At 51.5% G+C, this 70,555-nt stretch overlaps 1 protein-coding gene, 1 long non-coding RNA gene and 1 other non-coding gene across 3 annotated transcripts; all 3 read left to right on the forward strand.

Annotated features, from left to right (window-relative positions):
* Positions 1-7,534: 7,534 nt before the first annotated feature.
* LOC101410996 (uncharacterized) lies at positions 7,535-11,459 on the forward strand. Its single transcript, XR_001118557.3, has 4 exons — positions 7,535-7,669; positions 9,314-9,440; positions 10,420-10,574; positions 11,057-11,459. It is a non-coding gene; the product is annotated as an uncharacterized lncRNA (long non-coding RNA).
* On the forward strand, positions 9,055-9,189 carry LOC111763898 (small nucleolar RNA SNORA9). The gene has a single exon (XR_002796634.1). It is a non-coding gene; the product is annotated as a small nucleolar RNA SNORA9 (small nucleolar RNA).
* A 2,511-nt stretch (positions 11,460-13,970) lies between the features above and the next one.
* MYO1G (myosin IG) lies at positions 13,971-30,958 on the forward strand. The gene is made up of 23 exons (XM_058296667.2): positions 13,971-14,203; positions 15,039-15,221; positions 16,497-16,705; positions 16,802-16,895; positions 17,663-17,828; positions 18,046-18,099; positions 19,844-19,939; positions 21,083-21,199; positions 21,642-21,866; positions 21,973-22,118; positions 22,402-22,516; positions 22,617-22,787; positions 22,931-23,001; positions 24,244-24,318; positions 24,499-24,631; positions 25,275-25,441; positions 25,853-26,060; positions 27,818-28,041; positions 28,644-28,788; positions 29,206-29,310; positions 29,502-29,615; positions 30,467-30,621; positions 30,716-30,958. Exons 2-23 carry the CDS (start codon positions 15,133-15,135, stop codon positions 30,870-30,872), a joined length of 3,036 nt encoding a protein of 1,011 aa, XP_058152650.1. The 5' UTR covers positions 13,971-14,203; positions 15,039-15,132; the 3' UTR covers positions 30,873-30,958.
* Positions 30,959-70,555: the final 39,597 nt, after the last annotated feature.

Consider the following 70,555-nt stretch of genomic DNA (forward strand, 5'->3'; position numbering starts at 1 on the left):
TCGAGAAGGTCCTGAAGGCAAAAGTAAGTTAGATGAAGAAGTAGTCCAAATGTCCACGGTCACCACCCCTTCCATGTTACCTTCTCTTTCCCAGTCCACAGCTTTGGCTTCTTTCGGAGTTCCTTATAATCAGTTGACTGAGGATGAGAAAACTTGGGCCTGGTTTACAGACGGTTCTGCACAATATGCAGATACCACCTGAAAGTGGACAGCTGCATTACTGCAGCACTTTTCTGGGACATACCCAAAGGTGTGCATGAAAACAAATCCTCCTCCCAGTGGGCAGAACTTCAAGCAATAAACCTGGTTGTTCATTTTGCTTGGAGGAAGAAATGGCCAGAGGTGTGTTTGTATACTAATTCATGGACTGTTGCCAATGGTTTAGCTGGATGGTCAGGGACTTGGAAGAAACATGATTGGAAAATTGGTGACAAAGAGGTCTAGGGAAAGGTATGTGGATAGACCTTTCTGAGTAGGCAAAAAGACATGAAAATATTTGTATCCCATGTGAATGCTCACCAGAGAGTGATTTCAGCAGAGGAAGATTTTAATAAGTGGATAAGATGACCCGCTGTGTGGCTTATGTGCAGCCTCTTTTCCCAGCCACTCCTGTCATTGCCCAATGGGCTCATGAGTAAAGTGGCCATGGAGGTAGGGATGGAGGTTAGGCATGGGCTAACACGGACTTCCCCTCACCAAGGATGAACTGGCTACAGCCACTGCTGAGTGCCCAATCTGCCAACAGCAGAGACCCACACTCAGACCCCAATATGGCACCATTCCTCGAGGTTATCAGCCTGCTACCTGGTGTCAGGTTGACTACATTGGACCACTTCTATCATGGAAGGGGCAGCGATTTGTTTTAACTGGAACAGACACATACTCTGGATATAGGTTTGCATTTCCTGCACACAATGCTTCTTCTAAAACTACCATCCATGGACTTACCAAATGTCTTATCCACCACCATGACATTCCACACAGCATTGCTTCTGATATAGAAACCCATTTCACAGCAAATGATGTGTGGGATTGGGCACAGCCTATGAAAATCACTGATCTTACCATGTTCCCCATCACCCTGAAGCAGCTGCATTAATAGAACCATGGAATGGACTTTTGAAGACTCATTTACGGTGCCAACTAGGTGGCAATACCTTGGAGGGCCGGGGCAATGTTCTCCAGGAGGCTGTGTATGCTCTAAATCAGCATCCATTCTATGGTGCTGTTTCTCCCACAACCAGGATCCATGGGTCCAGGAATCAAGGGGTGGAAATGGGAGTGGCACCACTCACTACTGCCCCTAGTGACCCACTATGAAAATTTTTGCTTCCTGTCCCTGCAACCTCAAACTTTGCTGGTCTACAGGTTTTAGTTCCAAAAGAAGTAGTGCTGCCTCCAGGGAACACAATGATTCCATTAAACTGGAAGTTAAGACTGCCAAATGGCCACTTTGGGCTCCTCATGCCTCTGAATCAACAGGCAAAGGAGGGAATTACTGTACTGGCTGGCGCAATTGACCTTGACTATCAAGGGGAAATAGGACTGCATCTACATAATGGGGGTAAAAAGAGTTTGCCTGGAACACAGGAGATCCTCTAGGGCATCTCCTAGTACTGCCATGCCCTATGATTAAAGTCAATGGAAAATTGCAACAACCCAATCCAAGCAGGACTAACAATGGCACAGAATCTTCAGGAATGAAAGTTTAGGTCACCCCACCAGGCAAAGAACCAGGGCCAGCTGAAGTGCTTGCTGAGGGTAATGGGAGCATGGAATGGGTGGTGGAAGAAAGTAGTGATAAATATGAACTTTGACCACATGACCAGTTACAGAAATGAGGACTGTAATGGTATGAATCTTCCTTCCTTGTTTCATTATGAGTATGATTATATACAAAATGAATTTGTCTTCTTCCCCAACCTTTCCCCTTATCATATGACAAGTTTTATCAGTTTCATGTCATTAATATTTGAGGATGTTAAATTTAAGAGTGAATATTACCCAAAAACTTGCACCCTATTCTATAAGTTGTACGCAGGAGAGTTGAACATTGTTAGGCAGAAATATATATATATGCATGTCTGTTATTGTTTTTACTTAGAGACTAAGTATGGTTTAAAGTAATGTGTATGGTTGCCGAGTTAACAAGGAGTGGACTGTGATGGCTAGGCTAATGCGTCAAGTAGGCTAGGTAATTGTGCCCACTTATTTGGTCAAGCAAGCACTGGGCTAATTGTAATATAAGGACATTTATGGACTTTAGTCAACAGTGACTTTACTGCATAGACTGCTGATTACGTTTACATCAGTCAGGGAGATTGCCATCTGCAATGAGTGATGCTTTATCCAATCAGTTGAATGCCTTAAAAGGGAAAGTGATTTCAGCATTCAGAGAGAATTTCCCAGTTTGTATTTCGACAGCCAATGTCTCCCAGAAATTCTTCAAGGACCTTCATTGGACTGTCATCAGAGCCCCTTGTTTGCAGCCTGCCTGTGGAACCTGGACTTGTGCATCCCCACGGTGATGTGAGATAGTCTCATAAAATCTCTTACTATTGACAGATACCTCCTGTTGATTCTGTTTCCCTAGAGAATCCTAATACAGTTAGTAAAATCATCTATCATTGCAATTCCACACTTCCAAGGTCACAAAACACCTGTAAAGGGGACTAGTGACCGTCTTGAGTGATTACTGCTTTCTTAACAATGACCTCCCCAACCTGCTCTGGGGCTCCCACCTCTTGGGGGTAAAAAACAAAGATTGAGATTCCCAAATACTGACCTGCTTCTCAGATCTTGAAACAAGAGTCCAGAGCTGACCCTCACTTCCCCTGGCCCCTTCTCAGAATTATTCAATGCAAGCCCAAACCTTACAAAGGTCTTCTCACTTCCTCTTTATGACATGCAGTCCTAGTTGCTCTGGAATACTCTCCCTTTTAGCAGCAAGTCAATAAACCTAACTTTAGTGAACTCCCAGTTTGTCCCTTGTAATTTTGGCTGTTGGGCTTTATCACTCAGCTCAATTATCACCTCTGCCATTAAATCTGCCTCCAGTCTGCCTCCCATGCCTCTCCTAAACTGTAAGCTCCTTTGGGGGTAGGGCCTATGTGCAATTCCTCTCTGTATTTGAGAAGTTCTGAGAGAAATGATACACACCTGACCAAACTAAGCTGGACAGGCACTGACATATAGACAAAGCTGGACACATTAGCTTCCCAGCTAAACCCACAGGTTTCTAAGAAACCCATAAACAATTGAAATTTACCCTTCATTGACCTACTCAAAGACTGTTTCCAGACTCAGCTTTGCTAGATTCATCTAATCATTTAAAACAAACAAAAAAGATCATCTTTTCACTGTTTCCAAGGCTGACTGCAGGTTTTTGTTTTTGTTTTTGTTTTTTGTCTCTTACCTGTCTTTGTTCAGTCTATCAATATCAACTGTATTCCTCGTTTGAGAACTAAATAGTTTGCAAATAACTGATGGTCTCTGTGACAGTTTGAAGCCTTTTCTGGATCCCAGAAAAGATCATTTTCTTAAAGTTAATCCATCCCTGTGGGTGTGGGGCCCTCTGATTGACTGGATTCAGTTGGAGGGCCTTCAGTGAGGTGACACAAGGTGGGCCACCGTCCTCTTGCTGGAGTCCTTTATAAACGGAAGACTGGAGGCAGCGACACAGACAAAAACCCCAAGAGACTGAGAGACAGGTCCTGGAGGAGAGGGGAGAGACGAGCCAAATGCCTGATCACCCAAAAACCCCAAGAGACTGAGAGACAGGTCCTGGAGGAGAGGGGAGAGACGAGCCATATGCCTGATCACCCACAGCTGAGCTTGGGAAATATGTAAGCCTAGAGGAGACAGCAGAGACCCAGACTTGCAGAACTGCCATTGTGTCTTGCCAAGTGGCAGGAGTCCAGGATCACCAGCAGCTGACCTTCAGTGAGACAGCACCTCTGATGATGCCTTGATTTGGACATTTTCACAGCCTCAGAACTGGAAGCTTTAAACCTAATAATTTTCTATTATAAAAGTCAACCCTACAGGAAGTGGATGTGGCTCAAGTGATAGAGCTTCTGCCTACCATATGGGAGGACCTGGGTTCAACCCCTGGGGCCTCCTGGTGAGAGAGAAGAGAAGGCGTGTCTGCATGACAAGCCAGTGCCCACGTGACTGCCTGCATGGTGAGCCAGTGCTCGCACAAGTGCTGCGCAAGTGCCCCCATGGTAAGCCAGTGCCCTGCGCAAGTGAGTCACACGGCAAGAGGAATCAAAAGAGAGACAAGGGGAGAGTCAATATGAAGCAGCAGAAATCAGGAACTGAGGTGGTGCAATTGGCAGCGAACCTCCCTCCCCATCAGAGGTCTCCAGGATCGAATCCCAGTGAATCCTAGAGGAGAAAAAAATGAGAACACAACACAGACAGCAAAAACAGCAGGGTGTGAGGAGAGGAAGGGGAGAAATAAATAAATCTTAAAAAAAAAAAATAGTCAACCCTTTTCTGGTATATTGCTCCCAGCAGCTCTTAGCAAACTAAAATATCCCTGTGTTATTCTTTGACATATGCCAGGCAGCATTTCGTACTGCCACACGCACATGGTCAATTCATGTTCAATTGATTAATGAATTAGTCCTTGTGGAGTTGGTTAGAGTAGATGCTCAATGAATTTATAATATCCAGTATCTAGGCCTATAAATGATAAAAGACCAAACTAGGTCGGGATCACGATGACCCCTCAGAAGTACAGTCACCCTGTGTGTCCTCAATGGAAACCACCTTGCAAGACTGCCTCTGATATCTCCTTGGCTATAACTGTTGCAGCAGTTTGATATGGTTATCAATTCCAAAAATAAATATTGGATTATGTTTGTAATCCGGGCTGTACCTGGGCATGATTAAGTTATGATTAGGGCTTTGATTGGGCTACGTCATTAGGGTGTTGAGTCCCCACCCTTGGTGGTGGGGATTCACAGACAAAAGGCATGACAAAGGAAGAACTCGGGGGGGGGGGGGGGGTTATGTTGGGGTTTTGATGTTGGAGTCTGATGCTGGTCTTAAGCTGGAGCCCTAGGAAATCAGCACACAGAGGGAAGAGAAGCAAGCCCCGGGAAGAGAGTATCTGAGCCAGGAGAAGAACTCAGGAATAGAGATGGCTCCTTAGACACCGCAGAAACCCCAGGGACAGAGACAGAGCTGTTCACCTGATAGTCTACAGCTGACCTTGTGGAGAGAGGCAAAGCCTAGAGAGGCTCATAGTCCACAGCTGACCGTGTGGAGAAAATAGAGGAGCTGAGCCCAGAGGAACCCAGGAAGCCTGAACCCTCACAGACATTGGCAGCCATCTTGCTCCAACATGTGGAAATAGACTTTGGTGAGGGAAGTAACTTATGCTTTATGGACTGGTAACTGTTAGCTCCTACTCCAAATAAATACCGTTTATAAAAACCAAGCAATTTCTGGTATTTTGCATCAGGACCCATTTGGCTGACTAATACAACTGTTTATTCTTCAAGAGTTCAAATGTCCATTTTGCTTTCAGGCATACATCTGTATGGCAGGGAATAATGGAGTTACTCTTTAGAGATGTAGTTTTGGAGAAAGTGCTTTATCATATCCTGCTAAGTAGTTAAAATACTGCCAACATGTCTGTCCTTACACCAGCCTTCCGTGCCTTCCTAGCATAATTGCAGTTGAACTTTGATTTTAATATTTTGGCATCTGTTTTCCTTTCCGAGGCTACTCAAAGCCAGAAAATGGGTCAGGTTGAATATGGGCATTTATTCGCTCACACTTTTGAGGTCAGGCATCATCAAGGTGATGTTTTCTTCCCAAAGACTAGCTTCTGTGGCTGGCTACCTGGACAATTTTTGGCCCCCGTCACAATGCAATGCACACAGCAACATCTCCTGGTCTGTCCCTTCTCTTTTGGGTTCCAATTCCCTTCTTGCTTCCTGTGACTCTTTCTCCCTCATATCTTGAATTCATTCCATTTATAAAGGACTTCGATAACAGGCTTAAGACCCATCCTGATTGTGTTAGGCCACACCTAAAATAACCTCATCAAAAGGTCCTAGTTGCAAAGGGGTCACACCCTCAGAAATGGATTAAATTTAAGAACATGTTTTTCTGGGGTACATATTGCTTCAAACCATCACAGTTACCTTTTTTTTTTTTCTTTTTTGGAGGTACTGGGGATTGAACCTCGGGCCTCGTATGTGGGAAGTAGGCGCTCGACCATGGAGCTACACCCGCTCCCTACAGTATCCTTTCTTATTACTTGGATAAGTTTCCCCAACGCATCTAGGAAATTTTTTGGGTTATTACTTTAAAAAATAAGAAAAATGCTCTTTGCTTTCAGTCTCTTAGGAGAGCCTGCCTTCTCTCTCACACACACACACACACACACACACATTATGGCCCACCGTAACCCTTTGCCTTCCTGGTTCTCTTTCATTATCCCATGGCAAACTGACAGTGGAAAGAGAAGTGGTCTTTAAGCCAAACCCACTTTCTATGAGATTCCTTTAAAACCCCCCCGCACCCCTCCCCCACGGCTCTCATCTTTAGCAGGCACTAGAACTCGACCGGGACTTCTCACGTGGGAGGTAAATACCCAACCACTTGAGCCACATCCACTCCCCGTGAGATCTTGAACAAACCCCTTAACCTCTTTGCATGAACCTTAGTCTTTGTATTAGTAATCTAGAAGTAATTACTAATACGCCTGTTCTACCTCACGGGTTTTTGAAACTTAATGAAATGTGCCTCATAAACTGTAAAGTACTTGAGCATATGTGTAAGATGTTAAACACAAAATACAAGTTGCAAAAATTGCTCGGTTTGTCTTTACTTACAGAATAGAGTTGAGGGTCTCGGCCTGATATTTGAGAGCCCTGAATATGCAGTGCTTATCTATCTCTGCAGCCTTACGAGCCCCAGCCCTCCAGAACACTACAATCCTGTAATACTTAATTGTATCTCAAACACGCCACGCCCTTCCCGGTCTCAGGGCCTTCCAATGTGCCTCCCTCTGCCAGCAGCGCCTTTCTCCAAATCCTTGTGCCACTGCACGCTCCTGTTCACTTAAGAGGTCCTGCTTCCAGGTCACTCTCCGAGTTCTTTTCTTCTCCATCATAGCCCTGGGTTCCCTTTGCCACGTGTGCCAATCGGCACAGGAAGGTAACAGAACACCAGGATTCAGCGTGCAGCTCCAAAGCGAGGGTTCAAGTCCTGGCTCCCCGCCTTCTCAACTAAGTGACCCTGGTCCAACGCCTTAACTGCAGCTTCCTCACCATTAAATGGCGATGATAAAAGCGCCTCCGAGCGCGGCAGTGAACATTAAAGAGACTCCAGCACGGCGTACGCTGCGCAGACACCAAATCCGTTAGCAGACCAAGCCGTTCAAAGACAAAAACCGCTGCTTTCCAACACACACGACTTCCGCCCTGCGCGGCCTGCGTCTGGCGTCACCTCCCCTGGACGCACGCGCCGTGGGGCACGGGGTCACGTGACGCGCCGCGCCGAGCTGCTTCCGGGGGCGCGGGGGGCGCGGCGGGCTCGGCGGAAATAAGGGCCCGCGGCCACGCTGCGTCCTTTTTCCTGCAGCTTGCTCCCCGGCTTCGTCTGCGTCCGATGGCATCCTCGTATGCCCGCTCGTCCGAGAGTCTGGGTAAGGGTCGAGAGGCCAGGGGCTCGGAGGCGGACGGCCGCGGCGCGCCTGTGGGCTCCCTCCTTGGGACAGAGAGGGCGGCGGGACTGAGGGGCCCACGCGGTTTCCCACGCCTGGGTCCACGCCGACGGACCGGTCTGCTGGGTGCCGCAGGCATTCGGGTCTCCTCGCCACCCTTGAAAGGGGGCGGAATTAAATGGGGATTTACTGGAGCGTGCCCAGGCCGAGGAGACGCTTGAACCACGGCCGGCAGGGGAACTACTGCCGTGGGCCGTCGTTTCATAGAAATCGTTAGTAATTCGGATCCCGTTTAGCAGATACAGAAAAATTCCGAGGTGCAAGAAACTTCCCCAATCTACAGTCTTAACGTGGTCAAGTCTGGTTAGCAGTTATTTTAGGTCTCCTAAACCTAGGAGCCCATTCCTTCACTGTCTGCAAATTAGGAACATTTTTCCCTGGAGGAGACTCTGGAAGATGGGATAACTAACATCATGTCTCTGAAGATCTCCCTCTGAGGAGAAATTAAATGTATTAATTCTGACCTTGAGGGATAACACAAGGACAAATGGGTAGTAGAGTCAGGGAGCCCTGCTTGGGGGTAGGGGAGGAGGCTGTGCTTCAAGAAATTTTTTTTTTTCCTAGAGAAATAGTAGCACAGTAGAGGAGGTTTGGACATTGCACAGGGGATTTGAGCCTAGACCATTTAAGAAATCCAGACTTGAGATGATGACATTTGTTCCTTTGATAGGTGAAAGTCATCACCATGTGGGTGGTCCCTAGAAGTGGGACAGGACCCTGAAAGCCACAGCAGTTCTTCTGCAAGATGCCCTGGTGACTAATGCTGGGAATTCCCCAGCTCTGGCTTCCCAAAATCTGAGCCCACTTTCCTCTTAAACATTATTTCATGGGGAAAACCCTTTTAGAGTCTATGTGCCCTGTTCTTCGATCTGGAGTGTTCTCTAAACTATAAAATACATATCCGGGAGAATGTGAAAGGAAAGGGCTATTGTATACTTACGCAATATGGGCTTTTCTGTGGCTGTAAAAATTGGAGAGCCTCTGCTAGAATTCTAGAGTCTGGGAAAACAATGTTAGGATAGTATTTGGCTAGTATTGTCTGATCTCCTTATCAAGGGCTACCTTTTCCAAGACACCTTCCCTTAATCCTTCATCTAGAAAGGCTCTTGCCCTGTGAGCTTCATTGTGCTTTATCTGGAGTCCATTCCAACCTGCCTTATTTCAGAGTTATCTCTGGGGACCTAGAATAAAGGAAGCCCAAACATGCCTGATTCACCTCTGGGATCTGCTCTGCCCTCAGCTTTCTGGAGAGGCTGGTGCTCAGCAGTGTGCTGCTTTATGCCCTGGGTGTCAGGGATTTGAATGGGTTGCAAGTCTCCAGCGTGCTTGGGTCTGCAGTGACCCTGTGCATTCCTACAGTGCTTGCAAGAACAGTTTTGAAATGGTTTGAGGCCTTGCTCTGCTCCGTCTACGGGGCAAGGTTATAGAAATTTCAGACAGTTGCTTGCCCCCTCCCAAATCTCATGTACCAGGCATCTTGTCTGCACTGTCTAATATTGTAGCCGCTTGGCCATGTGTGATTTATTTATTTATTTATTTTTCTTTATTAATCCTCCCCTCCCCCAGACAGTTCTCTCGTCCGTCTGCTTACCTTCTCCAGGAGGAACTGGGAACCAAACCTAAGACCTCCCACATGAGGGACGAGTGCCCAACAGCCTGAGCCACATCCGCTTCTCGATTTGTTTAAAGCAAGGTAAACTTTAAGATTCAGATTTTCAGAGACTCTGAGTCTACAGTGTATGCAGTTAGAGAAACGAAGGCTAAGTTTTTACTGAAGAGCTGAATGCCTAAGGAACTGGGAGGGTGAGGGCAGCATGAGCTGATTTTAATAGAAGACTTGGAGAGTCGGGCACAAATGTCTGCTGAGCACATCTTGTGCCAAACCTGCTGATGCCCAGCTTAGTTTCATTGTTGAGGCAAATAGTTGTAGCTCCAGCACAGGTGAGGAGCCGCAAGGTCAGAACTGTGTCCAGGGTTGCCCAGCTGGAAACTAGATTGGGGGTTTGACCCAGGTCTTCATAGTCTAAAGTATGTGCTTAACTTTTCCTTGTGCCAGATTGGGAGGCTGAGTGGAATCTAGACTGGGGTAGAAAGTGGGTTTGAGGGAAATGCCATATGTCAGCCAGCGGGCTGGGAAGGGTGTGGTGGGCTTGGACAGGGCAGCTGCAGCTCTGCTGTGTTCCTCTGGGTGGGGGTGTGGTCAGCACTAGACATGGTGCTTGGAAGGTGGAGGCTTCCAGCTCTCTCTCCAGTATGGGAGCAGATGCTGAACATGTTGGACTTGAGCAGGGTTCCTATTGGAGACAAGTCTCAGTCAGCCTCATGTTTCTGTGTCTTAGGAGTGAGGTATTACAATATGAGAGTAAGTCTCTCCCTGCAGAGCAGAGGGCAGGCATGCTTCTTGTCCACCATAAAAGATGTCGGTGTCCTTTCTGTAACAGCCCACTGTGTGTGCAGGTGCCTCCTAACTCCTTTGCATTGCCTCATAGGGATCAGGACACAGGTGGCTGGTACTCTGCCTGCAGCTCCTGCCGTGAATAGTAAAGCTGTTTTGTCTCTTGCTGAGAAATCTGTGTCCCTCTATTGGGTTCCACGAAGAATGTGGGCTGTCTTCACTTATGAGCATGGTATTTGACCCTTCACAGTTCTTGACAGCCACCTCTCTCAAGCAGGCTATGATGTCTTTCCACCACGATGCATGGCACTTTGGAGTCTACCATTCCCCTGGTAGTTGAGCAGCAAAATTCCCATAATGCCAGAGCTGGAAGATCCTTGAAAGGCTGTGCCTTGGGTAGTGATCAGGCTGTTCCATGGAATCAGTGCAGTGGTATGTATGCAGGAAGGGCCTAGCCGGGCAAGGAATTCCATTTCCGTTTGTTTTATATGTTATTTTTCCACTTGAGTCCCATGACCAGAAGAAAAGTTGAGAAACCATTGTCTTGTTCAGGCCTTCCCATGTTACATAAATTTGAGTCCCAGAAAGCTTATGTTATCACTACTCAGGAGATCCTAATTCTTTTAAATTTTACTGTAAATTTACTGTAAATTTGGGCCCTTGTGTTTGGGAATTAGACCTTCTAGCCCTTTCTCCAGAAATCGTGGTGTGATGTGTTAGTCTAAAAGGGCAAGCTCTGCCAGTAAATACTGTGAAGTTCACAAGATGTCCAAAAGGAACTAGAGTTCAGAGTCAGGAGATGCGGGCTCCAGTTCTATTATTGCTACTTACTGGCAGTGGACATTTAATAACAATCCTTATTGCCACTTGATTTTCACAGCAGGCCTGAGGTACACATTTCCTTCTCTTTACAGATGAGGAAGTAGATGTGGCTCAAGGAGTTGGGTGCCTGCCAACCACATAGGAGGTCCCAGATTTGGTCCCGGTGCCTCATAAAGAAGACAGCAAGCTGATGCAGCAAGGAGACACAGTGAGAGGCACAACAAGCAGCAAGCACGGGTGGCTCAAGCAATTGGGCACCTCCCTCCCACATGGGAGGTCCCGGGTTTGGTTCCCAGTGCCTCCTTAAAAAAAAAAAGAGGAGCAGACACCGAGAGTGCAAACAATGGGGGGGGGGGGGGAGCATAAATTACCCACAAAAAAGTCACTGGAATTTCTGGTTCTTGGAATAATACTGGTGGGTAGAGAGTCTAGCTGAGGCTTAAGCCTGGGGTGGTGTGGGTTGTGGTTCAATAAAGGTGGTTTTTAAATCTGTGATCCAGCCCAGTGTCTTGTTTGTTCTTTCTTTATGCTAGGCACAGCGGTAGGCTCTTGCCCTTCCTTCTTGAAGGTGTTCTTAGTAACCAGGGACCCCAGGGCGTTTTGTCCTCCTCCTGCTTGTGACTTTGTATATAGTCCTCACTTCTCAGTCACCTCAGCTATGTACACCACCTATTTTTACTACATCTAAGACTGAATTCTGCAGAGCAGGGAGGGGGCTGTCATCAGGAGCTCTACCTAAAGACCCTGGAGTGCGTTCCCATGGGTGCTCAGCCTCCTGGGGCAGATTGTCCCTTACCCCAGAGTGGGTCACCTTGGGACTGGCCTACAAACAAGTTTGTGAATTAATACCCTTGGTGTATGTGACACTCATTTTCTAATTTATGACGATTATGAAGTAATTGCTGCACTCCACCAACTTCAGTTTGGTGAAACTATAGTTTCAGTTCATTTAGCTCAATGTCAGTTTGATATTATTAAGGGGCAGCACTACAGACAGGGTGCAGGCAAAGATGCAGGAAGCCACTTAGTTTCAGATGGGTTACTAAACAGTGAGTGGGAAAGTGGCCAAAGTCCCTACACCTGGAATCCTTGTCCCAGACCAAGCTGAATGGCCCTAAACCAATAGGGGCTAAATGCCTGCAACAAAAATTAGGGTGTCCCTGTGCAGAGAGCCAATCTAGACGACCGCTGAGTGGTTTTATAGTCTAGTATTCCCCTGCAGGGGCATGGTGCAAAAGGGCTGGCTTTTAGGGGTCAGAAGCTATCCATGGGCCTTGCCACAACCCCGTCATCAGCCAAGCAAGCCTGGGGGTTGGGAGCCGATGGCTGCATAGGAGGGTGAAGCAGTGGGACGAGACTGCAGAAGACTGGATAGAGGGAGGCACTGCAGAGCTGACTGAGGTTAGATAGCTGACGGTAAAACCACCATCAGGGTGAGGAGGCGTCCTTCAGCCTCCAGCAGGCTCGAGGGAGGGGCCCCTCCCTGCCGTACTTGCGTCTGGTGCTGCTTTAGCCCTCCACCACCTATTTGCTCACCACGTTCACTGTGCCCCACCTACCCCTGCCTGTCAATCCTGCCGGAGGCATGCCCTGGGAGAGCTGCAATAGGGCTACCACTTGTCTTGCCTCCCAAGGACAGGCCTGGGACAGAAACTGTACAGCCTTCCCCTGGGTTCTGAGCAGGAGCCCCTGGATTCAGTGCTGAAGGGCCCAAAGGGGTCAGGACCTTCCCTTGGTGTGATATTGTAATTGTATTTGAAGCAAAAGGCCTAAGTTTGAATCCAGTACTCTCTTGCTAAGTCGCCTTGGGCAAATTCCCTAATCTCTCGGCCTCAGTTTCAGTATTCGTAAAATGAGACTAAGTCCTACTGAAACTGAAATTGTGAGAATTAAATGAAGCAAGGCAAGGCAAATATTGCATGAGCTGTTAAGATGGAGAAAATGTAATGTGCTCTGCAGTTCTGGTCAGGGTCACTAACCCACCAGTGCCTAAAGCAGAGGGTAGCAAACTGCAAACTCCTGGCTGGCTCGCCAAACATGTAACCAGATTTTGTCTAGGTTCTTGACTATGCTGCAGGAATGAATTTCAAGAGCAGGTCCAGTGAGTTAGGCCAGTAATTGATTAAGTTAGGGAGGAAAGAGAAATGGTCCCAGGTAGAGAGGAAGGGGCTGTAAAGGGAGCTGATTTACAGACTACAGTTTCCCACTACAGACTATAAATGCCCAGAGTTTACTTGCATGTTGATCCGTGCGAGGGGACACAGCGAGAGCAGGGTACAGAAGGCAAGAATGGTTCAAAAGGCAAGAGAGTTTACTCGTGGGCCAAATCCTGAGCTAAAACTAGTTTTGATGCTTTAAAACGGAAGAAGAATCTAAAAATCATTTTATTCTATGAAATTCAAATTTCAGTGTCCATACAGCCTTATCAGGACACAGCCATGCCTGTTCCTTTAAAGCATTAAGATAAACTCTGGGAGTTGCCCCTTGAGATTGGGGAAGTGAAACCACACAAATGATGAGGCAAGGTCAGGGTGAGAATTCCCCAGGTTCTTTTGACTTGGTCTGGGAAGCCCTCAAAAGCAGAGGCTGGGGCCCAGGAGGGGGTCTCACTTGGAAGGACGAAAATTGACCCGAAGTCACCCACGAGGAATCCCAGGCCTGGCACAGGCGCCTGATGTATCCAGGCACCTGCTCCAGAGCGCCTTCCTGCCAGCAGCGCCCTTATCGCCATGGAGGACAGCAGGTTTTAGCAGGTGCTTGAGCCAGCACTTGTAGTTTTATTAGGTAGGCACCTCTTTTAAGGAATTTGAGAAACAGTAGTCTTAACTTGCCTATCAGACAGTTATTTCAAAGGTAAGTTTAAAAAGTGAGTTGATTTAAAGATAGTGGTTAAACCAGCGTGAGTATGACAGAAATTGCAAAGCTGTGGGAATGTGTGGGGAATACTAGTGTCTGGCCTCTGGCCCCAGCTGGAAGAGGGAGGAGAGAGAGCACCTGCCTCACGCCTGCGCACAAGCCTGCACTGCGTGGTCAGGAGGGCTGTATTTGGGGACAAGCCTGAGCCTGACGGCCACTTTGACCACTTTCCAAATGTGCTACCTAGAGCAAAATTTTTTTGGGGTGGGGCAAATTTCACACCTTTCCTGGGCCTCAGCAGCCTCATCAACATACCTCTGAAAATTGTGGGAATTAGGATGAGACATACGAGAGCTCCTGGTTCTGAGCCTGGCTGTTAAGTGGTAAGTGAGTGGATGAATGGGTGGATGGGTGGGTGGGTGGATGGGTGGGTGGATGAGTGGATGGGTGGATGGATCAAGAGGATGGTTAGATGCACAAAGGGATCCCATCAAGCACACCCCCACCACCACCGACTGGTCCCTGACTTAGGGACCTTTAGGGAAACAGGATCCCTGAGTCCTGGGTGGACTGTCTGGGGGCCATGATTCCAAGGGGATACTAGATGGTGTCTCTCTAGCCCCGCATCCCATCCCCGGTACCAGAGATTGCAGCATGAGGAATTTGGACCCCTGGTCCCTGGGGCAGGGTCATTTGCAGCCCAGCGTGGCCTGGCAGCACGCTTTAAATATGCCTAGTCCCCAACCCCAAATCAACTAAATCTGACAAGGGGCATCCATATTTTTTTCCTTTTTCATCTTGGTTAGGTATAATTCACTCACACGAAAATACTCTTAGTGTCAGTTCCGTGAGTTTGGACAGACACAGCTGTACACGCACTACCACAATCAGGAAACTGGGGCAAAAGCTCCACCGATGAGCCTCACACGCTGCTAGGGTGCTCACCCGAATCGTCTGCGGCTCCGGGTGGGTGGGGTGGGTGGGGCTAGAGAAATCACAGAGGCCAGGAGCTTCCTCCTGAGGCCCAGCAGCGAAGCTCCAGAGCAGGCAGGCAGGGACCCGAGCATCCGGGCCCGTGGCTGTGGCCTCAGTGGTAACGGTTGGGGCACACCCTCGCTGGAGAGGGGAGCCAGGAAGCGGTCAGGGCACCTCCGAGGGGGAGCGCGGGGGAGGGCCGCCCCTGCCAAGGGCCGGAACCCAGTTCCTATTTCTCTGCAGTGCTGGAGGCACGGCGGGAGGGCGAGGGACGCCCGGAGCCCCCGCCTCAGCCTCTCCGGCCAACTGGCCCCCCAAGTGCGGGGCAGCCGGCGGGATGGAGGACGGCCCTGAGTATGGCAAGCCCGACTTTGTGCTTCTGGACCAAGTGACCATGGAGGACTTCATGGAGAACCTGAAGCTCAGGTAGGTCCCACGGCGTCGCTCTGCTCCAGGGGAACCGCCCTGGGCTCCGTCAGCAGGACCGGGGGCCGCAGGTAGGCCCCCCTCTCCCCGGGGGGCCTTGGACCCACCCCGCCAGAGCCTGCCTCCCTCCTCCCCTTGCCTGACCTCTGCTCCCTTGCTCCATCTCTCGTGGTTCCAGCAGGATCCAGGGCATGGGGACAATCACCACAGGCGTGCTGCTCACCAGGGGCCAGAGGGCGGCCTGGAGACCACCTGGGCCCCTGAGGTTGCTGGGGGGGCCGCGGGGACCCGCTGTGCTCTGGGAAGCTCCCTGAGGAGCGCGAGGGAGGCAGGCAGGCCCGGGCCGAGGGACGGGGAAATGAGTCCGAGCTGCCACAGCCTGTCATGCTTCTCGCTCGCCCCAGCACTGAGCCAGGCCCCTCGTGGACGTGACTCCACTTCGCTCTTAGCCAACCTAGCGGCAGCTACCGTCACCTTGTTCCCATGATGACAGCCCTGGCCCCAGGTCACCCAGTCTGGAAGTGGGAGAGCTCATTGCAAGGCTAGGTCCCCTGCGGACAGGGAAGAGACACCGGGAGGGCACCCAGGCCAGCGGCGGGCAGGGGACAGGAGGCCCATGGAGGCTGGGGACCACCGGAACAGGGCGGTCCGAGGTCGGGGCAAGCCCGAGGTCTGGGGAGCAGGGGCTGCTTGTCCTCCAGGGCAGGAGGTCAAGAGAGCCGGCGGCAGGCAGACTCGGACAGGAGGCCCCTCGCGGTGATCTCGGTTTGTGGGCAGGAGAGTGTGTGAGCAGGAGGGGGCGGCCAGCAGCTGCAGACGCCAGGACTGCTGCCCCCCAGTCCCCTCCTTGCCCCCCCCTCCACCCCGTTGCCTGGGTGGGGCCAGACAGGGCATCCTCTGCCCCCGTTCCAGCCCAGGCCTTGAGACAGGAAGTCGCCCACGGCCTCCCTCCCTCTCCTCCTCCAAGCCTCAGTCCTGGGCCCTGAGTCGACCAACTGTCCTCCCCCCGGCCCTCTGCCCGTGTCCATGTCAGGAGCAAAGCCCATGCCAGGATGCCAAGCAGGGCCAGGGCGACAGCGTTCTTTCCTCTGTCACGCAGTGGGCGGCCGTGAGGCCCGCCCACCTGGGGTGCCCGTGGAAGAGCCACCATTAGAGGTCCCTGGGCCCCCAGCACTGCCCAGCTGGCCCCCTCCGGGTCCTGCCCTCCCTTCCCCTAGCTCCTTGGGCGGGGCGTGCCGGCGGGCGCCGGGTGCTGAGGTGCGGCCCCGCCCCCAGGTTCGAGAAGGGCCGCATCTACACCTACATTGGCGAGGTGCTGGTGTCCGTGAACCCCTACCAAGAACTGCCACTCTACGGGCCGGAGGCCATCGCCCAGCACCAGGGCCGCGAGCTCTACGAGCGGCCGCCCCACCTCTACGCCGTCGCCAACGCGGCCTACAAGGCCATGAAGCGGCGCGCCAGGGACACCTGCATCGTCATCTCGGGTGAGGCACCTCCCCGTGGCCCCGCACCCCCGGGCCGGCGAGGGGCCGGCGGGCCCGCTGACCTAAGGGGTCTCGTCCGTCTGTCCGTCCACCCAGGGGAGAGCGGGGCAGGGAAGACGGAGGCCAGCAAGCACATCATGCAGTACATCGCCGCTGTCACCAACCCGAGCCAGAGGGCTGAAGTGGAGAGGTGAGGGCAGGGGCGGTGGGGGCCGGGGGGGAGCCGCCTGGGCTCCTGCCTTTGGCCTTAGTCCCCGAGACCCGCAAGGAAGAGGCCGGAACTCAAGCCCCGGCCAAGGATTCCTTCTGCTCGTTGAGTGGGGTGGCCCCAAAAGGTTCCACCCGGAGGTGAGCCAGGCAGTGACCCACGCCCAGGGCAGGGGTGCCCGCCAGTGGGGCAGATGGTGGAGGAGGGCTGGGGCGCACCGGAGGAGGCCGAGGCGGCAGCCGGCGTCTGGCCCGGCCCAGGTGCCAGGGAGGCAGGGCCTGCGCTGAGGCTCCCCAGCCGCGGGCCTTGCAAAAGCGGCTTCCTGTGGGGAGCCCCAGGGCCTTCCTGTTGAGGGTGGGGTGCCACGGCTAGCAAGGCGCGACGTGCACTCCCCAGCAGGCGCAGCGGGAGGCCACGCGCCGCCAGGCCAGCACCCCCTACCCCCCAGAAGGAGGCCGCCTGGAGAAGGGGGGCAGGCAGCAGGGGCTAAAAGGCCATGCCTGAGCCGGTCCGCCCTGAGCACTGCACACAGTCTCAGGGCCCGCGCGCCCGGAGGGGTGGAGGACGCTCCCATTTAGGGTGTCTGGAAAGGGGCGAGAGCTGCCTGCAGGCCCCGGGCTGCAGCCCCCTCCACGCGCGCTCCGGTCCCACCGGGTCCTGGAGTTTCTGGGGTTTGTGGGAGGCGGCGACGCCCCAGCAAGGAGGCTGGGGGTCCGTCCGGGGCCTGGACGCCTGTCCCGCCCGCCCAGGGTCAAGGAGGTGCTGCTGGGCTCCACCTGCGTGCTGGAGGCCTTCGGCAACGCGCGCACCAACCGCAACCACAACTCCAGCCGCTTCGGCAAGTACATGGACATCAATTTCGACTTCAAGGGAGACCCCATCGGGGGACACATCCACAGCTACCTGCTGGAGAAGGTGGGCCGGCTCTCGCCCACCGCCCTGCGGGCTGCCTTGACGGGGGTCCGGCCCCGAGACCCTTCCCAGACCAGGAGGGGCTGGGGAGGCGCTGGAGACTTGGAGGCCGGAGGCCTGGGACCGGGGATCGCAGCCCCGCCGCCAGCGCTGGCACAGGAATCCCCCGAGGGCGGGCCCTTACGGAGGCAGGGCCCCTCAGCTCCCCCTCTTTCCCCAGTCTCGGGTCCTCAAGCAGCACGTGGGCGAACGGAACTTCCACTCCTTCTACCAGGTAAGCGCCACACGGGGGGGCGGGGCCGACCCCACCCGCCTTTGCACCCCCCCCTTAGCCCCATCTCCCCGCTCCCCCTCCAAGCCCCGCCTTGCCTCCCGGGGCTCGGCTGCGCCCACCATCCCTTCCCCAGCCCAGCCGCCCCCTCCCCCGCAGCCCCTAGTCCGTGCCCCGCGCCCCACTGCACCCCACTCCCTCTCCCTCCCTCCCACCCACGCCAGCCCTGCCCATTCCCCTGATGCTGGGGCGACAGCAAGGAACAAAACGGTTCCCCCCCCACCGCCACCCGCGTGCCCCTGCTCCAGCAGGGGACAGGCGGAAAGAGCCAAGATGTAATCAAGTGTAAGGCCTGGGGGGGAGGGGTAAGAAGCGTTGGAGCGGAGTTGGGGCGCGGGGGTGCTGGGGGGTCGTCCTGAGAAGGGGGCTTTGGAGCAAGGAGGTGAGGCAGTCCACCGACGGGATGGGCGAGACAGCGCTGGGAGCAGGGGGAAGGAGCCTGGGCCGCGGGAGGGGGGCTGAGCAGGCCTGTGGGCAGCGGAGAGGCCTTTTACAGCTTAGGAGGGCGCCTCTGCAGTTGAGGAGGGGCTGCAGGGGCAAGGGTGGCACAAGGACTCCAGGGAGAGTGGGCAAACCAGGCGGCCAAGGTAGAAGTGGGGTGTATGTGTGTGTGTGCTGGGATTCTAGGGCTGAGCTCGGCCGACAATGAGCTTTTTATGTAATTTATATAATACACACAAACATGCATAAGCTACATGAAGATATAGCTAGGCAAGTTTTTCCTCCCAATTTATTATGACAACATTAACAAATACGGAAAAATATATACAAGAAGTGGATGGCGCAGTACAATCGGCATGGCTGGCAGTTTGCCGTATTTGCTTCCTCTATCTTCATATCTATGCAAAGTCTTTGCCATTGTTTTGAGAGTTGCAGACATTTTAACTTAACCCCCTAAATATTCAGCATTTATCTCTTAAGAATAAGGTCATTCTCTTCCATACACAGAATACCATTATCTCACTGAAGAAAGTAATAATTCCATACTTTCATCTAATATCTGACCCATATTTAAATGATCCCAGTTGAACCAACAATACTTTCTATCACTATTTTGATTCTGGATACATTTCTTCTGTTTTAATTATTATCAAATTGTGGCAGTCTGTACAACATAAAATTTCTCGTTAGAACCACTTTCAGGTGTACAGTTCAGTGCCGTTAATGGCGCTGAGAATGTGGTGCTGTCACCATCCGTTACCAAAACGTTTCCATCACCCCAAACAGAACTGGATACAATTTAGAGGCAACGGCAATAGGATTTTCAGATGCTAAAGTTGCCATAGCCCCAAACCTGGCGGCCCCACCCCACCAAGTACTGCAGTGGCTCCCTCCCCAGCACCCTGCTGCCCCTCTGTGACCCAGCCTCCCCTGATGCCTCCCCTCCTTAAAACTCTGGGGCTCCTCTGTGATCTCAGGAGAGCCCCCCAAACCCACGTGCTCCCGCTCAGCACTGCAGCCACACTGCAGGAACCTCTTGCCCTGACTGGGCCGTGAGCGCCTTGAGAGCAGAGGGTTTCGGTTCCCACCGCTGGCCGCGGAGGGGACGCCTGCCTTTGGTTGGGCACACAGTGAAATGAGGGATGACTTGTCTGTATCTGTGTCTGTTTCTCACGCTGTGTGTGTGTGTGTGAGGGGCCCTGGGGGTTTCGAGAAGCCTAGCTTGGGGGGTCTCTGTCTCCTGCAGGTGCTAAAGGGCAGTGAGGACAAGGTGCTACAGAAACTGCACTTGGAGAGGAACCCTGCTCTGTATAATTTCACCCGCCAGGGAGCAGGGCTCAGTGTGAGTAGTGGGAATGGCAGCACGCAACCATGGGAGGCTTAGCGTGGGCGCTGGGGGTGCAGGGGCTCACCTCAGGCATGGGCCCAGGGGTCAGTGTGAGTGCAGAGATGGGCTGGGTTTGGCCCAGCACTGGCGTGGTGGGAACAGGACTCAGTGTGAGTACCAGGATGTACTGAGCTCAGCATGACCTGGGATGGTGGGAAAAGGAGTCAGTAGAGAATACTGGGTGCACTGGGTTTGGCACAGTACTGAGGTGGTAGGAACGGGGCTCAGTGTGAGTACCAGGATGCACCAAACTTAGCAAGACCTGGGTAGTGGGAACAGGGCTCAGTATAGAGTACTGGAGGGAAGCGGACTTGGCTCAGTGGATGGGGCGTCCACTTACCTCATGGGAGGTCCGCGGTTCAGACCCCGGGCCTCCTTGATCCCCTGTGGAGCTGGCCCATGCATAGTGCTGATGTGCGCAGGGAGTGCCATGCCATGCAGGGGTGTCCCCCGCATAGGGGAGCCCCACGTGCAGGAGTGCACCCAGCGCAAAAGAAAGTGCAGCCTGCCCAAGAATGGCCCCACACACATGGAGAGCTGACACAACAGGATGATGCAACAAAAAGAAACACAGATTCCGGATGCCACTGATAAGGATAGAAGCGGTCACAGAAGAACATGCAGCGAAGACACAGAGAGCAGACAAATGGGGGAGGGGGGGAATGGGAGAGAAATAAATAAAAAATAAATCTTAAAAAAAAAGGATAGAGTACTGGGTGCACTGGATTCAGCATGGCCCAGGGTGGTGGGAACAAGGCTTAGTGTGAATACTAGGGTGTTCTGGGCTCACCATGGCATGGGATGGTGGGAACAGGGCTCAGTATAGAGTACTGGGTGCAATGGGTTCAGCACAGTCTAAAGTAGTGAGAAAAGTGCTCAGTAGAAAGTACTGGGTGCACTGGACTCAGCATGGCCCAGGGTGGTGGAACAAGGCTCAGAGTACCAGGATGTACTAGGCTCAGCATGGCCCAGGATGGTGGAAACAGGGCTCAGTATAGACTACTGGGTGTACTGGGTTCAGCACAGCCCGGGGCTGTGAGTACCATGGTGCACTGAGCTCAGTACAGCCCTGGCATCTTGAGCCCTTTCTTCCCTCAGACTTCAGATAGTGACGAGAAGAACCACCAAGCAGTGACCCAGGCTATGAGGGTGATTGGCTTCAGTCCCAAGGAGGTGGACTCCGTGCATCGGATCCTGGCTGCCATATTGCACCTGGTGAGCCTGGCGGGGAGCGGCCTGGAGTGGGTAGTCCCTGGGAGAAGAGGCTGCTCCAGGGTGCAAGGGCAGCCGGAACACGGAGCAGGCCTGCGCTGGGCGCTGGGCGGGTTCTCAGCTCCTGTGAGCCTCTCTGACACAGGGTGAGGATAAACGGTGACATGCATTCCTCCGGCCGTCAGGAGGACTAAATGTGACAGTGCACACCCCCACTCAGCACAGCTGGGCGGTGGAGCCGGCACTGGGCCTGGAGGGGCAGGTGGACAGGAGAGGCTGTGTGCGGCCGGGGTGGGGACTCTCGGCATGTCCTGGTGCCCCACTAACATTTCTGGCCATGGCTCGTGCTGAGCACAGGCTGCTCCCCCTCGTCCCTGCCCTTCTCCTCCTTCTTTGGGACCTGGAGCCTGACACTGCCTGACACTGTCTGGGCCCCCATTACCAGGGAAACATTGAGTTCATGGAGACGGAGGCAGAGGGGCAGGAGAAGGGCGGCCTGGCAGTGGCCGACGAGGTGCTGGTGGACCACGTGGCTGAGCTGACGGCCACACCGCGGGACCTGGTGCTCCGCTCCCTGCTGGCTCGCACCGTGGCCTCGGGGGGCAGGGACCTCATTGAGAAGGGCCACACCGCAGCCGAGGCCTGCTACGCCCGGGACGCCTGTGCCAAGGTACCTGGGGGCGGCAGGTGGCAAGGGAAGAGCGCAACCCGGGAGGCCTTCCTGGAGGAGGCCAGGTCAGGGACAGCAAGATGCAGCCTTCCCCTGCCCCTCCCAGGCGGTGTACCAGCGGCTGTTTGAGTGGGTCGTCAACCGGATCAACAGCATCATGGAAGCCCGTGGCCGGGACCCTCGACGGGACGGCAAGGACACGGTCATCGGCGTGCTGGACATCTATGGCTTCGAGGTGCTCCCGGTCAACAGGTGGGCCAGCCGCCCTGTGCCCATGCCTCCCAAATCCGTGCTGGAGTGCAGGCCCCAGGGGTAGCGAGCGGATCGGGCGAAGGAGGGGCACAGAGGAGGGACAGCATCTTCCAAGAAGAGCCTTGCAGGGGGTTCTGGGCACCAGAGCCCCTCCAATGAACACAGCGCACAGATAACTCAGGGAAAGCCGCGCCATCCTTTGCACTCACCCCACGCGGAGGAACAGCCCCCCGGGAGGACCAGGCGCCTCTGAAAGCCCCCCCGCCCCCCGCCCGGTCCCCAGCTTCGAGCAGTTCTGCATCAACTACTGCAACGAGAAGCTGCAGCAGCTGTTCATCCAGCTCATCCTGAAGCAGGAGCAGGAGGAGTACCAGCGCGAGGGCATCACCTGGCAGAGCGTGAGCGCGGGGTGGGCCCTCGGCGTCTGCGGGGGGGCTGCGGGGGAGCGGGGCCAGCCGAGGCCCCGGGGGACCGTGCCTGCTCCCCCCCGGCCCCCAGGTCGAGTACTTCAACAACGCGGCCATCGTGGAGCTGGTGGAGCGGCCGCACCGGGGCATCCTGGCCGTGCTGGACGAGGCATGCAGCTCGGCGGGCTCCGTCACTGACCGCATCTTCCTGCAAGCCCTGGACACCCACCACCGGCACCACGCGCACTACACCAGCCGCCAGGTGCCCGGGGGCCGGTGGGGACACGGGGGTGCCCGGCGTGCCACCGCTGGGCCAGGGGGTCCCCTAGGGCGGGCCTGCACCGCGGGGCCACGGCCTCCTGCAGACCCCCGCCCCTTCCGTGCCCTGACCGCGGTCCCCCACAGCTCTGCCCCACAGACAAGACCATGGAGTTTGGCCGGGACTTCCGCATCAAGCACTACGCAGGGGACGTCACGTAAGGACCCCCTGGCCCCGCCCGGGTCCCTGACCCAGCACGGGCACCCGTTCCACCCCATCGCGGGGAGCGGGCGTAAACGCGACCCAATTGCCCCTCTCTGTTTCCTTTTTTAAGAAACGGAAAGCACGCCCTTCACCAGATTCACGAGTTCAGGACGTGAAGCGGGCTTTTGTAGGTTCTCTACCCTGGCTGCAAACTAGAACCTTCTGGGGAGTGTTTTTAAAACGCCCTTAAACGAAATAAAAAGAAACACAAATTTTTTTAAATGCCCTCGTCTGGACCCCACCCCTGGCCAGTCGGATCAGAATCTGTGTGTGATGGAGGGGCAGGGGCAGGGGATTCTAAGGTGCCGCCAGGGTGGGGCGCACCCCTTCATCCCGGGAGCAGCGCTTGGAAACAGGTCCTCTTAAAAGGCAGGTGCGGCGTGGGGGAGGGGCAAGATGCTGCGGTTCTAACGAGACCCCCTCGGAGGCGGTAGCTGCCTGTGGGCTTGGACCACTCTGGATATCAAGCTTGGAGTGACCTTCAAGTATTGTTTTACTGTTTTTCGTGGGAACTCGCCTGTTGCTCAACTCCCAGGGAGTTACATGTGTCTAGTGTGTACTTTATAGGCATAAGAAATAAAGTAGATGGTGATGAGCAGCCAGAACTTGTGCCCTGAGTCTTTACGAGTGCCAGAGGTGAAGCCAAAATTTTGGCCCTGAGCTTGGGAGCAGTCAAAGTCAAGTATGAGAGGAAGATTCTGAGTTTCTCAGTGCCCACCAGGTTGAAACAGGTCCATGAGCCAGGAGTTCCTGGTAATAATTGTCATTGCCAATTTTCACTGACACTCAGCAGGCGCTGTTTGAGAACTCTATGTCTGTTGAGGCACGGAGAGGTTAAGTAATGTGCCCAACGTCACGCAGCATCTGCATGGTAGAGCTGGGATTCAGCGCTAGGACATTGGGCCCTGAGCCAGGTGCTTGGCCGCTCTGTGCATCTCCCAGGAAAGCAGCTTCTCCCGAGGGGTTCTTACATGAGGGAGAAGGCAGGCATGAGAGGGAGAGGAGGGCCTGGGAGGGGAGGAAGAGAGGCTGGCACGGGGAAGCAGATGGCGCAGGGAGACAAGAGGCTGACAGTGACAAGAGGCTGGTAGAAGGAGCGGGGCTCGCAGAGGCTGGGGCCGCCGGCCTGTATGCCCAGCCCCCCCCCCCCCCGGGCTGACACCCTCCAGCCCTTACCCACCCCCCTCTCCTGCAGGTACTCCGTGGAGGGCTTCATCGATAAGAACAGAGACTTCCTCTTCCAGGACTTCAAGCGGCTGCTGTACAACAGGTGAGCGTGGCTTGGGGGGCCTGGGGGCGGGAGCCAGCCACTGGCCTGGGCTGGGGAGCCTGAGGGTCGAGCTCCAGGCTCCGTGGGGCTTGTGAAGGGCAGGGCTGGTGGCCCGGGGTCAGGGGGGCGGGGCTTGGCTGCTCCTGAGCCACGCGGCCTTGCCCGGCCCCGTGTCCCCAGCACCGACCCCACCCTGCGGGCCATGTGGCCGGACGGACAGCAGGACATCACGGAAGTGACCAAACGCCCCCTGACGGCCGGCACGCTCTTCAAGAACTCCATGGTGGCCCTGGTGGAAAACTTGGCCTCCAAGGTACCCGCGCCCCCTCTGCGCAGACCCGGGCACCCCCAGCCGCCGCGGCAGGCTGCGCTTCTCGGGGTGCTGTGTGGGGTTGCTTCCTGTCTGCCACGTCCACCTGGGCGCAGTTAAGATGGCTAGGCTGGGTTTGAACCCCGGCCCGTGGCCTCTGGGGTGCGGCAGACTCAGGACCTGCCAAGGGCTCCAAGAGCAGGACACTGGCCCACAGGGAGAGAGGGTGAGCCGGGAGGCGCGGACAGAGAGGGCTGAGCTGGTGGAGACCCCGCTCCCCCGGCCTGGCCACGGCTCCCCCACCCCACACTGGGCTGGGACCCGGCCCTGGCCCCGCCCCCTCCGGCCAGCCCCTGGGCCCATGGGGCCCTCCGTCCACCCCGACTCTCTTCCTGACCTGGGCCCCCTGCCTGCTCTCCGCCCCCCTTGGCCCCCACTCCCAGGCAGTGCCTCTTCTCCACCTACAGGGCAGCAGGTGGTGGGAACGGGGCGGGCAGACCTGAGGCCATTGCCGCTTGCAGCTCTGCGGTTCCGGACTGTGAACTTGGCTTTCACGGCAACCCTACGCAGGGGCTGCAGAGGGGTAGGGGAAGCCCCTGGCTTGGTGTGGCCTGACACCACGTCCCCCCTGCCCCTGGCACCGCAGGAGCCCTACTACGTCCGCTGCATCAAACCCAACGAGGACAAGGTGGCTGGGAAGCTGGATGAGGGCCACTGCCGCCACCAAGTCTCCTACCTCGGGCTGCTGGAGAACGTGAGGGTCCGCAGGGCCGGCTTCGCTTCCCGCCAGCCCTACCCTCGATTCCTCCTCAGGTACTGGCGCCCCAACACCCTGGCCACATCCATCACCACCACGGGCCGGGAGCCCTGTGGAATACGGAGGTAGACCAGCTGCTCCCTACAGCAGCCCTTCTCAAACCTTAAGGAACACTGGAAAATTAAAAAAAAAAAAAAAAAAAACGAGAGGAAAAAAAACCCTAAACAAACGAAAAAAAACAAAAACAAAAAAGGAACACTGGAAACGGCCGGCTAACAGTGTATGACACCTGCGCTAGCCACGTGCACTGTGTGCTCCCAGGGCGGTCCCCTATGGAGCAGGGTTGGGAAACGACCTCCCCAGGAGCTCACGGCATCCTGCTCTCTCCCTCCGGGGGGTGCAGGTGGGCTCCGTGCCCCACCTCCCGTGGGCCTGGCCTTCACTGCCCCCTGTCCCTGTGATGACAGGTACAAGATGACCTGCGAGTACACCTGGCCCAATCACCTGCTGGGCTCAGACAGGGCGGCCGTGAGCGCCCTCCTGGAGCAGCACAAGCTGCAGGGGGACGTGGCCTTTGGCCACAGCAAGCTGTTCATCCGCTCCCCCCAGACCCTGGTGGCGCTGGAGCAGAGCCGGGCCGCCCTCATCCCCATCATCGTGCTCCTGCTGCAGAAGGTGAGGCTGGCAGGACGGGCCCACCCCGCCCAGGAGTGAGGCAGAGCCCGGGCGGTCTGGGCCAAGGGGCGGGCTTTCCAGGACAGCCCACATCAGGGCTTCCAAGAGAAAAAATGACAGGTGCAGCCGACTTAGCAAGTATGACTACAGTTCAGGCGCCACAAAGTCCTTTGGGCTTCCAGCTGCAGGCCCAGCTGGATCCAGCTGCTCAGAAGGTGTTCAGAAATTTTGCCTGCCTGCTTCCCTCCCTCCTTCCTTCCATACATCCCTCCCTTCTACCTCACTAATATGGAACATTTCAGACTTAGAAATGTATGGGGAATAGGGTGCTGAACCCCCAAGCTCCCCTTGACCAGCTTCGGCAATAGCCACTCGTGGCCAGTGTGGTTTTGTGTGCTCCCCTGTAACCCTCTCCCAGTTATTTTGAAGCAAATAATTTCATCTACAATCATTTTAGCATGTATTTCCAAAGGCTAAGGATTCTTCCGCCTTGCCCCATACGTTTTTCCTTTGAAAATGTTCAAACCTACATAAAAGCCGAAAGGCTACTGTAATGAACACCCGTACACCAGTCGCCTGGGTTGCTGCAGTTGTGCTTCCTCTCTCTGTATACACACACCTATACACACACACTCGTAAGTGTTTTCCCTCAAAAGTAAGTTGCAGGCATCACGACACCCCAGTACATCAGCAGGCATATCCTACAAACGAGAATATTCCCCTTTATAGCCACTGTGAGATTAGCACATTCAAGAAACTTAACTAATGAAATAACCTACACATCTGAATATCTAATATGTAGACCATGTTCAAATTTCCTCAGTGATCCCAATATTATGCATTACAACTTTTTAAAGTCCAGAATCCAATCAATGAGCTTACATTGTATTTACTTGTCTCTTTGAATTATTCTAACATATAGGGATTATTTTTTTTAAGATTTATTTTATTTTTAAAATTTATTTATTCCCCCCTCCCCCCAATGATTGTGCTCACTGTCTACTCTCTGTTCATCTTTTTAGGAGGCACTGGGAACCAAACCCGGGATCTCCCATGTGGGAGGGAGGCACCCAATCACTTGAGCCACCTCCACTCCCTGCTTGTTGTGTCTCTCATTGTGTTTCCTCACTATCTCTCTTCATTGCATCACCCTGCATCAGCTCATGGCACCAGCCAGTTGCATCAGCTCTGTCTTGCTAGTCTTCTCTAGGAGGCACCAGAAATGGAACCTAGGACACCCCCCTCCCCATGTAGTAGGCAAGCACTGAACTGCTTGAGCCACATGGGCTTCCCTTGGGATTATTTTTAAGAACATAATCACAGTACCATTACCACCATTTTAAAAGTTAACACCCATGTGTTGTTATCATCTAATATCCAGGCGGTATTCAAACTTCCCGGATTGTTCAAATCAGCATCCAAATACCAGTCCTCGGTTGCAGTAGCCTGCCCACCGCCCCAGCCCCTTGCAGTCTGCAGGGCCCCCGGCTGCCTGCCTTGCAGGGCCCCGCAGTGGGGTTGAGAGCCTGCTGTCTGTGGTCCTCCCCCGGGTCTCTGGAGGACTTGGCCTTGGCACGGCCGGAGTGGTGAAACCCTCCATCTCTATCCTGACGCCCTGGGGGCCCTGGAGCCTAACCAGGGCGCGTTTAGGAAGAAGGGACCCAGGCGCCGACCCCCTGGAGAAGCCCGAGGCCCCGGGGCACGGGGCGGGCCTCCCGGCACCTGGACCTGCGGGCTGACCGCGCTCCCGCCCGCAGGCCTGGCGGGGCACCCTGGCGCGGTGGCGGTGCCGGCGCCTGCGGGCCGTCTACACCATCATGCGCGCCTTCCGGCGGCACAAGGTGCGCGCGCACCTGGCGGAGCTGCAGCGCCGCTTCCAGGCCGCCCGGCAGCCCCCGCTCTTCGGCCGCGACCTGGCCTGGCCGCCCGCGCCCGCCGTGCTGCAGCCCTTCCAGGACACCTGCCGCGCGCTCTTCTGCAGGTACGCCCCGCGCCTGCGCCCCGCGCTGCTGCCCCAGGTACTCGTTCCCCAGTGAACACCCTGGGCCCGCTGTCCAGTGTTCACAGATGGCCCGTGGGTGGACAGAGATAGGTGCACTTTCTAAGTGAGACCACGGAGGCTGTGCCCTACGCCCCCAGGGCCACCCCGGGCGCTCGCCGGGCATTCGGGGGGCTGCAGACCTCCGTCTAGTCCTCAAGGGGTTGACGGTCTTGATCTGCAGAGGAAGGGCCCTTCTGGCCTGGGAATAAGTCTGCCTTTGAGCAGGGCTTTGAGGGCTGAGTAGGAGTTCTCCAAGTGAGGAGGAGAGGGGTTGCAGAAAGAGCAGTGCACTTGGAGGCTGGAGGGCTCTGAGCGGCTGGGTCTGGGGTTACTTTCCAGGGACAAGTGTAGGGAGGGCGGGGCCGAGACCAGAGAAGGCGGCAGAGGTGGGGCCCCAGGGCTTCTCCCGTGGGTGAGGGGTGCGTCCTGAGGAGCGGGACTAGGGGGCCAGGCGGAGACGACGGGATGGCAGGGGGCGCGGAGCCCTGCGGAGCGTCAGCAGCCCGCCCCGGGCCGCGTGTGACTGCCCGTCCCTCCGCCAGGTGGCGGGCCCGGCAGCTGGTGAAGAACATCCCGCCTTCGGACATGGCCCAAATCAAGGCCAAGGTGGCCGCCATGGGGGCCCTGCAGGGCTTGCGCCAGGACTGGGGCTGCCAGCGGGCCTGGGCGCGCGACTACCTGTCCTCGGTGAGTGAGGTGCCTCCCGAGAGCCGGCTCACGGCCGTCGTAGCCCCCTCTGGGTGGGTCTGAGTGGGAACGAACGGGCTGGAGGGGGATAGGTGGGAGGATGGGAAGGGCGCGGGCTTTAGACCTAGGCCTTCGGAGCTGAGGGCCGTGTCCTCTGCGCTCACGGCACTTGCCCGTCATCGTGGCCAGTTGTCGCCTGCCCAAGCGGGAGGCTTCGGGGCGGACCTCCACCCCAGCCTCCCCCGCGGGTGCTCGCGGGGCACCCGGGCTTCCGGAGAAGGCCGGGTGCGCCCGCGGCTGGAGGCAGTTCCTCGAGCAGGGCTTAGAGCGGCCTGTGTCTTGCCTGCCCCCCCCCCCCCCCCCGCCCCAGCCCGGTCCTGAGACCCCTGTCGCCCCCGCCCCACCCCACCCCCGCAGGCCTCTGACAACCCAGCCGCCTCGGGCCTCTTCGCACAGCGGCTGGAGAGCCTCCGGGAGAAGGACGGCTTTGGGGCGGTGCTCTTTTCCAGCCACGTGCGCAAGGTTGGAGGCTGGGGGACACAGGGGTGGACAGAGGGGCCTGGCGGGGCCCTGGCTCAGAGGCGTCGCGGTCGCCCGGACGCCTTTCCAGACCCCCCGGCAGCAACCCAGCAGCGGGCCCGCCGGGGAGGGGAGCCAGGAAAGTCCGGGGCCGTACCTCCCCGCCCCGCGTCCCCAGCCGCTGTCCCCTGCAGGTGAATCGCTTCCGGAAGAGCCGCGACCGCGCGCTGCTGCTCACCGACCGGCACGTGTACAAGCTGGAGCCCGGCAGGCAGTACCGCGTGATGCGCGCCCTGCCCCTGCGCGCGGTGAGCGCGCCCCGGCCCGGCCCCGCCCCGGCTTGGGGCTCGGAACCCGGGTGGCTCCTCGTCGCCTCTGCGAGCAAAGGCACCCCGTCCCCCGGGGCTTGGCCCCACCCTCCAGCCGCAGTTCCCACGTCCCCGCGGGCTCTCTGCTCTCTGACACCCCTGCCCCACGTCTGCACTGGCCCCTCGTTTTTGCATGCCAGAGACGCCCTCGAACCCGGCCCAGCTCCTTGCCCCCACCGGGTCCCCTGCTGGCCCACCGGGGCCGACCTGTCCTGGCTCTGTCTGTCCTTTCAAGGACCCCACCTCGAGCCCCAGTTCCCGGGACTCTAGTCTTCTCCCTGCCTAAAGACAAGAGCACCCTGAACGGCAGGGCTGGAGACCCTTTACCTTGGGTCTCCCCCAGTCCTAGGGGCCAGGTCCCTGCGCCGCCAGAGTGGAAGGGGCCTTTTTTGCCACTGCGTCCACACAGTAGCCCCGAGCCGCGTTCACCGAATTAATTTAAATTAGCGAAGACCAAGCACAATTTAAAATGCGGCTCCTCCATCACGGTGGCACATCCCCAAGGCTCAGTGGCCGTGGGTGGTGGGTGGCCATCACTGCACGGGCTTGTCCGACCTTCTCCTTTTGGGGGAGACAGGAGCAGAGCGTGCCCAGTGGAGGCAGAGTTCCTGGGCGGGGGCGGAGAGACTCGGGAACGTCTTTCTGGGGAGAGGGTACTAGAGGGAGCTGTGTTTGGGGGGCTCTGAAAAGGCAGGGGGACTTATGGGCAGGTGCGTGTGGGGGTGGGTTGGGGTGTCCGGGCGGGGCGCCCGGGGCTCGCCTGCACGCTGACCCCGCGCCTCCACGCCCAGGTGACAGGGGTCAGCGTGACCAGCGGGCGGGACCAGCTGGTGGTGCTGCACGCCCGCGGCGTGGACGACCTGGTGGTCTGCCTGCACCGCACGCAGCCGGAGCGCGACAACCGCGTGGGGGAGCTGGTGGGCGTGCTGGCCGCCCACTGCCAAGGGTGAGGCCCGACCCCGGGCTGGGTGTGGGTGGTGGCGGCAGCCCCCGGCCCGCCCCTGAGCCTGCCCTCCCGCCCCCGCCCCCCCCCCCCCCAGGGAGGGCCAGGCCCTGGAGGTCCGCGTCTCCGACTGCATCCCCCTGAGCCAGCGCGGAGCCCGGCGCCTCGTCTCCGTGGAGCCCCGGCCGGAGCAGCCAGCCCCCGACTTCCGCTGCCGCCGCAATGCCTTCACCCTCCTCTGGCCCAGCCGCTGAGCGCGCCCCCCGGGCCGTCACCCGGTCCCCTCCTCCTGAGCCCAGGACCGCACCGTCACAAATAAAGTCTGCCCCGTCAGTTCCCAGCTGGGTTTGTGCCTGGAGGTATCAGAGACGGACAAGGGTCCCGGCTCCCTGCAGCGGGTGGAGCCTCTGGGTGGCCCAGAGAAGCCTGAACTTGACCCCCCCTGCTCGCCCCCTGGGGGTCACACCGAACTAGAGGAGGAGCCCTGGGGCCCAACGTAAGGGACAAGGAGAGAGAGAGGACGCATGTCACCCTCAAGTGCCCCAGGCTGCCTGTCCTGGCTTTCGGAAGGTGCCGTGCTGACATCACCCAGCTCCCTCTCTGCTCCCTCTTCTGGGAAGCGTTCCCCTGGGCCTCCCGCCCCTGGGGCAGCGTCCCCCTGGGCCCCCCTCCCCTCCCTTCCCTGGGACCCCCCCTCCCCTGGGGCAGCCCCCTCCCCTGGGGCAGCGCCCCCTGGGCTCTGGTGCGGGGCTCTGGGCAGTCCCGGGGGCCGTCACCAGGGGGCGCTGCAGGGCAGCAGTGGTGGGTGAAGGACGTGGCCGGCCGGAGCCCTTGGGTGTCGGGTATAGGTTGTGGGAAGCTCGTGTCTGAAACGCAGCCACCTGAGGGGGCGACGAGAGCAGGGCCCCGGGGAGCAGGGCGGTGGCCTGGAAGGGAGGGCAGAGTGGGCCCTTCCGTCTGCGGGCACCCCTTCTGCTCCCACAGCTGCCTCCTCCGCCTTCTTCCAGGGCGCACCCTAAATCAGGGTGGGGCAGCGTTGGCGTGGGGGTGCTGCCAGACGGGCCATCTCACTGCCAGGGCCCTGGGCTGCAGTAGCCACGTCTGCCGCGACCTCGCCTTGTCACCTGTGCAGGGGACTGGCAGTGTTGACCTTGTGGCAGTGTGTTAGAGGGGGCCCCAGTCAGCTCCATCACCCGGAACCCGTGTGCTGTGGCACCGTTGCCCCTGAGTCTGGGCAGGCCCTGGGATTGGCTTTAACTGGTGGCGGTTCTGAGCTGCCTCTAGGACTGGCAGTCCAGCTGGACAGGCACAGGGCGAAATCCTGAGACGGAGGGTCTGGAACAGAGAAGAGAGCCCCAGCCAGCCCCGGTCCCCAGCAGAGCCCAGGCCAGCCGGAAGACCCGCCTGGCTGGACCAGCCCTGGTGCAGCGCATGAGCAAATAAAGTGGCGGTGGTTTGAAGCCACTGAGCCACACGGCAGAAGATAATCAAGACCAATATCGAACCTTCCAGTCCGTGGCTATTGCCTATTTCTCCGTGTGTTTAAAGTCTTAACTAATGAGTTGTCATAAAGTTTCATCGTTTTCTCCATGAAGGTCTTGCATGTTTTCAACTGGTCAATTCAGAGGACTTTTATACCATGCTGCTATTGTAACTGACATCTTTAAACTATTTTCCTTAATGAGAATAACGACATAACCATATATCCCACGCTGAGTGAACAATTAACATTTTGCCATATTTGCTTCCTTAATTTTTCCCGAAATAATTTAAAGTTAATTATAGATCTCATGACATTTGTCCCAAAATATCTCAATGAATACCTCTAAAACTTCAAAACATTTTCTTACATAATCAGATGCCATGCTAGAAATTAACAAAATTAATAATAATTCCTTTATATCATCTAATACCTGGTCGATATTTGGTTTTCCCCAAATGCCTTTTTTTTGTTTTTTTTGAGGTACTGGGGCTGTGGATTTTTAAAAATATTTATTTATTTATTAATTTCTCTCCCCCCGCCCCGTTGTCTGTTCTCTGTGTCTATTTGCTGCGTCTTGTTTCTTTGTCCGCTTCTGTTGTTATCAGCGGCACGGGAATCTGTGTTTCTTTTTGTTGAGTCATCTTGTTGTGTCAGGTCTCCATGTGGGTGGCACCATTCCTGGGCAGGCTGCACTTTCTTTCGCGCTAGGCGGCTCTCCTTATCGGGTGCACTCCTTGTGCATGGGGCTCCCCTACGCGGGGGACACCCCTGCGTGGCAGGGCACTCCTTGCACGCATCAGCACTGCACATGGGCCAGCTGCACACAGGTCAAGGAGGCACGGGGTTTGAACCGCGGACCTCCCATGTGGTAGACGGACGCCCTAACCACTGGGCCAAGTCCGCTTCCCTGGGGGCTGGGGATTGAACCCAGGAACTTGTGTATGGAAAGCCAGTGTTCACCCACTGAGCCATATCGCCTTCCCTGAGTTGCTTTGTTTGTTCTGCTTGTTGTTTGCTTTGTGTTTTTTTTTTCACAACCAAACCCAGGACCTCCCATGTGGGAGGTGGGCACTCAACCACTTCAGCCACATCTACTCCCTCCCACTAATGTCTTTTTACAGTTGGTTTGTTTGAACCATTATCCAAACAAAACCCACACTATATTTCTTGTATCTAAACAAGGTTCACACCTTTAATAAGTCACTCTTACCTGGTTAGAGTCTCAGAATAAGGTGTGGTCAGCAAGGCAAGGATTATGCACCCCAAGTTTAAAGATGAGACCACCTGGGCCCAGAGGATGTGTGATCTGCCCCAGGACACACGGAGACTAAAGTAATTGGTGCTAAGCCCACCTACCTGAGCTGAGCCTCAGGCCTCTGGAGCTCTCCAGCTCCCTCCCGGCCTCTTCTCGAGTCCAGATCTTAGGACCTGGCCTCCCATGCAATCTCTCCCTAGGGATGAAGGGAGACCGTTAAACTCAGTCCAAAACTGGACCCACGATCTGTCTCCACCAGCTTGGAAGAGCCTCCAGTATTTCCTCTTAACAAGGAAGCCCACACCGGATGCCTTGCTGCTTCCCTCAGCCTCTCCCTTTGCCTTCATCCACCCCTTGGGGTCCAACCCCAAGCAAAATTGGCTCTACCTCCTACATAATTTTGGAGTCAGTACACTACCCATCGTCGCCATAGAACAAAATGCTGCATCTCATCCCTGGACTCCAACCTTAGCTCAAACTCTCCTTACTGCAATCTAATTCCCCATGGCCACCAGAGTCATTTTTGGAAAAAGCAGAGCCCTCCCCAGCTTAAAGTCCTCCTAGTCACTGCTCTTAGGACACCCCACGTCCTAATCAGATGGCCCCTGATGGCCTTTCCACGACTGCCTCCCCCGCCATCTCCTAGCTTAGAATGCTTTCAGCTGGGAAGACCCACGCTCCTTCTTTCTTTAGGATCTTAGCATCAGCTGCTCCCTCTGCTCCTCAGCCAGAGCTGCAATAACTGATACACGACACAAAAGTGAGAATAGGGACCGAGTGAGCAGCCTCGGTATTGGAGAACGCTTTTGCTCTCTGGGAATAAGGCTGGCGAAAGGCAACTTGGAATGGATGGGATGGGAGCAAATAGGAAGTTAGAGGTTGTGTGCCAACATGTGATGAGGCTGGAAAAAATTACAGATTAGCGTCCTCAGGAAGCTAAATATAGAACTGCCGTGTGATCCACCAATCCCACTACTAGAAATATATTCAGAAGAACTGAAAACAGGGACATGAAATGACATGTTCACACCAATGTTCAGAGCAGCATTATTCACAAACAACCCAAGTTGTCCATCAACCAATGAAGGGATAAACGAAATGTGGTATATGCATAAGATGAAATACTATACTACTGTAAGAAGAAATAAAATTGGGATGCATATGACAACATGGATGGCCCTTGAGGGCATCATGTTGAGTGAAATAAACCAGACACAAAAGGATGAAGGTTGTATGGTCTCGTTAATATGAACTAAATACAATGAGTAAACTCATGGAGTTAAACTCTAGAGTACTGGTTACTAGGAGATGGGATGAAGGTTGAGAACGGGGAGCTGATGCTTAGTGTATGTAGAATTTTGTTTTGTTTTGTTTTGCTTTTTTGTCTCCCCCAGAGATTGTTCCTTCCTCTGTATGCTCATTATTTGCTCTTGTTGCCTGCTCATTGTTTTTGCTTGTTGTCTACTCATCTTTTGCTCATTGTCTGCTTGTTGTCTGTCTTCTTTAGGAGGCACTGGGAACTGAACCCAGGACCTCCCATGTGGGAGGTGGGAACTCAACTGCTTGAGCCACATCCGCTCCTAAAATCTTTAAAAAGATTGATTGTAGGGAAACGGACTTTGGCCCAGTGGTTAGGGCGTCCGTCTACCATATGGGAGGTCCGCGGTTCAAACCCCGGGCCTCCTTGACCCGTGTGGAGCTGGCCATGCGCAGTGCTGATGCGCGCAAGGAGTGCTGTGCCACGCAAGGGTGTCCCCCGCGTGGGGGAGCCCCACGCGCAAGGAGTGCGCCCGTGAGGAAAGCCGCCCAGCGTGAAAAGAAAGAGCAGCCTGCCGAGGAATGGAGCCGCCCACACTTCCTGTGCCGCTGACGACAACAGAAGCGGACAAAGAAACAAGACGCAGCAAATAGACACCAAGAACAGACAACCAGGGGAGGGGGGGAAATTAAATAAATAAATAAATCTTTAAAAAAAATAAAAATAAAAATAAAAAGATTGATTGTAAATGTGTGGAAATGGATAGAGTTGATGGTAATACATAGTGAGTAGCAGCTGGTTTATAAATGGGATTGTGGCTGGAAAGGGTAGTCTAGGGATGTAAATGTCAATTGAAAGAAAATTAGAGAATAATCTAGGGACTGAATAATACAGTGAACCCAGAGATGCATGACAATTGTAGTTAATAGTACATATACAAGAATGTCCTTCTGTGAACTTGAATGGATGTACGTCACTATTGCAGGGTGGTGGGAATGTGGAGAAGCATGGGAAAAATACAATTAATATAACCAATGGACTATAGTTAATGGCAATACTGTAATATTCTTGTATCAATGATAAAGATGTACTGTGCTAATAATAGGAGGATATGGAAAAAATAACAAATGTGTGCTATAGACATAGTGATAATGGTCTGATGATATTATCTCATAAAAAATGTTATCTATAAAAAATGTTCTACAACAGTATGGTGTGTTGGTGAAGGGGTGTTGTATAGGAATTCCACACACATGTGTGTTATTTTTTTTTTAAAGATTTATTTATTCCCCCCCATGTGCATGATTTTTTGTACATTCACAACTTCTGTAATAAAAGTATATTTAACAAAATAAATGAAAAACCTGATCTTATGCAAATAGAACTATCTATGCCCTCTCCTTTATAATTTTAATACTTCTATTTTCTTTATCTCATATCTAATTGACATCTAGAGTACTTTCAGTAGAAAATTTTTTTTAAAATCTTTCTGGGTATTCTTGCATATTTATTTATTAAACAGTTTTATTGAGATATATTAACATACCATATAATCTATCCAAAGTGTATAATCAATGGCTTTTAGTATAATCACAATGTTGTGCATTCATCACTACAAAAAACTTTAGAACCATTTCATTTCTCAAAAAAAAAAAACTCCACGCCCCTTTGCATGCCTTCCACAGCCCTACTCAACCACTATTCTAATTTCATCTTTATAAATTGATTTATATTTACATTTTATATAAATGGAATCATACAATATGTTACACAATATATTTACTTCATAGTAGTGCGGTCATGCAGTATTTGTCCTTTTGTGTCTGGCTTGCTTCACTCAACCTAAAGTTCTCCAGCTTCGTGCATGTTGTCAAGTGTTTTACGACTTCATTTCTCTTACAGCTGCATAATATTTCACCAGTTTGTTTATCCATTCATCAGATGATGAACACTTGGGTTGTTTCCAATTTTTGGCAATTGTGAATAATGCCACTATGATCATTGGTGTACAAATGTCTCTTCATGTCACTGCTCTCAGTTCTTCTGGGTATATAACCACTAATGGTATTTCAGGGTCATGTGGCAAGTCTATATTCAACTTCTTTAGGAACTGCCAAACAGTCCTCCACAGTGGCTGTACCCTTCTGCATTCCCACCAGCAGTGGATAAGTGTTCCTATATCTCCACATCCTCTCCAAAACTTGTAGTTCTCTGCTTTTTTAAATTTTTAAAAAAGATTTATTTATGTATTTATTTCTCTCCCCTTCCCCACCCCCTTTGTCTGTTCTCTGTGTCTATTTGCTGCATATTCTTTGTCTGCTTCTGCTGTTGTCAGTGGCACGGGAATCTGTGTTTCTTTTTGTTGTGCCATCTTGTTGTGTCAGCTCTCCGTGTGTGCGGTGCCATTCCTGGGCAGGCTGCACTTTCTTTCGCGCTGGGCGGCTCTCCTTACGGGGCACACTCCTTGCACGTGGGGCTCCGCGCCTGTGTGGCATGGCACTCCTTGCGCGCATCAGCACTGTGCATGGGCCAGCTGCACACGGGTCAAGGAGGCCCGGGGTTTGAACTGCGGACCTCCCATGTGGTAGACGGACGCCCTAACCACTGGGCCAAGTCCACCGCCCCCTGCTTTTTTTTAATAGTGGCCATTATGATAGGTGTGAACTGATACATAATTGCAGTTTTGATTTGCATTTCCCTAATCATTAGTGATGTTGAACATTTTTCATGGTTTTTTTTTCCATTTGTATTTCTTCTTTGAACAAATATCTACTCAAGTCTTACCCACTTTTCATTTGGGTTGTTTTTTCTTTTTATTGTTGAGTTGTAACATCTCTTTATATATCATGGAAATTACCCATTATTGGATATGTGATTTCCAAATATTTTCTCCCATCGAGTTGGCTGCTGTATTAGTTAGCCAAAGGGGCACTGATGCAAAATACCAGAAATTGGTTGGTTTTTATAAAGGGTATTTACTTGGGGTAGGAGTTTACAGATACCAGGCCATAAAGCATAAGTTACTTCCCTCACTGTTGGAGAAAAACAGTGCTCACTGGGACATGGAAATTGATTGCAGGTAGAAAGTTTATTGGGAAGCTCCCCAACAGAGGGGATCTGAAGAATAGACTTCAGCCCACTCCTGGAAGGGGGGGATTTGAATTTATACAGAACTTTCCTGGGCAGGGAAATGATAGTCAGTGGGAGGGGTTGAGGGTCCAAGTGAGGTGCAGGGGCCAATAGGAAGCCCTAGCCTTGTATGGCTAGAGGGTAGTGGGTTAGGGAGTTAGGTTTTCTTGGAATGTTGGCGTAGTGGGTGTGTTCGTTAGATCTGCAGGGAGTAAAGGTTTTTCTCTCCCTTTGATAGGTCTCTGTCTCCCTTTACTCCGGTCTCTGTGTGGTTTCTTTGTTCAACCTTTGGGAAAGTGCTGTACCCTCAGACACGTAGGCTTCTGGGCAAGGGAGATTGCCTTTCCCCAGTGCATACCAGGGGGACCTGAGCTACAGCTTGTTAATTATTTGCAAACCTAGGGAGGGGGAACTTCTACCACTCACCAAAGTCAATTTTCACTCTTTGGAGCAAGATGACTGCCGACGTCTGCGAGGGTTCAGGCTTCCCGGGGCTCCAGCTTAAGGCTTCAGCATCAAACTCCAACATCAAAAACTCTTAATTCTGTCCTTTGTCATGCTTTTTATCTGTAAGTCCCCACCCACTGAGGGGTGGCCCTAATGATATGGTCCTAATCATAACTTAATCATGCCCAGGTACAGACCAGATTACAAACATAATCCAATATCTATTTTTGGAATTCATAACCATATCAAACTGCTATAGTTGGCATGCAGTTTCTCATAATATCCCTGTTTTTTTTTTTAAGATTTATTGATTTATTTATTTCTCTCCCTGCTCCCCCCCCCCCCCAATCCTTTTTATTCCTGTGGGGTCAGTTGTAACTTTCCCCCTTTCATTTCTGATTGTATTTATTTGCATCTTCTCTCTTTTTTTCCTTTGTTAGTCTATCTAAGGGTTTGTCAATTTTATTGGTCTTCTCAAGAAAACTGCATTTGGTTTCATTGATTTTCTCTTTTTTTTTTGTTATTGTTCTCAATTTCATTTATTTCTGCTCTAATTTTTATTATTTATTACATTCATATCATATTGAGGATATGGCGTTGGTTTGCTGTTCTTTTTTTAGTTTTCCAGGTGTTCAGTTAGATCTTTGATTTTAGCTCTTCTCTTTTAATGTAGGTGTTTACAGCTATAAATTTCCCTCTCCAAGATTGCCTTTGCTGTATCCCATAAGTTTTGATAAGTTGTGTTGTTGTTTTCATTTGTCTCAGTATATTTACTGATTTCACTTGCATATTTTCTTTGACCCACTGATAACTTAGGACTGTGTTGTTTATAGTCTCCACTCATTCACGAATTTATCTCTTTCTTGTCTATTATTGATTTCCAGTTTCATTCCATTATGATCTGAGAAGGTGCTTTGTATAATTTCCATCTTTTTATATTTATTGAGAGCCGCATTGTGAACTAAAATGTGTCTATCCTGGAGAAAGATACATGAGCACTTGAGAAGAATGTATAACCTGTTGAGTGTGGGTGCAATGTTCTATATATATATATATGTCTGTTAGGTCTAACTCATTTACCCTGTTTTCAAGTTCTCTGTTTTCTTTTTTGATCTTTCTAGTTGTTCTGATGATCTGATTGGTGTGTTGAAATCTCCAGTGATTATTTTGGAGATGTCTGGGTTCCTAAGTGATAATTTTGAGCAAATCCTGGCACTTGTTAATGACCAGAAACCCTTATCTCTTATTACATTAGCCAGCCACGGACCCTGAGTAGGTAGTATTCCCTTCAGCATCTGTTAGCCATAGCAGCATTTTCTCAACTAATACACCACAGATGGTTAAAGAGCAGTGTGCTGGTTAAGTTCGTGTCAACTGGCCAGGTTATGGTATCCAGTTGCTTGATCGAGGGAGCACTGACCTGATTGTTACTGTGAGGATATTTTGTGGATTTGAATCATGTCCGTTGATTGCATCTATGGCTGACTACAGCTACAATCAACTGAGGAGACTGCCATCAACAACGACAGACATCTCCTCCTCTATTCAGTTGAACAGCTTAAAGCCAGAGCTGAGGATTTCAGCAGTCAGAAGGAAGAACGTCCATCTTTACTTCAGCACCAGCTTCTCCTAGAGAATTCATCAAAAACCTCATTGGAGTCCCCAGCTTGCAGCCTGCCCTACGGGATTGGGACTTGCCATCCCCACAGTCATGTGAGCCAATTCCTATAAAAAAAATCTCATACTATTTGCCTTTATTATAGATACATCTTGTTGGCTCTGTTTCTCTAGAGAACCCTAATCCAAGCAGTGTGGTGGATTGAATCACGTCCCCCGCAAAGGTCTGTTCAAGTCCTAACCCTGGCCCTGCGTGTGTGAACTCATTTGAAAACAGGGCTTTGAAGATGTTAAGGCCAAGCTGAATCAGGGTGCGCCTTCACCCAGTATGGCTGAAGTCCTTCAAAGCAGAGGAAACTGGACACAGCAGGAGACAGACCACCGTGAGCTGGAGGCAGAGCCTGAGTGGTGGGCTGCCGAGGAGCCCCCACTAGGACCCGGCAGCCTGTGGAGAAAGCACAGCCTGCACGACTCCTTGAGTTTGGATGTCCAGCCTCCTCAACTGGTCTAAGCCAACCAATGTGTGGTATTTCTCATGGAAAGTCCTGGCAGACTAAGACAAGGAGGTAACAGTAGTAAAATAGGCTCAGGGAGAAACTGTGGAAGAGACATTACTTTGGAATTAACAGATATGTGTTCTTTAATGGCAAGCGTGTGGGGAAGCTGGCTTTCTGAAGGTTAGCAACCTGGCTAGTCTGAGTATAGACTGACTTTTTCTGAAGGTCATTGGACAATATCTGTGAAAACTAAGAATCCTCACAGGTTTTGACTTAGCAACTACACTTCAGCAATTTTTATGTGTATTATTTACTTATTTTTTTAAAGATATTTAGATTACATAGAGGGTTCCTAACAATTTGTTTTGTGGGCATCCTATAGAATTATCCCATCAACAGATTTGTAGAAAGGTATTAACCATAGCGTTAATGATAAAATTTGAGAAAAGCCCACCATTTACGTGCAAACAACCAGCTGTTGTGTGCAGCAGTAATTGGTTTGTTTTCCTAGTTGTCTAATATTCAATTGTATGATTAGTTATCATATATCATTTATTCTCCTGATGATGACATTCAGGGGGTTTTCAGTTTTGGGCTTGTGGTGGAACTGTATGTACCCCAGAAAATCATGTTCTTCAAGTTAATCCATTCTGTGGTTGTAAACCTATTGTAAGCAGGACATTTTGATGAGTTTACTTCTGTTAAGGAGTAGCCCAGGGTGAGTCTTAATCCTCTTACTGGAATACTTTATAACAGGATATGGGATGGAGAGAGAGAGAGAACCGTGGAAACAAGAAGCTGAAAGCAAGGAAACCCAGAAGAGAAGGGAGAGACCAGCAGATGCCACCATGTGCCTTGCCATGTGACAAAGGAACCAAGGACCGCTGGCAACCAGTCTTCAGGAAGAAAGCATTCCTTGATGATGCCTTGATTTGGACATTTTTCTCAGTCTCAAAACTGTAAGTTAATAAAGTCACATTGTTAAGCCAACTGATTTCATGGCATCTGCTTTCAGCCGCCTAGTACACCAAAACAGGGCTCAAGCAAAGCTCTTGCACATATATGCATTGGGTGTAGTTGCTGATGATGGATATTTATCTTTAGTAGATTCTCTGCCAAACTGCTTGCAAAGTGGGTGCCCCACCTCAAGTTCCTACCAGCGGTGGGACCGTTACTCCTACTATATTGTCAGTCCTCCTTTTCTTTCTGCCCTTTCTGGTAGGGGGGAAGTAGTATCTCGCTGCCTGATGATGAATGAGTTTGGTCCACTTTTCCTGTGCTTGTTGGTCATTCGGATCTTGTCTTGCAGCCTGTGTGGCCTCGGCAACTCACACAGCCTCTCTGAACTCAAGTCTTCTCTACTGTGAAATGTGAAAACAGCATTCCTAGGTGAGCCTTAGGTGAGATATCATCTGTGGTGTATGAAGGGTATACCAAGATGCCAGCCATGGGCCCTCCACCAAAGTGCGCCCTCTGGCCCTGCCGTTCCTGCATCCACAGCTCCCAGCCAGTCCTTAGCCCGGGATGGGCATGTGGCAAGTGTGGACAATGGACAATGCAGAGGGTGGACAGCTGGGCCAAAAGGAGCAGCCAGTAATTTGGCTGCATTCACAAAGAGGCTCCCCAAAGAACTCGACCCTCCTCCGGGCCTTGATGGAGTGTTCTTAAGTGATGGAAGAATGAGCCAAAGAGCAGTAAGTGAACTTTCATCAAGTTTTTAATTCTGGTCATGGCTTCCTCCATTGCTAGTTTCAAAATGTCCATTTTTCACAAATGATGGAAATAGCACTTTTTAAGACACCAAAATAAAATGTTGGCAGTTAAAATTTGAGGAGGCCCATGGCTTGTCCTTGAAATCTGAAGGGTCTAGAAACTCATGGTCAAGGACAGTGGTATCTTGTAGAAACAGAATTCAAGGCACATCTGTAATTTAAAATTTTCTAGCAGCCATATTAAAAGAGAAAAACGAAACAAGTGAAATTAATTGTAGATCTATTTTATTTATTTAACACAATTTATCCAAAATAGTATAATTCTAATACGTAATATATATAAAAATTATTAATGCGCTATCATACAACTTTTTGTACTGTCTTTGAAATCCAGTGTGTGTTGCATGTTTACAGCACATCTCAGTCTGGACTCAGTGCTCAGTAGCCACTTATGGCTGCTGTATTGGACAGCACAGGTCCATCAGACCCCCTGGCCTCTTCCTTCCTTCCACAGTGAGGCCATAGTTAGCCTCCTTGCCTGGTAGTCACACTGAAGGAGGACAGTTAAGTGGTCCTGCTTTGTAACTGGAAAACACTTGCTAAATGTAAACTTGCCCCCTCCCCAATTTCCCAAAGAATCTTCTATGATGTGTATTATCATGCTGGCATTCCCCTAAACTGCTAGCAACAGAACCACCACTGAGGAAGAGCTTAGCAAATATGTCATGAGAAGAATTGGAGGAACGCGTAGATGGATGAATGGATGACAGATGGGTGGGTGGATGGATGAAGGATGGGGGGATGGAAGGTAGATGGGTCGATAAATGGATAGCCAGGTGGATGGGTGGATGGATGGATGACCCATGCCCCATTGCCCAAATTCCAAGACTCTGATGACCTTTATCAGACCTGCCTGGGAGGGCCACCAGGGGGTGCAAGAGTGCATGCCAACAAACTCCATTTGGCGGCACTGCCAGAACCAAGCTGGCAGGTGAGGGATGTCCAGGGCTTCCGCGCAGTGGTGTCTCCTGGACCAGGGCCTCCCTCTGCCGCCAAGTTTCCGGCCCCCGCCCCCCACTGCACCCCGCCCTGCTCCTGCTGTCGGTGCTCTTCTCTTTTCTGTGCTCCACCTGTGTCCAAGCGGGGAGGCAGGAGGAGGCCCCGCGCCACGGCGGGCACGTCTGAGTTCTGCGAGGGAAGCCTCTGGTGGCTTGGACGGCTCAGCGCCTTGATTCACCCAGGTCTGAGCTGGTCCCCTTGGAGCTGGAGACTGGTTTGGGCCAAAGCAGACATGTGCTCCAGCTGCCCTTGAGCAGGGTTCCACTTCTAATGGTGGGACAGACGTCCTGCCCCCCCCTTGGGGCTGACCCTCCCCTCGGGTGGGCACAGAACAGCATGGAATGGCCCTCCCTCCCCTTCAGCTCGGCTAGCCTCTCGTTCCCCTGCTAGCCTACCCCAGCCCCCACCTCTCTGCCGGTGCCGTCCTAGCCTCCAGCCAACCCCCGTGTCCTCTTCAGCAGGCCCCGGCAGCATCAGAAGCTCTCCCCCACACTGTGTCCCTGCTCCCGTGGCAGGAAACCATGCGGTTCCCCATCCCACGGGGGCTGCCAGCTCGGTTTTCTACTTGCCTGTCCCCTGCCCTCAGCACAGCTCTGGCCGCACGAGTCTCCCGTGCAGATGCCTCCGAAGTCATTTCCACCTGAATAAAACCCCCGCGCCGGAAAGTGGCCTGTCCCTGTGAGCTTTCAGAGCAGACGGGGGTCCTGGTTTCCCTTACTCGGAACGTGTCACCTGCTCCTTCTACAGGCCACGTGAGCAGGTGGCCAGTTAATAGCCACTGACCTTCTAGAATGCCTCACGCAGTGCGAGGCAACACAAGCCCACTGGATGAAGGACTCCGGTCTTCGCTCTCGCACAGTTGGGGCGTTAGGACGGATCTGAGGGTTTGATCCCAAGTGCAGAGCTTCCCAGACTTGGAAATGGTGTTCAGGCTCAGATTCTTTTACTTTTCTTTCTTTCTTTCTTTTTTCAAATGTTACATTCAAAAAATATGAGGTCACCATATACCCCCCACCCCCACACTCCACTTCTCCCACATCAACAGCCTCTTTCATCATCGTGGCACATTCATTGCATTTGATGAATACATTTTGGAGCACTGCTGCACCGCATGGATTAGAGTTTACATTGTAGTTTACACTCTCCCCCAGTCCATTCAGTGGGTATGGCAGGATATATAATGTCCAGCATCTGTCCCTTTAGTACCACCCAGCACAACTCCAAGTCCTGAAAATGCCCCCACATCATATCTCTTCTTCCCTCTCCCTACCCTCAGCAGCTACCATGGCCACTTTCTCCACATCAATGCTACAATTTCTTCCATTGCTAATCACAATAGTTCCATAGTAAAATATCGGTAAGTCCAATCTAATCCATACTCTGCCTCTAGCCTGTGGATCCTGGGATGGTTGTGTTCACTCCACCTCTATATCAAGAGGGGGCTTAGATTCCACTTGGATGATGGATGCAATTCTCCTGTTTGCAGTTGTAGGCACTCTAGGTTCCCTGGTGTGGTGGTTGACCTTCACCTCCCTGTTAGCTGGCTAGGGTAAGTCCAACAAACCAGAGGGTAGGAGTTTCTGCCCCCTGCGAGCTGAGCCTCCAGCGCTCAGCTACGCCGCCGTCCTGTTGGCCTTTCTTTAGCACAAGGCGTTTGTGTGCATGCAGGGGGTGCGGGGAGCCTGTTCAGGGGACGGTGGGCCCAGGTTGTCATGAGCAGTAGCAAGTGGGCCTGAAGCAGTCGTCTTCAGGATGAGAATGCACCCGCTGTGAAGGCGAAAGAAAAGACGTGCTGCTGAAGGAGTGGCCGGGAGAAGAGCAGACGCTTTGCTGTGAAAGTGCTTAAGAGCTCAATTCGGAGCTGATTCTGCTTATTTACTCTGCAATCTTTGAGGTTAAAAGTTACCCATGTTTGCCTGCGCGCACACAAAATCCACCCTGTGGCTTGTTAGAAACCCTCTGGAAATTACAAAGTCGCTGGCTCCTGATCTTCGCAAGTGGAAGGGAAAAGAGGAGCATGCCAGGTTTTCTCCTGCCCGGAGGCCAGCGAGGACGATGGCCTGTGGAGGCGCCGCTCAGGGGTAGAGCACGGCCTTGTGGCTTATTCAGTTCATGCCATGCTAATGAGTGACCCCCACGAAGGCGGGGTGCCCCGCCTGGCTCAGTGAAGTGTCAATGAATAAGTGAATGAATGAATGAATGAATGAATGAATGAATGAATGAAGGGGGATGCCAGAGCCTGTGTTCAGTTTATCCTCTCCAGTGCTTAAACTAAAGCCCTCGGGGTGCAGGCGGCTGCACAGTCGTTCTCTCAGCCAGGGGACGTCTGGGCTGAGAGGCACACTGGCCGGAAGAGCGAGCACAGGGCGCGAGGAGAACCCCCGGGCCGGCCCTCCGGGCGCAGCAGCGCAGGAGGTGGGCGGTGGGCGGTGGGCAGGGGCGGCCCTGCGGCTGGACGCCCGGTGGTCCCTCCCCGGGAGGCGGCCGGCAGGGCCCTCGGGCACCCGAGTTTCCCCCCAGGGGAAGAACCAGGAGGTACAGTGACCGGCGCGTGCCCGGTGCCTCGTCACGTCTGCAGGTGGGGGGTGGGCTGCCAGGGACAGGACGCCGCGGCCCCACGCTCAGCCAGGTGGCCGGAGGGCCCCCCGCAGGGTGCTGGGCAGGCGGCCTCCAGGCAGGGCCCCAGCCGGGCGCAGGCCCCCGCGCAGCCCTGCGTTTTCCAGGCACCGTCACCGACAGACACCTCGGCGAGCTTCACGAGGAACCTTGAGGGCGGGTGGGTAGCTGCAGTTCCCAACTGGGGACGCAGGCCTGGAGAAGCGAGCCTGCGCTCTGACTCCCTCTGCCGTTCCAGAAGGTTCCAGAGGGCTGGGACCTGGGAAGACGGGGCGACGCAGAGGCCCGGCTGCCCTTGGGATTTCCCGGCAGGGAGATCTGTTTTTATCATGAGATGATTTATAGACCCTCATGAGCGAATTAGATTTTCTTGATGAATTCTCTAAGGTTGTACTTGTTTATAATTATTGCTAAAAACACGAGAGGCGCTACAAATCCTATTATAATTATAGGTAGTTAACGAAGAGCTTATATCAATTTTTCAAAATATCAATAACACAGTTCACTGAAAAGATCTATTACATTACATTGATATTGCCTGATTTAAAAAAAAAAAATCAAACTACCCTATTAGAGTCAACCCAAATCAATCTACTGGCAGCAAACCCTGTTTGGGGCAGTACCTGGCTTCTGGGATGAGGCAGCCCTGAGCCTGTGGGGCAGGGAGGCTGTTTTGTTTTGTTTTTAAGGTACTGGGGATCGAACCTGGGACCTCATACTTGGGAAGCAGGTGTTCAACCACTGAGCTACACCTGCTCCCTGAGGCACACTGCTTTTTTTTTTTTAATGATTACAAATAAAATAAAATTTATCTAAACTACATAACCAGACCTAAAAGCTTCAGATACAGGTTACTTCTCCCAAACCAAAACACTCTGGCAACATAAACTACACATACCCGCATATCCTGGGAAAGCCCCATGGGACATCCCAGCATGTGGGCTGAATTGTGAGGCCCAGAAAATGAAATCAGGGAAGCAGATGTGGCTCAAGTAGTTGGGTGCCTGCCTACCACATGGGAGGTCCTGGGTTCTGTTCCCGGTGCCTCCTAAAGAAGATGGGCAAGACAGTGAGCTGATGCAATGGACTGGCGGGGTGAGTTGATGCAACAAGATGACGCAAAGAGATGACACAACGAGATGATGCAATGAAGAGATACAGCGAGGAAACACAATGAGAGACACAACAAGCAGGGAGCAGAGGTGGCCCAAGCAGTTGGGTGCCTCCCTCCCACATGGGAGGTCCCAGGTTTGGTTCCCAGTGCCTCCTAAATAAGATGAACAGAGAGCAGACAGTGAGTGCAAACAACGAGGTGGGGGGTTGGGGAAGAAATAAATAAATAAAATAAATCTTAATTTTTAAAAAAACTAAATCAACAGCCCAAAGAGGCAAGTGGACTTGGCTCAATTGATAGAGCATCCACCTACCATATGGGAGGTCCAGGGTTCAAACCCAGGGCCTCCGGACCCATGTGGTGAGCTGGCCCACACGTTGTGCTGATGTGAACAAGGAGTGCAGTGCCATGCAGGGGTGTCCCCCGCATAGGGGAGCCAGCACACAAGGAAGGCACCCCGCAAGGAGAGCTGCCCTGCATGATAAAAGCTCAGCCTGCCCAGGAGAGGCGCCACACACACGGAGAACTGATGCGCCAAGAAGACCCAACAAAAAGAGACACCGATTCCTGGTGCCGCTGACAGAATGCACGTGGACACAGAAGAACACACAGTGAAGGGACACAGACAGACTACTTGGCGGGGGGGGGGGGGAGAGAAAATAAATTTTAAAATAAAATCTTAAAAAAAAACACAAAAAACAGCACAAAGAACTCACAGCAGCAGCGTGCCTGAAGCAGAACCATCTTCATCCCACCTCAAATCCCAAACCTTCACTCTGTGATCCTTAGAAATAGGACGCATGGACAAATTACAGGCTGTTCAGATCCCATGGGGTGAATTATTAAAATGAGGGATTTAAAAACTAAAATTAAAGTAAAATGAAATGAGAATTTTGGTTTAGATCTGCTTGAAATACAAAAGCAACGCAAGGGAGCGGACGTGGTTCAAGAGGTTGAGTGCCTGCCTCCCACATGGGAGGTCCCGGGTTCAGTTCCCAGAGCCTCCTAAAAACAAAAACAAACAACAAGCAAAACAAATGAAAAGACCAGCTCAGGGGAGCCAAGGTAGCTCAGTAGTTGAGTGCCAGCTTCCCACACACAAGGTCTTGGATATCTCAACCCCCAGTACCTCAAAAAAAAAAAAAAAAGCAACACAAGCTTGCTATCAGAAACTCAAGGCATGGCAAGTGAAAAAACAACGGGAGCCCTGGAAGGCTCTTGAAAAGGCCAGCCTGCGTGAGTCCCTTCCACAAAGAGACTGCGGCAGAAAGCGAGCCCCGGTGACTCCAGAAGCTGGGAGCAGCTGCCACCTGGTCCATCGCCGTCTTGCCGCTCATCCCGGGAACCCAGCCACCTCTACTTGGAGTAGCCCAGGTCCTGTGGAGGGGCCACGTGGACACCGCAGCCGCCACAGAGGAGCAGAGATGAGCTGATCCCACTCAGCCCTGCCAAATTGCCGACTTGGGAGCAAAATCAGGCTGGCCCTGATTTGAGGGCCCTACCTTCTGGGGGGGTGTGTTACCCAGCCTTAGAAACTGGAACGGGGATACGATAAACAGGATCAGGTGGCATCTAGGCTGGGTGCCGAAGGGTTCCCGGAGGAAGGGGGAGGCAAGGGTTTGAGGGAGACAATACCAGGTGCAAAGGCATGAGTGGGGGTCCTGGGGGAGGCGGGAGCGAGCTCAGGGAGCAGAAGGCAGCCCCCATGTCTGGAAGGCAGGGCCATGTCTGGAAGGGGGGGCGGGAGCGTGCAGCCCCGGGGCTGCGAGCCCTGTCGGAGGCCCACAACAATGTGGCGGTCTGGAGCTCAGCCTGCTTTGGCCGTAGAAGCAATATTATAAATGCAAGCTGAGCGCGGTGGGCCCAGCCTGGTGAGGCTGCCCAGCTCAGCAAACGCCGAGCCGTGCCTTCCGGGCTGCCCCTCACCCATAGGGGCCCAGAGAGAGCAAACTCCCCACCCTACACGGTTCTCGGCTCCGGGAAGTGGGGGAGGGCGCCGGATCCCAGACGGGACACGCAGTTCAACTTGAACTTCAGATAGGCAATGAGTTGTTGTTAGCTTTATTTAAAATTTATTATTATTGTACTATTTTATTTAACCCGCCCCCCCCCCCGCCACCTGTGTTTGCTGTCTGCTCTCAGTGTCCATTCACTGCACGTTCTTCTGTTTCTGCTTGTTGTCTCTTCTCATCTTCTCTTTAGGAGGCACCAGGAACCCATCCTGGGACCTCTGGCGTGGGAGAGAGGCACCCAATTGCTTGAGTCACCCCGCCCTGGTCCGCTGCATCTCCCACTGACTCTCCTCTGCATCTCCCTTTGTTGTGTCATCTTGCTGCACCACCTTTCCATGGTGTAGGCCATCAGCTCCCCGCAGCATGGGCCAAAAACTCTGTGCTGTGCAGGCCACCTTGCCTGCACCAGGAGGCCCTGGGCATCGAAGTCTGGACCTCCCTATGGTAGGCGGGAGCCCAATTGCCTGAGCCCCCTCTGCCTCCCTCATTGTTTGTTTTTCGTTTGTTTGTTTTTTCCCCTCATTGTTATCTTCTAGTTTTATTTACTAAATCTGGCAAACCCATGTCAGAAGCCACCTGACCAGTGAGGTGCAGAGGCAGAATCTCGTTTTGGGATCTGCTCGGCTGCTCCCCACCTAGAGCTGAGGAGCTGACGGAAGGGCCAGAGAAGGTGGCGGAGAAGGCAGTTTTTGTCATTGAGGTTTTCCTTTTTAGAGTTTTTTTTTTTTTTAATCTTGTTCTTATCCTCCACCCCACCCACCACTTTAAATAAATTTCTCAGTGTAGGTTCACTCACAGTTTATTTTTATTTATTTATTTATTTTAAAGATTTATTTATTTATTTAATTTCCCCCCCCTCCCCTGGTTGTCTGTTCTTGGTGTCTATTTGCTGCGTCTTGTTTCTTTGTCCGCTCCTGTTGTCGTCAGCGGCTCGGGAAGTGTGGGCGGCGCCATTCCTGGGCAGGCTGCACTTTCTTTTCGCGCTGGGCGGCTTTCCTCACGGGCGCACTCCTTGCGCGTGGGGCTCCCCCACGCGGGGGACACCCTTGCGTGGCACGGCACTCCTTGCGCGCATCAGCACTGCGCATGGCCAGCTCCACACGGGTCAAGGAGGCCCGGGGTTTGAACCGCGGACCTCCCATATGGTAGACGGACGCCCTAACCACTGGGCCAAAGTCCGTTTCCCCACTCACAGTTTATGAGGAGGAATTCCTACCACTTGAGAAGGCGTTCTGACTCACGGGTGACATCAAGGGGAGTACATGAACAGCTGTGCTTTCTCTCGAACGCTGCGACCTTGGCAGACCCTCAGTAGATGTCTGCTGTCCCCCACGGTTCTAGAGCACTGGCTGAGATTATCTCGGAGACCCGCTGTCCTTGTCTGCTGGGATGCAGAAGTCCAATCTAGCAGAACGGAGCTGGCTCCTCTGCCAGGTGGCGAGGCACGTGGCGGCTCTGCGGGGCTCTCCCTTCTTGCCAGGGTTCCGTTGCTTCAGCTTCTGCTTCCTCCAACCTTGCCTCTGTCTCTCTCTCCGGCTCATCCCGTTTATAAAGGACTCCAGTGGGAGGATTAAGAGCCGCCCTGGGCCATGCCCCAGCTGAAGTCACCTAATCAAAGTCCAACCTACAGCAGGTTCCCACCCACAGGAATGGACCGGCTCTAAGGGCAGGACTTTTTTCCCAAGGCCCGTAAAAGCCTCAAACTACCAAACCAGCAAAATCATCTTAAGATGCTCCTGTGATTGGGAAGGGGAGACCTGGAATCGGATCACGGGTCAGTTGAAAGGCTGGGACCCCGTGGAGCTGCAGGGCTGAGCGGGCCCAGCCCACCCCACCGCCCCAGGGCCAGAACCAACGACAGCAGCTGGCAGCCCCCCGCTCCTTGGGAGAGGGTCTGGCAGCTGACCCCTGATCGAGGAGTCCCCCCACCCTGAGGTCCCTGCCCTCCGCCCCTCCTTGCGAGGTGCACCTGCTGGCTGGCCTTCCGCCCTGGGCTTCGCGGGCCAGGGCGCACCTAGGGTTGAGCCCCAGCTGCAGAGTGCAGCCTGCAGTCCCCCCAGCCCAGACCCCTGCACCGCTAGCCCTCCCTGCTGCTCCTCCGGCAGCTTCCTCCTGAACTTGGGGCCGACCTTGGGAATCTAACTGGATGAACTTCTAGGACCTGCAGTTTGGCCAACCAAACAGAGCCCCCAGTCACCCCCCTTGATGGTTTTTTTCTTTTGACTTTTTAATGGAGTTGTAACATAGATGCACATCCTGGGTATCCAGGCGGGGAGTTACCGCGAAGGAGCCCACCCACGGGCTAAGAACTAGAATGTGCACAGCACCCTGGGAGCGCCCCGGCCGCCCTGATGTCCACCCTGCCGCCCTCCCCGGGAAGGAAGCCCCATAGGTGGCGTCACCAGCTTGGGAACTGGCTGTCGATTGAACGACGCAGTCTGCACCCCTCGACGTCTGTGATTCGCCGTGGTCTCAGGGTAGAGGCCGCGGCACAGGTGCTTCGTCTGCATCTGGGCACACGTGTGCAGGCGTGTCTGTGGGCACCGAGAGGAGCAGGACTGCTGGTCAGGCACGTCACGCTGGCCCAGTGCCCGCCCTGCACCCTGGGACGTCTCCAGGCCCCCTGACACCCACCTCGGTCCACTCTCGCCCCCCACTGGGTGCGCTCAGTGACACTGAAGCCAGGGCAGGGGCAGAAAAAGACAGTTTGGCTTTAAGTGGACACACCCTGAGGGTCGCCGAGGCCCTGAGATAAGTCTAGAATAGATGGTAAGGTCTGGAGAGCTTCTCGTGGGGTGGGCCAGCTGGGGGGCACGGGGCCTTGTCTCCCGTGGGACAGACCAGGCAGGCAGTCACTCTCTTGTTCTAACCACATTGGGAGGCTCCCCGGGCCACAGAGCAACTTTCCATGGTTCAGGCTCAAATTGATGGCATATGTTATTCGGTACTGAACTAAGCCAGCCTCTCCTGGGCTCACATCTGAGCTTCGGATGTCTCCCCTCCACGGGACTGTCCTTCCAACATCTGGACTACCTCGGTCCATCGCCACCTCCCCTCTCCTCTCACCCTCTTGTCAGCCCCAAGTTCAGGCTAAAACACCCAACCTCGGGCCATGATGTGAACCATTGACCATGAGGTGCAGAGGTGCCCAGAGATGTACTTACCAAATGCAATGGATGTGTCATGATGAGGGGAATGAGTGTTGCTGGGGGGGGAGTGGTGGGGTGGGGGTGGTGGGGTTGAATGGGACCTCATATATTTTTTTTAATGTAATATTTTTACAAAATCAATAAAAAAATAAAAAAATAAAAAAATAAAAAATAAAACACCCAACCTCAGTACCTTCAAAGTTCCAGCCACTTCTTCACTTTCATGACACCCCTTCAAGAGTTTGTTCATCAGTCAGTCTCTAAAAAGATGACCTCTACACTCTGCCTTTTTTGTTTTTTGGAGAAGTTGCAGGTTTACAGAAATATCATGCCTAAAATACATAAAATAGAGTCTCCATATACCACCCTATTATTATCACCTTGCATTGGTGCGATTCATTTCATACAATGCATCAAAGAGCAGTTTTATAATTGTACTAAATTGTACTATAATTATAGTCCATCATTCACAATAGGGTTTACTGGTTGTGATGTACAGTCCAATGTTTTTTTAAGTTTTTATTCTAGTAACATATATATGACCTGAAATTTCCCCTTTTAACTACGTTCACATAGATAATTCAGTGCTGCTCATTACATTCACAATGTCATGCAACCATCACTACCATCCATCACCAAAATTTAATAATCAACCCAAACAGAAACTCTGTACAATTTACGCATAATTCCCCATTCCCTCTCCCCAACCCACCGCCCAGTAATCTCTATTCTCGATCCTGACTCTGTGAGTTTGCTTATTCTAATTATTTCCTGTCAGTGAGATTATACACTATTTGTTCTTTTATGTCTGGCTTATTTCACTCAACATGATGTCATCTGGGGTCATCCATGTTGTTGCATGAACCAGAACTTCATTCCTTCTGATGGCTGAATAATATTCCATTGTATATACCACATTTTATGGATACACATTGTGTGCGTATATATATACACAATGTATGTATGCACATATATACACACACACTGCATTTTATTTAGCCACTTATCAGTTGATGGGCACTTGGGTGGCTCCTACCTTTGGCAGTTGTGAACAAGACAGCTATGAAAACAGTGTGCAAATATCTGTTCAGGTCCCCGCTTTCAAATCTTCTGGGTGTGCACCTAGCAGTGGGGTTGCCAGGTCACCGGGTAATTCTATACTTAGCTTTCTGAGGAACTGCCAAACTGGCTTCCACGGTGGCTGCCCCATTTTACCTGCCCACCAGCAACGAGTGAATGTTCCTACTTCTCTGCATCCTCTCTGTTTCAGTCTGTTAGGCTGCTAGAATGCAGGCTACCAGAAATGGGTTGGCTTTTACAAGGGGGATTTACTGGCTTACAAGTTTAGAGTTCTGAGGCCATGCAAATGCCCAAATCAAGGCATCATCAGGTGATGCTTTCTCCCCAAAGACCGGCTGCTGGAGATCCCAGACTCCTCTGTCACATGGCGAGGCGCGTGGCGGTGTCCACTGGGCTTCCCTTCTCTCCAGGGCTTTGCTACTTTCAGCTTCTGGCTCGGGCGTTCTCTCAGCTTCTATGAATTTTTCTGTCTCCCTCTCCATATTCATCCCATTTATGAAGGACTCCATTAAGAGGATTAAGACCCACCCTGGGTCATGCTCCAACTTAAGTCACCTAATCAAAAGTTCCCACCTACAAGAGGTTCATACCTACAGGAATGGATTGGCTCTAAGGATAGGACTTTCTGGGGGCCAGACAGCCTCAAACCATCACACTCCCAATACTTGCAATTTTCTGTTTTTTAAATATGGTTTTTAAAGACTATTTTTTAAAAATAAAATTTTATTGAAGTGTATCATTCATACATGAACATACATAAACAATAAGTGTGTAGTAAAATTTGTGAATTTGCAAAACAAACATGCGTATCACCATACGATGCTCCCATACATCTCCCCACCACCAACACCTTGTTTTGAGACATTTGTTACAAACTATGAAAGAGCGTGGTCAAGATATTACATTAACTGTAGCCAGTATCTTACATTTGGTGTATTTCCCCCAAAACCCACCCAATAATTAACACCCTATATTAGCATAATACATTCGTTCTCTTTCAGGAGAAAATGTTCTCATATTGGTCCTGCTAACCACAGTCCTTCATCCACACTGGCTTCCCTGTGTGTGTCCCAGGCTTTGTACCCTCCAGTCAACGTGCACTCAGCGGCTCTCATTTTCATCACAGAGTTGTGCTGTCATCACCTCAATTTTAGAACATCTTATCACTCCAAAGGAAAGATCCCATGCCCCCTTATGCCCCCCTATTGTTGTTCCTTTGTAGTGAAATATCTTCTTGCCATCACTGCAAAATATAACAGTATTACGGTTATCTATTGTCCATAAGTTACTTTAGTTGTAAATTTTTCCCATGTCACCATAATAGTAGCCAGTCTGGTGGGTAGGAAACACTCCCTAACTGTGGTTTTGGTCTGCTGTTCCCTAATGACGGTGAGCATCTTTTTAGGGCTTTTTGGCCCGCTTGGACTCTGCACAAGGCCCGGACAGCACAGGGCCCACTGCCCAGTCTCTCCACGCGCTCTGCCAGGAGGAGAGCAGCAGGCTCCAGTGTGCTCTCCAGCAGCCCCTCCGCGAGAACAGGGACGCGGGCTGGCGTCTCCAGTCTTGGCCTTTGTGACTGACCTGTTCATTGTTAGTATTTGCACAGTAAATATATTGGGAAACATTTATGGGAATTCTGAATAAAAGGAAAAACCCTCCCACAATTCTGCTACACCGACAAATGAAACAATTCATTTCTTGTGTTGCCTCGGTGTCCCGTCTGCACTCATCACTGGACTCTGACAACCGCAACGTGGGCCGGCTCTGCCCTGACATGGAGGTCTTTACTGCGACCTCTTAGGGTCCTTTGGAATCTTTGATCTTATTTGTTTTCATATTAGCTGTTCCTGCTGGACTTCATTCCCCTGCGAATTCTCTAATGGTGGCTCCCCTCCCCCGCCAGATGGCTCCCTCGTCTGTTTGCTCATTGTTTTTGCTTGTTGTTTGCACTCTTTGTCTACTCGTTGTCTGTTCATCACTTGCTCATTGTCTTGCTTGTTGTTTCTTGCTTGTTTTCTGCCTGTTTTTGCTCATTGTCTGCTCATTGTTTTTGCTTGATGTCTACTCGTTGTTTGTCTTCTTTAAGGAGACACCGGGAACTGAACCCAGGACCTCCCGTGTGGGAGGCAGGTGCTCCACTGCTTGAGCCACATCTGCTCCCCTCTAATAATGTTTTATTCAAGTCTTGATTGGAGATGCGAGGTGGGCAGGGCTAAGCAGGTGGACAAGGGCACAGGTGGGACGACAGCCCTCCCGCGGGGCCTGTGACTGGCCCACACAGGGCCCCTCAGCCCAGGGCAGCGACCGTCTTCTTCTCACCAGGCAGAGATGGTCCCGGGCCCCTGTCCCTGTTGCTCACTGCCCTACCTTTATGAAGAACTGCATTCACTCCCTTATTCTTTCAGGAACATTTAGTAAGAATTTTCTAGTATGTGCCAAATATTGTGGATTGTGGCAGGACTATGAAGATGAGGAGAAGGCCTCTGCCCGCAGTGATGGAGGGGAGGGGGTGCCAGAGCAGGGGAGGGGGCTGCGAGTGGCTGTGAGTGGGGGGCTGCGGAAGCTCCGCGCTGGAGGGCGCCTATCTCTGGCCCCAGGAGGAGCAGAGGGAGGTATCTGGGGAGGGCCACTGCTGAAGGCCCCCCCCAGGGTCATGGGGCCCCAATCTATCCACCAGCCCTGGGCCCCAGCTTCTCCCAGACTGTCCCTGGGAGGCTCGGGCCCACCGCTGCCCGGGGTGTCGGCCGGAGGGAGAGAGCAGACAAGAGCTGGGGAGGGGTCCAGGCTGGGACCAGGAAGGAGGGGCTGCAGGGCTGACCTCCAGGCAGGGGGTCCTGGCTGCCCGGGAGCTCCCCTCGCAGGGCTGTGGGCACGGGGCAGAGCCCCTCCTCCCTCCCCACCCTGCCTGCACCAGGGTGCTCTGGGGGCTCCTTCCCTTGCCTCGCCCCACCCAGAAGATGGGGCCCGCGCCAGCCTCCGGGGGCCGAGGCGGGCCCCCAGGCCTCTGCATCCACTCTAACTCCCTCTAACTTCCTAAGCTTTTCCTCGCGGTGTTTTCCATTGCTCATCTCTTAAGATCCATACGGAGAAGAAAACGACCACCCCGAGCCTGCGGGGAAGGGGTCACAAATCCACACTGAGCACCACACATCATGGACAAAACCAATTTGGAAATGTAGACGTACGACGGCCACCTTGGACCCTTTTACTGAGTGAAAAGTAACAATCTGTGTTTGTGAACACACAATAAAAATTGTTTTACAAAGCTGGAGACAATCTAAATTTACAATGAAACACTTAAGAAAATCATGAGCTATCACCTTCACTACGTTGTCGCTGAAATCCACCATCACTAAGATAACGAAAACCATGTAAAATGGGAAAAAAGGAGAAAGCTATTTTGTGTTTATAGTATAGTTATAGTTACAACTGTAAAAATAGACAGACATGTTGGTAGAGACTAGAAGTAGACCAGAAAAATAAAAACCAGGGTGATCTGATTATGTGGGAAACTCTTCATTTTAAATTTCCTTTACTATTTGGAAGTTAGTAAGGTTTTAATAAAAGAATTTTTAAAAAATACTTCCATAACCTGAATTAAAACTTGAACTAAATAAAGAAGCCATTCTGTTAAAGGAGATAAAGAGGGTTATCAACCTTGTTGCTTATCCAGCTGGAAGGTGGGAAAAATATTAATCTGATAATTTATTAGAGAGAGAGAGAAAGAAAGTACAATCCCTGGAGTTTAGCATTTCGTAATCTGAAGGCAGGGCAGTAATCAAGCTTCAGAACTAAAGCTGTGTTCATGGTTTGGTCACTGCACTCCTGTCCTTGCTGTGAGGCTCCAATTCTTTAAAAGCAGTTTTATTGGGATATATTCACATACCATACAATCTATCCAAAGTGCACAATCAATGGCTTTTAGTATAATCACAGGGTTGTGCATTCACCATCACGAAAAATTTTTAGAACAATCTCATTAATCCAGAGAGAAGGGAAGTGGACTTGGCCCAATGGATAGGGCGTCTGCCTACCACATGGGAGGTCCGCGGTTCAAACCCCGGGCCTCCTTGACCCGTGTGCAGCTGGCCCATGTGCAGTGCTGATGTGCGCAAGGAGTGCCCTGCCACGCAGGGGTGTCCCCCGTGTAGGGGAGCCGCACATGCAAGGAATGCACCCCGTAAGGAGAGCTGCCCAGCGTGAAAGAAAGTGCAGCCTGCCCAGGAATGGCGTCACACACACAGAGACCTGACACAGCAAGATGATGCAACAAAAAGAGACACAGATTCCCAGTGCTGCTGATAAGGATAGAAGCGGTCACAGAAGAACACACAGCGAATGGACACAGAGAGCAGACAACTGGGGAGGGGAGGGAGTTGGCAGGGAAGGGGAGAGAAATAAAAAATAAAAAACAAAGAGAAAACTCCACATCCCTTAGCAGCCACCTCTCAATCCCGCTATCCTTCCCCAGCCCCACATAATCACTAATCCAATTCCATCTGTATAAATTGATTTATATTTACATGTCGTGTAAGTGGGACCATACAATATGTAGTATTTGTGTCTGATTTCTTTTGCTTAGCATCACGTGGTTTTTTGGGGGGGACTCCATTTTTGATCCTAGGAAAACCCAACGGAGGCGGCAGCTCAGGAGTGGAGGGAGGGGCTGCGCCGGCAGGACACTGGGGGAGTCTGGGGAGCTGGTCGCAGCCACGCTGAGTCTGCGATGGAGGCAGGATGTGCAGCCTGAGCCACTCTGCTCTCGAAGGGGCTAAGGGACTAGGGCAAGGACAGAAGAAAGAGAACAGGGTGGGTGATACGGGAAGGGTCTCTACAGCAGAGGCAGTGGAAACTCGGAGAGTCCGTCCATCGCTCAAGGCCCCCCGGGAAGCCGACGGGGTGACGGACAGCAGCCAGCAGAGGTGGGAGAGTCAGGGGTCCGAGGCAACCCTGGATGAGGCAACAGCACCTGCGAGGAACCAGGGAAGGCACAACCCAAGCTGCACCGCGGGGACGGGGCTTGAGGAGTGACCCTGGAAGTCCTCTCCACAGGCTCCTGATATAATGCTCCCATAAGCATATCAGTTATTTAGATAGGGAATGTTAGTCAAACTCACTTCCTGCATTGAGACGGTGAGATGCAACCTTCCAGCCAAATGCTTTAGCAGAACACATGCAAGACGTGCAGCTGACATTTGCTGAGAGGTGAGGAGGCAGTGGGGGCTGACAGACAAAAACTACACCGAAGGACCGCTGGGCCCTGCGGGGGTCTGCTGGCCCAAGGAGCTGGCGTCCAGGGTCCCTCTTTCCTGCTCTAACGTCAGGTGAGTGCTTTTTGACATTGGACACGGCTAATCTAGATGTGGCTTAAGAGTGCTCCGGGTCCATCCTCTACCACGCCACCTTAGCGGAGCTGCCTGAGGGAGTTCTATCTTAATACACACAAATATGATTGATTTCCTATTAAAATTGGGCAGCCTCCCAAATCAAGGGTTCCCGGCTCTTTTAGTCAGTCTGATGCAAAATACGAGAAATGGGTTGGTTTTTATAAAGGGTATTTATTTGGGGTAGGAGCTCACAGGTACCAGGCCATTAAGTATAAGTTACTTCCCTCACTGAAGTCTCTTTCCACGTGTTGGAGCAAGATGGCTGCCGACATCTGCGAGGGTTCAGGCTTCCTGGGCTCCTCTGGGCTCAGCTCCTCTGTTTCCTCCACAAGGTCAGCTGTAGACTGTGAGGCAGATGACTCTGTCTCTCATCCCTGGGCTCCAGCTTAAGGCTTCAGCATCAAACTCCAACATCAAAACTCCAACGTTAAAAGCCCTGAACTCTGTCCTTTGCCATGCCTTTTATCACCCTAATGATGTGGCTCAGTCAAAGCCCTAATTATAATTAGTCACGCCCAAGTACAGACCGGATTACAAACATAATATCTATTTTTGGAATTCATAACCATATCAAACTGCTACACTGGCTGTACATGAGAACCAGCTGGGGAGCTTTTATACCATAATAATGCCTGGACTGCCCCCCAGTCTAATTAAATCCAAACGTAAAATTCCTTAGGGGAGGGAAGTAGATGTGGCTTGAGCAGTTGGGTACCTGCCTATCACACGGGAGGTCCCAGGTTTGGTTCCCGGTGCCTCCTAAAAAAGACGAGCAAGATGGTGAGATGATGTGACGAGGTGGCACAATGATGTGACACAATGAGGTGATGCAGCGAGGAAACCCAATGAGGAAACACAACAAGGAAACACAATGAGAGACACAAGTGGAAGTGGAGGAGGCTCAAGCCATTGGTTGCCTCCCTCCCACATGGGAGGTCCCTGATTTGGTTCCCAGTGCCTCCTAAAAAGAAGAGGAGCACACAATGAGCAGACACAGAGAGCAGACAATGAGCACAAACAATGAGGGGTGTGGGAATAAATAAGTTTAAAAAGTCTTTAAAATAAAACAAAACTCCTCAGGGGGCTCTGGTGCACAGTTGGGGCCAAGGACGCAAGGTTCATGGTCCACCTGCATTGTTTAGGCTATGCTGATAAATATACAGAACAAGCCATCACCGCGAATACCCTAAACTAGGATGGGAGAAGGTACAACAAACAGATGATTGCAGGAAGCACATACACAGAACCTCCAACCCAAGAGAAAAATGGGCAAAAGACTTGAACAAGCCTGTCACCAAAGAGGAAACACATACAGCCGGTGAGCAAGGGAAGAGATGGTTGACCTCCTCAGTCATCAGGAAAATGGAAATCAAGGTCACAATGAGAGAGTGTTTTTTACCCATTCCACTGGCAATAATTAAGAATTAGACAATACCAAGCCCGAAGAGGTTGTGGACCAATGAGATCTCTTACATGTGACTGATGGGAGTAAAAGGGGTACAGAAACTTAGGAAAACAATTTGCCATTTTCATATAAACTTGGACATTCACATACCAAAAACTCAGGAAATAACTCCTAGGATACACCCTAGAGAAAGCCCTGCACATCTGCAGAGGAAACAAGTACCATAAAAGTTCACTCAGCATGCTTGTGATAACAACCAATAGTGAATCCTAATGTAAACTATGGGATGAGCTATAGGTAATAGTATAATTATAGTAAGATTGATTCATCAATCTTCAAACAAAGGTGCCACACTATTGCAAAATGGAGAAAACTATGTGAGAAGGGTGTAAATGGAACTCTGTACTTTCTGCATGATTTTTCTGTAAACCTACACCTGCTCTAATAAAAAAAAGTGCTATTTTCTAAAAATGTGCTTTATTTATTTTTAGAAAACAGAAATGCAAAAAGCAGAAAATTTACAGGACTTAATGCTACCTACTACCCTGAGAGATTAGTGTATATTTTTCTAATTTTTTCCTAGGCAAAAATTTTCATGCAACTTTACACATTTATGTGTGTATACATGTATTTGTATTACAAACTAAGATCAGACTATGCATACAGGTGTGTAACATTAATTTTTTCCTTTTACACACATTAGATTGATTGAAATCTTTGTTCATGATGCATTCTCGTTATAAGTCCTTGCTTAGCTGCCTTTTAAAATCATTTATTCATTTATTCATTCACTAATAACATTTAATAAAACCTCTTGAATTCCCAGCTAATCCAAGATTTAAGATGTTGACAGTTTAAATTTATCATCTGAATTCCTCCCATTCAACCCATCCCCTCTCTCTCAGAAGTGACCTAAATACCAATTATTGTTTATTTTTTAACTTTATAAAAAGTTTAAGGTTACTTGATTTTTTTCACTCACATTGTTATGAAGATTCACCCGTGGTTTTGTTTTTAACTGTTGTGGTGGTTTGGAGCTATATACCCCAGAAAAACATGTTGGTAAACTTAATCCATTTCTGTGGGTGTGGCCCCATTGTAAATAAGATTTTTTTCAAGGCATTACTTCAGTTAAGGTGTGGCTTAATGAATCAGGTTGGATTTTTTTTTTGAGGTTCCGGGACCAGGGATTGAACCTGGGACCTCATGTGTGGGAAGCTGGTGCTCAACCACTGAGCCACGTCAACTCCCAGGTTGGATTTTAATTCAATTGCTGGAGACCTTTGCAAGCAGAGTAAAAATCAGAGACAAAAGCCAGCGGGAGCGGCCAGAAGCTGAGGAGGAGCCAGAGGCCACCGTGTGCCTGCCCATGTGACAAAGGGGCCAAGAACCAGGGGTCGCCAGCAGCCAACCCCAGAGGGCCAGTTTTGGGGAAGAAAGCGTCACCTTGATGACACCTTCATCTTGGACTTCTCTTAGCCTCAAAACCATAAACCAACAAATTCCCAGTGTTTAAGCCAACCCATTGTATATTCAATTCCCCATTACCTCTTAAAAAATAAAGTAAAATAAAGGGGCCCAGAGGACTGTGTGTTTAGAACAGACGTAAGGAGAACCCACACCTGAACAGAGTTTGGAAAATTTTCAGAGTTCTTAAACGGATAAGGAATTGAATGTTGAACTAGGCAGCGAAACAAAAATAATTCAACTGGGTAAACAATACTAACAAAATGTACTTTTAACCATTTTTAAAACCTTTTAGTGAGTAGATTTTTTTCTTTTTACTTTTGATTTTGCATAATTTCACCTACAGAAAGATTGTGATAATAGTACTTATTCTGATTCTTAGGACTTATACACTGAGGTACTTAGAAGAAAAAAATGTAACACTGCGATTTACATGCAAAGGATTCAGAAAAAGAAATACACATGCACAGAGAATGATAAGTAGTGATTAACCACTACTTTATGGGGAGACAGTTTGAGATTATGTAAATATCCATTTGACTCCCTTCACCCACTGGTTTGTTTTCTTTTTAAAGATTCTTTTTATTTATTTCTCTCCCCTTCCTCCCACCACCAACTGTTGTCTGCTTTTTTGTGTCCATTCGCTGTGTGTTCTTCTGTGTCCAATTGCATTCTCAGTGGCACCGGGAATCTGTGTCTCCTTGTCATTGCATCACCTTGCTGCGTCAGCTCTCCGTGTGTGCTGTGCCATTCCTGGGTGGGCTGCGCTTTTTTTTGTGTGCAGGGCAGCTCTCCTTACAGGGCGCACTCCTTGTGCATGGAGCACCCCTACGTGGGAGACACCCCTGTGTGGCATGGCACTCCTTGTGTACAGCAGCACTGCGTGTGGGCCAGCTCAACACACAGGCCAGGAGGACCTGGGTTTGAACCCTGGACCTCCTATATGGTAAGCGATCCTCTATCAGTTGAGCCACATCCACTTCCCCATCCACTGGTTTTAACATCAATTGATGATTCTTGCCTGAATCAATTACTGCTGTGATAATTGTTTACGGTGTTTTTTAAATCCATTGTTCCTTCTGTATCCATCACTTGGCTTTCCACTGTAAGGAAGAATTTTGCTTTCTCTCATTTATTTATATCCATGTGTACACATGGATTCTCACTTTATTCAGTGGTTTATAATCTGTTACTGTCTTTATTTATTTGATGCCTAAGTTGTCCCAGACTTGGCCAGCAGAGTCCCTTCAACATGGCTCCTGCGTCCTTTAGACAAGTTTCCATCATTTTCTGAGCACTTACTTTCTTACACAAGATATTCTAGGCTTATTTTTTGCCTACTCCTCTTCAGTCTTGCAATCAGTCAGCTCTCCAAGGAGCTTTGGTGCCTTTCTGTGGAGAATGGTATTTAGAAACCAAGATCTGAGTGTTAGGTGTGATCATTGCTGCTAGGGTGCCACTGCACCCAGGCCCTTTCAGCAGCTAAAGCTAGGAAAATATGGTAGATTGGCTTATGTACCCTCTTTTAGACATGACCCCAATCTTAACCTGCATCCCTGTGGCTGTGAGCCCTCTGCAGATAGGTGCTTCCGAAAATGTTATTTTTAGCTAAGATGTGGCCAGCTGAAGGAGGGTGGGACTTAATCTGGATTAGTGGCGACTTTATAAAGAGAAAGCCATGAGCAGAAGCAGAAAGAAGCAGGAAGTCAGTGGGAACCCAGAAGAGAAAGGCACCCCAAGGCACCCAAGGAGGGCCAGCAGCCAGCACCGGGACACTACACTCTTCATGGAGAGAGTGTGGCCTTGCCGAGATCTAGATTCTGGGCTTCTTTGAGCCTCAAAACTGTTAACCAATAAATTCCTGTAGCTTAAGCCAACCCATTGTGTTGTATTTGTGACAGAAGCTCAGGCAAAGTAAGACAAAAACATATGTGTGTAAATAAGTACAACCGTACCTACGTAAGAGTATATTGCTACATTCATCTGTGAGTATGTGTAGTAGTCAGGGTTCTCCAGGGAAACAGAATCAGCAAGGGGTATCTATCAATAGTAAGAGATTTATCAGAGTCTCTCACGCAGTCGTGGTTCTGCAGGCAGGCTGCAACCAGGGGCTGCAATGAAAGTCCAGTGAAGGTCCTTGACGAGTTCTGGGAGTCATTGGTTGTCCAAAGACGAGCTGGGAAATTCTCTCAATGCTGGAATCACTTCCCCTTTAAAGGCATTCAACTGATTGTGTTAAGCATCACTCATTGCTGAGGGCAATCTCCCTGACTAATGTAATTGTAATCAGCTATCTCTGATTTACCACTGCAGCAAGTCAATGGTGACTAGACTCCATAAATGCCCTTGTATTACAGTTAGCCCAGTGCTTGCTTGACCAAACCACTGGGCACGATTACCTGGCCGAGTTGACACAATAATCCAACCATCACAGTGTGTGTGTGTGTGTGTGGATAATGAAACTGGGAGTCCATACCGATATCTCCAATTCTAATCCAGTCCAATTGAGTTGGTTCTCATCTTCCCCTCTTCCATATTTGCTAACCTCCTAGTGTTAAAGACTTTTTTTAAGGTGATGGATATAGTCCAAGCCATCATTGAAGGTGACCCTCAGCTCCTCAAACACTATGCTTTCGCTTTGTGCTCAAAGAGCAGCCTGGGGCCTCACCCAGCCTATGGACGACCCTTGCCCAAACTGGGCAGAATGGCAGAAGGAGCAGCCAGGCAGGGGCCCGCTGCCGAGCCAGAAGGCCCTTCTGGAAAGTTCAGGGGAGGCAGGAGCAGAATACGCAGGACGTGGTGGGGGGTACAGGGTGAAGACCTAAAACAGCGGGACTTTCTGGATGAGATGAGAAACCAGAACAGATGGGCTGTTGGCCGGCTCCACAGAAAGACCACAGATGACCTAAGGGGGCTTGAAAGGGCAAACCTGTTCCCACAGCAACTGGGGAGAGAGCCCCCGACTCGAGGCTTTTGTCAGCACAGCAGCTGGCCCTGGCCGGGGCTGCCGGGGGCAGCTGAGAGTCTGGGAGGAGGTTCCTCGCGTTCAGCTGTTGGCTGAGGAGAGTGAGCCCCACAAAGGCTCTGAGAGGCCGTACATGCCTCCCCTGTTTTTATAGGGCTAAATGAGTGGGTTCAAACACTCACCACCTTAGGTATAGCTTCTGCAGCTCTGTTTACTCCCAACCAGGTGATAGGCTGAGCTGTCCTTCTACTTCCTGGGATCCTGTTCCTTTTAAGATGGTTGCATCCAGGGATTTCAAGTCTCCTGTTCAACAGATACACTTTCCGAAGAATAAGGAAAATACATCTGGGTTTTATTTGTATGTTCCCTTAACTCAACATTGGCTGACATCGGCCGGGTTCTTTATAGAACATGGAGCCAGCTGGGGAGTTATATGGAGGAAGCTCGGTCCATCCATGGCTCAAATCCACAAGAACGATCACATTTTTGAGTGCTTTTGAGCCAGACACACACACCAGGCGGTCGGCACCCAGTGTCTCTCTCACCGCTCGGGAGGCTCCGTGAGGTGCGCGTAACAATCTTCATTTCACAGGCAAGAAAGTGGAGCAGCTCGCCAAGAGTCCTTGGACGTGAGGTTCAGAGTGTCAGAAGGTTACATTTCTTCAATATATATATCTTCCAGGGGAAGCATTGTGTGAGTCGGGGAACAAAGCGCAGGGCAAGCGTGTTCTGGGAGCGCCCAGAGGTTTGCCATTTTAAGGCCAAAGAAACTACAAAGGCCACTGAGTTGAGTGGTAAGTCCCAGGGCTAAGGAACTATTCTCCTCTCACCCAGGACTAATGCAAGGAGTTGATTCTCTACCTCACAGATGACAAAACCCTGAATCCTCGACAAAATCAGCAGGCGCAGACCTTCTGCCCAGAACCAGGAGTGTCCTTTTCTGCCCAGCTAGGATTAGGCAATCTCTTTAGATAGTACAAGAAGTACAACCTTGATTTCAGCTGCCAAAATCCAAGAAATGTCGCTGGAGGCTTCAAGTAAGCCAGCTGATATTTGGCCAGGATGTGCCGACTTGAGAAGTATCGGAAGTGTGGGCTCGTGGCCCCGGGAATCCTGTTCTAGCCCCAGCTGAAATGGCATTTTGTCCACACCAGTGTCTTCCAAGCCGCCATCTTTCCTTCTTTCCCTTGAGTCCAGCTTCAACCCAGATGGGAAAGGAAGGAAAACACAGGCAGGATACCCGAAAAACTCAGAGGAGAGCCATCCAGAACATTCCTGTGCAGTCTCCATTACTGATTTGCTGATTCGGTCAGCAAACACATCTCCACGCCCCTCCCAGCTGGGGAAGGCGCTGTGCCTGGACTGAAGCTGTGGTCCCCAAAGCCCTGCCTGCTGATGCTGGCCCTCCACCATCTTGTCTTTCTCTCCTTCCCCCAGGCACAAGAGCTTAGCCTTGCACACAGGCCCAGTGCGTTTTGCTTGTTGTAGGGAGCTGAGCCAGTTAGGGCTGGAGAGGCTTCAGACTGTGGGCAAGAAGTACTTGCCAGCCCAGACTGGAAGGCATCCTACAGAATAGCTGCTCATAACTCTTCAATTATGTGAGTGATATGAAGGAAATAAAGGACTGAGAAACTGTTCCGGATTAAAGGCGATGAAATGACGATGGCATACAACAGGATTTTAAAGTCATGATTGGGTCAAATGGCAAAACCCAAAGAAAATCTGTTTGAGGTACCGGGGACCAGGGATTGAACCCAGGACCTCATATATGGGAAGCTGGCTCTCATCGGCTAAGCCACATCGGCTTCCCTAGGTTTTTCCATTTGTTTTGCTTGGTTTTTTGCTTGTTTGTTTTGTTTTTTCAGGAGGCATTGGGAACCGAACCTGGGACCTACCATGTGGGAGACGGGTGCTCAACCTCTTGGGCAACATCCACTCCCTCGTGTCTTTATTTTGATTGTTGCATTGGGTAAGAGAATATCCTTGTTTTAGGAAATGGTCACTAATGTACTGAAGGGAGAAGAGGCATCATATCTGCAACTTGTTCTCAAATGGTTCTGTTGGAGGAAAAAAGGTAGAGGCTGATGAAGCAAATGTGGTAAACATTAACATTTGGGGGCTCTGGGTGAAGAGTACTCTTCTTGTAACTGTTCTGTAAGTTTTAAATTATTGAGGAAAAATAGTGGGGGGGAAAAAGAAGTGGCTGCAGCCTCTGAACCCTGCCTGTTTCTCCTGGCCTGGTTCCTTGGGCCATCTGAGGCCACCGTCCCCAGGACCTGGCATCCTCCCACTGCTGGACCGCAGCCTGGCAAGGCCTGCTCCCATCTGCTGTCGCCAGCCCCGCACACGGTATTCCTGGAAAAGTCGAGAAGCTGCGCGTTCCACCCCGCTCGGCCTCTACCCCAGCCGTGGCTGCCACCTGGGATTGCTCAGCAGGACTCCCATCCATCCCCAGCCTCCTGTGGCTTCCGGCCTTGCTTCCCAGCCTGTGAGTCCTGGAGCAAGGGGCAGCCTTTCAACAGGAACTGCCTCGATTCCCCTCCTGTCCACCTGAGCCTCCTGAGTCTCCACTGAACTCCCCTGGTTCAGAAGGAAAACGGAGCATCCCTTCTCGGGCAGCCTCCTGTGCCCGCTCCAGGCTCTCACTGAGCAGTGGCTGCTTCCTCCTCCTCGGCCTCAGAGCCTCACACCCTTCCTCCCACTTCCCTTCGGCCAGCTACTGTCCTTCCTCCACTCCCTTCACGAGGGGCAGCTTCTGAGTCCTCATTCCTGCCCTCCGTTCACTCATTAGCACCTTGCCATCTGGCCTCTGCCCCTCCCCACCTCCCAACACCCCTCCTCAAAGTGGCACAGTGTCGAGGACTTGGGATGCGGAGCTGGAAGGCTTGAGTTCGTGTCTCTGCCCCGTCACTTCAGAGCTGCGTGCTAGGTGCTGACAGCGTCCCCTCTCCTCCCGCTTCTAGGCCCCGTGGGCAGGATAAGGGCAGGCACACCCTGAACTGCAGCCTGGGGCCTCCAGCCCCTCCACAGCCTTGCTCTCCCCTCCTCCTGTTTGCCTTTCCTCCATTTCTCTACACCACCTCCTGGAGCCTAACAGCAAATCCATCCTGTCCGCTGACAGCGCCCAAGCCTGCGTCTTCATCCCCGGCCCCTCCGTGGACTCCACTTTGCTGTTTGGACATCTCCCCTGGCCATCCAGCGGGCTCCTCAGACTTACTGTGCCTTCAGTTAGATCCTCCCTTCTGTAAGTCCTGGATTGGCCGAAAGGCAGCCTAAATGGAATCAACTTTTGAGGAAGGAATTAGATATTCCAAAAAGGTGCCAGAGCAGCTCCTCCTGGTTTGCTGCTTCGTGGTGAACGCGTGGGAAGGAGGCCTCTGGACACCATCAGTCCCATTCAAGGCCTTCGACCAAGGAGCTCTGCCCCCTGGTCGGCCTGGCTCTGTGAGGTCCTCCCTGGCCTCCTAGTCACTAGGGACACACGCTTCAGAACTGATACGACCCCTTTCCTCTCGAGTCCCCACACCTTGTTTTTAAACCCATTCTCCTGTCCCCAAAGGCACTTGCGCTCCCTCCTTTCACAGGCACGGCCACTGCTGCTGCCAGCGGCTCTGCTCGCCATGGTCATCACCTCCTAATTGGCAGGCTGCGCACCTCACCCCAGTGCCCCCATACAGTCTTCAGCCAGGGATCCCTTCCTCAACGCCCAGAACTGGCTGGTCACACCCTGTTCAGACACCTGCAGGGGCTCCCCGTGGCTCTGAGATCAAGTCCAAACTCCCTGCTACCATGAAGGGTCCTGCGCAGTGGGCCCCCGTCTATCTGCCTTCCAACTCCATTTTTCACCACTCCCGCATCCACGTGCCCTGGGCTCAAAAAAATGGACTTCAGGCCATCTGGGAACATATGTTCCCTTTGCCCAAAATAACCCACACCCCCATCTCCACCTGTTGAGATTCATACTTGAAGGATTATTCAATAAATAGAACCAGAACAATTGGTTAGATATTTGAAGGAATTCTTCACTTCATACTGTCCACTAAAATATATTCTGGATAAATTAGAGTAAAAAACAAAATAGAAATATACTGTAATATAATCACTTATTTTTAAAAATCTAGCCATAAAAAGTCTAAAGAAAAATAAGTGATAGTCAACTCTCTGAAATGAGGAAAGATCCCAGACTTAGAAAGAATGAAATTTCAGAGGAAACAGGCAAGAGAGATGACTTCATCCAAGAATTATTTTAATTGGGTATATTAAGCTGAAAATAATCAAAATGAACAGGAATGCCACAATTTGGAGGGGGGCAGAATATTTATGGCAAGTACAAAAGATTGAAACTTGTTTTGCATGTGATGAGTCTGAAGAAAACAAGAAAATAATAGAACCCTTATAGTCAAACAGGAAGAGGAGCAAGAACTGAAAGTTGGGTTCCCCCATGCAGGGAAGCAGCATTAAACTAAAAACCAAAAAGTTGTTTGATTAGCAAGTAATTAGAAAAGGAGTTGGATGTCCATTTTTCATGACAGCCAAGTGATGCCTGACATTACATTCCTCCCCTAGGGATCAGACATGTCCGAATCCTCTCTAGGGATTGAAATGTTCAAATCCCCAAATCTGGTATCTCCCCCTGGGCTCTCCTATGCTTGGCTGACAACTTACGATCCTAATTTTATTTTATTGGGGTGTCTTTTTATGAAATGGGGTAGGGAGGTGGATAATTAAAATTTTGGGAATATTATGTGCTTTTCATGTATTATGCCCCTTCATTCTTACAAGAATCCCACCAGATAGGTTCTACCGTCTTCATTTAACAGGTGGGGAAACAGACTTAGATATTGAGTGAATTGCTCAAGATTACACACTCATATGGGAGACAAACCCAGACAGAGTGACTCTCAGCAATATCTCCTCCTATGGACAGCCATATATATTTCTTAACATTTTATTTTTAAATGGTTCCAAACTTACAGGACAGTTGCAAAAATAATACAAACCCCATACAGTGAATTCCAATATACCCTCTTCCTCTCCCCAAGATACCCAGATGCCGAGATCCACCAATTTTAACATTTTGCCACATCTGCCATATCATTTTATCTGTCTATCTTCTAAACATTTGACAGCAGGTTGCATACATCATACACTCCTTGAATACATAATACTTCCATGTACATTTCCTAGAAACAAGGATATTCACTTATATAGTCACCTTAAGTACACTTATCAAGTTCAAGAAATTTAACATAGATATAAATTTAACATTGATATAAAGTCTATACTCCAACTTTTTATGTCTCAATAATGTCCTTTTAAGCCTTTTCTCCTCCATTCTTAGATCACTTCCAGGATCATGCATTGCATTTAATTGTCACGATCTGTTTAGTTTCTCTTTCTTTTATTTTAACTGTGGAAATACATATAAAGACAGCATAAATCTTCTCATCCCAACCCTTCCCAAGCATATCAGTCAGTGGGAGTAATCACCTTCACAATATTGCAGAATCCTCCTCACCATCCTGAACTTTCTCTTCACCACAAACAGAAACCCAACAGTCATTTTGCATGAACTCCCCACTGCCCGTCCTCCATTCCTGGTAACCTGTTCTACCTTCTGTCTCTATGAGTTTGCATATTCCCTGATATTTAATTTGTAGTTACCATGGGGCTTACTAAAATCTACAACAACCAACTTAACTTCAAAAGCATACATTTATTACGTTCCTATACTCCTCCATCCCCCCACCTTTATATATTCTTGTTACAAATTACACATTTATACATTATGAGTCCAAAACCATTGATTTCTCATTATATTTTATGCATCTGACTTTTAAGATCCTATAGGAAGTTAAAAGTGGAATTACAAACCAAAAATACAATAGTGCTGGTATTTATATTTACCCTCGTCACTATCTTTACTGGAGATCTTTATTTCTTCATATGGCTTCAGTCAATTGTCTAATTTCCTTCCCTTTCAACCTTCAGAGCTCCCTTTAACATCTCTTATAGGGCCGGTCTAGTGTTACAAAGTCCCTCAGCTTTTTTCATTTGGGAATTTCTTAATCCCTCCCTCATTTCTGAAAGATAGTTTTGATGGATACAAAATTGGTTAGCAGATTTTTCCTTTCAGCACTTTAAATATGTCATCCCATGGCCTTCTTGCCTCCATGGTTTCTGATGAGAAGTTGGCACTTAATCTCATTTAGTTCCTTTGTATGTGATACCTTGCTTCACTCTTGCAGCTTTCAGAATTTTCTTTATCTTTGGCATTCAACAGTT

Source organism: Dasypus novemcinctus, chromosome 5 (assembly GCF_030445035.2).
Source record: "Dasypus novemcinctus isolate mDasNov1 chromosome 5, mDasNov1.1.hap2, whole genome shotgun sequence".
In the NCBI taxonomy this organism is placed as follows: Eukaryota; Metazoa; Chordata; class Mammalia; order Cingulata; family Dasypodidae; genus Dasypus; species Dasypus novemcinctus.

What these genes read in the sequence shown, in the direction of transcription:
- MYO1G (XM_058296667.2), top strand. Translation starts at nt 15,133, where the DNA reads ATGGAGGACGGCCCTGAGTATGGCAAGCCCGACTTTGTGCTTCTGGAC. An exon ending in ACTTCCACTCCTTCTACCAG is followed by an intron (nt 18,100 to 19,843) that starts GTAAGCGCCACA and finishes TGTCTCCTGCAG; the next exon opens with GTGCTAAAGGGCAGTGAGGA. An exon ending in AGGGCATCACCTGGCAGAGC is followed by an intron (nt 22,517 to 22,616) that starts GTGAGCGCGGGG and finishes CCCGGCCCCCAG; the next exon opens with GTCGAGTACTTCAACAACGC.